The 67,194-nt window shown below is 40.3% G+C and overlaps 1 protein-coding gene across 1 annotated transcript; it reads right to left on the bottom strand.

The window, feature by feature from the left end:
* Window positions 1–6,620: 6,620 nt before the first annotated feature.
* Window positions 6,621–58,932, bottom strand: LOC139667204 (cadherin-18-like; the record flags this gene model as incomplete). The annotated part of the gene is made up of 6 exons (XM_071546639.1): window positions 58,749–58,932; window positions 58,391–58,596; window positions 51,922–52,216; window positions 48,242–48,361; window positions 15,241–15,408; window positions 6,621–6,808 (listed from the first exon to the last, which is right to left on the bottom strand). Coding segments are annotated over exons 1-6 (1,161 nt in total), but the record flags the coding sequence as incomplete, so codon positions are not given.
* Window positions 58,933–67,194: the final 8,262 nt, after the last annotated feature.

Raw genomic sequence — 67,194 nt, 5'->3', positions numbered from 1 at the left:
TTAATAGTTTACAAAGATGACTATTAAATAATGTATGAATTAATACCTTAGTTAACATGAACACCATTAGTAAATGATTACCAGACACATTAGTTAACTGTTAATTAAGGGTTAGTTAATGCTTGTTAAGCATTAACTAACCCTTAATTAATGTACCCTTATTGTAAAGTGTTACCTATATTCTTTTCCTCAGTAAAGACAGTAAAGAGAACACAGGCTTGACACAAATCAAACCACACACATGCAGACCTGCAAATAAAGGAGTGGTGGTGAAGCTTTAGAATAGTTACACATTTGCTGCATTGCTGGTCAAGTATTACTATTCTAAAGCAGTCAGTATGATATACAGAGATAACAAGCTCAGGATGTGGTTTCCTGTATTTCTATGAGCTGGAAACTCGATTATACCACCTGACCTATCCATGTGATATTCCTCAACCCTGCAAAGTATGAAACTATAAACTATCTGAGTGTTGTAGAGCAGGCTTTCCAGTCTTTAATGAGTTTCCGTCCCAGCATGATCACAGTCTGGATCATATACAAGCTAAGGGAGAAAGGAGCGTCTACACCGATAATTCCTTAAACAGTGGCATGGATAGTCAACCAAAATTCCAGAGGTCCAGATTCGCTAAGCAATGCAATGCGAGGCAAACTGCACATTTTTTGCGCCTCAGCTGCTTGAGCTATCAGAGCACAGTTATTCACTAAGAAATTTATGCAAATCAATTTGTGGCGCAAACAAGCCCTCGAAAAGAGCACTGCACAAGCAAATAGCCCCTCCATCACCAATTATAAGCGCAAATTGCCTCAGCTGTAAGACTAATCCACCAAGGCTGGCACCCTTGCACCCTAAAGCCCCTTTATAATTGGAGCGTTCTCTGATCTGATCTGAGATTCTAGGATGGAAAACCCTCTCCATTGCGTGTCTGACTTGCTGACAATGATGCTACGTCTTGCAGCAGTGATAGCAGCAGTTCTGAATCTACAAACTGATCTGTGTGCAAAGTCTTTACCATCTTTCAAAGGATTTTATAAGCACTACAATAATTTGGGGGAGCTGGCGTTGCAAAGTGTTGAATTGGGCTCAATCGAGATTTACATGGCTTTGTCTGCAAATAAATATTATGGGGCAAAATTATGAAAATCTGGTATCTCCAAAATGACAACTTTTCAGGAACTAAGAGAAACAGCCTTGTTTTCAGCCTGATGTCAATGCATTTTTAACATTATCAAATGAGTTTTGAAAGGGTTTTCCCAAGAGGTCAGAGAATTTTCGCAACCCAGAGAGAACCATGTAATCCATAAAGCCTCTACCAGTAGAATTTTAAATGTGATGACTTTGGCAACTCCTTGAGTCCCTAAAGGCGGGGACACATATCAAATATTTCCCCAATCATAAGCGACAATGAAAAGATTGAGCAGCGCACATTTTTTGCAACTGAAATTTGCAGACTTTCAGTCTCTTAAGGACGGCTGTCTTTGAGGATCATAAATCTAAAGACCAGACTGTAATAAAAAGACAGCAGTAGACAAGAATGTGAATTTTCGTAGTACACCTGCACTCGCGAGAATGTATTTTTTCCATGATATTTTGAAAAGCAAAAAATATGGAGCCCATACGGCTTACAACTATTGTGGTTTGTGCTGCAATTTGAATTCTTCACAAACTAATTTTTTTGTCCAATCATCATGAAACTTGGTGGATATGTTCAATAGAGGTCCCTAAGCATGTGGGAAAAAGCGGGTCAAGATCCATCGATAGAGGGTGCCACAAACACCAAAAATCAATATCTTTGCTCTGGGTTGACCAATTGCAATACAATTTGGTACACATGATATAGGGCCAGGTAGTAGACAAAACGTGGTTTGGTTGAGGTTCGCACATGTGGGCGTGGCTTATTACATAATGGCTTATAACTCAAAAACAAGAGATATTGTTATGATATGTGTGAACCTCCATTTGGAACATGCACATCCATTTTCATGTAGATCCGATCAGTAACATTCTTAATATCAAGCCAATTGTATTAAGCAAATACAAAGTAAAATGGTGATTTGCTTGATTTCTATGAAACTCAGTAAAGATGTTAAGAGCTTCTAAATAAGCAGTTCTATTTACAATTAGTATAACTTGTTTACTATTAATGCCAATGGCTCAAGTTAGTCTTAACTGCTGTTACTGTGCTTGAACCACAGTATCGCCGCTTGCAGCTATAATGTTTTAATTATTAGGGTATTAGAGCAGTGGTTCTCAGCGTGGGGTCTGGGGACCACCAGGGGTCCTTGAGGGGGTCCCAGGGGGTCCCCAGCAAATTGATGAATCGTTAAACTTCATTTACAAAAAGTTAACACAATTAGAGAATGTAGCAGAATGACTGTTTTGATCACAGTTTCTCTGTTATCTCTCTACCTACAATACAGACAGTCATGGAATTCTGGACAAAATCATATCCTGACAATAAAAATATTCTCAGATTTGGGTCCGAGAGACAAAATCTCAATGGTGGACTGTTGAAATGGGGGTCTGTGGCTCTAATGTGGACTAAATTAGGGGTCCTTGATATGAAAAAGGTTGAGAATAACTGTATTAGAGGATAGCACAACACTTTAAATAATTTCCATATCTTTGGTGCCCTGTTAGAACTTTACATTTTCTCACAGTACTTTTCCATTGTTACTTAATGCAATGTACCCTTATTGTACCCTCATTGTACCCTCATTAGTTAACTGTTAATTAAGGGTTAGTTAATGCTAACCCTTAATTAACAGTTAACTAATGTGTAATTTACTAATGGTGTTCATGTTAACTAAGGTATTAATTTATATATTATTTAATAGTTTATAAAGATGACTTAATGTATAAATTAATACCTTAGTTAACATGAACAGCATTAGTAAATGATTACCAGACACATTAGTTAACTGTTAATTAAGGGTTAGTTAATGCTTATTAACCATTAACTAACCCTTAATTGATGTATCCTTATTGTAAAGTGTTACCATCTATGTTCACAAAATACAAATGTAAAAGACACCCTCGTGTTGATGGGATAATCAAGGTTTTTTTATTTTCTCAGTGCCTGAAAAGTTGGACTTCAGCATACAGAGCAGGACTTCAGAACACAGGGCACTGCGGTACGCTGACAAAAGCAAACACTTCAAACTGTGAAAAAAAACTATTACGCACTCCCGTCGCACGCGGAAGGCTTCCACTGTTTTCAAGTTCAGCGGCCAGAGGAGGAGATACAAAGCAAATCAAAACGCACTTTTAACTCGTGCCGCTGAAAAACAGCATCGCTCACTCCAGCCTCCAGCGGGGGCTTCCCTCTTGTCACAGTCCAAAGGCTGGAGAGGCGAATCAGACACACTCGACTGTCTCAAAGGATTCCGGCTCACTCGGAGGTACGAGTCCTGGCCCGGGACGTGCGCATGCCGCATTTTATCCAATTCCATTTCCTGTGAAATTCATTTCGATACTTTTGAAAAGAGGCGAAAGAAAGAGAATCGCTCAAACAGTGAAAGCTGAATACAGCGCTTTGCGGGTCCTCGCCCCCGGCTAGAGGCGGAGCTGGGTGCCGATTAATAATGCGTTCTGCCTCGACGCTTCTCAGAGAAACGGGTAAGAACCGGTCTAATCGACTCTGTAACTTGAGCAGTAATGAGCGGCATGTCAGACCATCTACCCCTTTATGCAGTGCTTTTTCACTGACTGCATACAAAGGTCAGTGGTGGAAGAAGTACTCAGATCTTTTACTTAAAGGAATAGTTCAGCCAAAAATGAATATTCTGTCATCATCTACTCACCCTCATGCCAAATGAAACTTTTTAGTCCATATAACACACAGGGAGGCTGCCAGCACAACTTGGTAGCAGCCTTCTCCAAAACAACTGAAGTCAATGGGGACCTGTTCTTTAGAGTTCCAACACAAAAACAGCCAAACAATCACACTGTGAATAGAAAGACCTATACACCATTATTTGTTGCAAATCAATCAGTTATAAGATTTGCACTAAATGATGGTGTAAATATACTGTAGGTCTTTTTGGAACTCTGAAGAACTGGTCCCCACTGACTTCAGTTGTTTTGGAGAAGGCTGCTATGGAGTTGTGCTGGCAACCTCCCTGTGTGTTATATGGACAAACTTCACCTGTGTTTCAACTGGCATGAGGGTGAGTAGATGATGACAGAATTTTCATTTTTGGGTGAACTATTCCTTTAAGTAAAAGTAGAAATACCACAGTATAAAAATACTCTGTTACAAGTAAAAGTCCTGCATTCAAAATATTACTTAAGTAAAAGTACTTAAGGCAACAAAAGTAAAAGTACTCATTATGCAGAATGGCCCATTTCAGAATAATGCAGTGTATATTATATTATTGAATTATAATTATTGATGCATTAATGTGTAAGCATCACTTTAATGTTGCAGCTGGAAAAGGTGGGGCTGATTTCCACTACTTTATATACTGCTGGGTATCTTACAGTAATCTATAATAATACATCACAATTTATTAATTGATCATATTTTGTATTAATAATCTGAATCTGCAAAGTAACTAGTAACTTAAGTTATCAAATAAAGGTAGTGGAGTAAAAAGTACAATATTTCCCTCTGAAATGTAGTGGAGTAGAAGTATAAAGTAGCATCAAATGATAATACTCAAGTAAAGTAAAGTTAAGTACCTCAAAATTGTACTTAAGTACAGTATTTGAGTAAATGTACTTAGTTACTTTCCACCTCTGACTAAGGTTAGACTGATATATTCGACTTTGCTTTTTATTTATTATTGGATATCGGCCAGCAAGTGTCATCCACCTCCAATGCGATGCAGGACTTTTTCATTGACTTGCAATTTTCTTTGCATATTTTATTTTACATTTTATGTTTTTTTGTAAACTAATTCTTCACTTAAAGGACTAATGTTTCCCAGGGTATATCATTGAATAGGAGACAAAAATTTGTAATGCAACAACTTTTAATTACCCATATTAATCCAAATAAGTTTACTAAGACTACATTTCTTATTTAACAGCAATGGCCTGGGGGGACTAGTTGGCGGGAGGGAGGGTTACACACATGCATACACACACACACACACACACACACGCACACACTACAACCACAGTCTTGTGCTCTTGACCACTGAGCAGTTGTGGGTTCAGATTGTTGCAGCAGGTCAGTGGATTTGAACTGGTGAACTTAAGTTCACAAGGTCACTTCCCTAGCTATTAGCCTATCATACAGTCTATTCTTTTGGCAAGTGTTTAAAATGAAACATTGAGATGCAAAACATGCCTCTCAAATTATTATTTTTTATTACAGGGAAATAATACACATAACACACACGACAATATGATGACATGACAATATCCTCACAAAAAAAAGAAAAGGAAAAAAAAAGCAGTAAAAAAAGTAAATAAAAATAAAAAAGACAAAATAAAAATAGGATCCCTTCAGTAATTCAAATAATTAAATTGACAGTACCAGTACATTTAGAAACTGAAATATACATATGACAGGTAGAGCGTATTTAGAGTTTTATATAGTCCCACTCTTCACTAGAGCAAATTTTTTCCCATTTCATATTGTGTTGTGCTACTTTGTAATTGTTTGTAGCAATTATTTTTTCCAAAAGAAATTGGCTTCGCACTGTATTTAAAAAAAAAACTTAGATTCAAATTAGTTCTTGATTGAGCTTTAAATATAAATATTTTACCTAACAGAATAATTGTATGTATTATGTGGGGACAGTTTTCATCCAGAACCCCCAACATAATCTATAATTATGTTTTATAACTTTATTACTTAATGCTATCACTGACATTAATAAATTAATACTTTAATACTTTTCTATAATCTATGAATGAATGATCCATTTTTCATGCTCTGCTTGGAGTATGATCTCCTGATTTTGTATGTCTTATTATTTGATTTTTTTTTTTTTTTTTGCTTTTTTTTGTTTTGTTTTATTTTGTTAAATGCTTTGTCTAATTATGTTTATATTGTATTTTTGTTGTTAAGGACCCCCTCGAAAATGAGATGGTACATCTCAACGGGTTATTCGTAATAAAGAATTTCCATAATATTTAAAGGTGTAAGTTTAAAATAAATATTGAATGGCCTTAGCCTATAATCTATGAATGAATGATCCATTTTTCATGCTCTGCTTGGAGTATGATCTCCTGATTTTGTATGTCTTATTATTTGATTTTTTATTTATTTATTTATTTTTTTTACTTTTTTTGTTTTGTTTTGTTTTGTTAAATGTTTTGTCTAATTATGTTTATATTGTATTTTTTGTCGTTAAGGACCCCCTCGAAAACGAGATGGTACATCTCAACGGGTTATTCCTAATAAAGAATTTCCATAATGTTTAAAGGTGTAAGTTTAAAATAAATATTGAATGGCCTTAGCCAATCTTTCGATATCGGTCCACAAACTTGCAACATATGGACAATAGAAAAACAAATGCCTCTCAAGTCCTTAGTCGGCAACATTTTAATTGCTCAGACAATTATTTCCATGTGTAGACAAAGAGTGCCCGCAGTAATTCACTGTAACTGGACCTCTGTGATAGCCTCAGTGGAGGTTTACGTGTCACGATCTCTGACTTCATACCTGCTTGAGGGAAATGATTCCTTCCCTGCGGTCGGTGTCGGTGGTGATGGTGAAGATGGCGGCGGCGTCGGCGTTAGTAATGGCGTAGCTCATCTCGGCGTTCTCCCGCTCGTCTTCGTCGTTCGCTCTGATCCGACCCACCGCCTTCCCCACCGGAGCCGACTCTGGCACATACAGCTGGTAGCTCTCTGTAAAGGACAACACCATGAGAGATACATTTTGAATATTTTTTTCATCAAACCCCCTTATGTAAGATGATGCCTACTTTTCCTACATATAGTTACATGAATATGGTTTGTCGTTTTGTATGTCATATATACCAGGGGTCCTTGAGGGCGTTCCAGGGGGTCCCCAGCAAATTGATGAATTGTTAAACTTCACTATTATTTAATTACCAAGAAGTTAACACAATTAGAGAATGTAGAAGAATGACTGTTTTGATCATAGTTTCTCTGTTATCTCTCTACCTACAATACAGATAGTCATGGAATTCTGGACAAAATCATATCTGACAATAAAAATATTCTCAGATTAGCATTCAAGAGTCAAAATCATCATCAAATGGGGGTCCGTGGCCCTAATGTGTACTAAATTAGGGGTCCTTGATATGAAAACGGTTGAGAATCACTGATATATACCATGATTTTTTTGTACACTCTACACCAGTGGTTCTCAACATGGGGTCCGGGGACCACCGGGGGTCCTTGAGGGGGTTCCAGGGGGTCCCCAGCAAATTGATGAATTATTAAACTTCACCATTATTTCATTTACAAGAAGTTAACACAAGAGAATGTAGAAGAATGACTGTTCTGATCATAGTTTCTCTGTTATCTCTCTACCTACAATACAGATAGTCATGGAATTCTGGACAAAATCATATCTGACAATAAAATGATTCTCAGATTTGGGTCTGAGAGACAAAATCTCATCAAATGGGGGTCCGTGGCTCTAATGTGTGCATAATTAGGGTCCTTGATATGAAAAGGGTTGAAAATCACTGCTCTACACTATCCATTTCCTTTTGCCTCTCAACATAGGGAAATTGACATGCACCAAATTCAAACTTGGTCACTATAATGTCAGCAAGCAATTTTTACAGCTTCTTCATTGACAACACATAAGTATCTGCAGATAGATAGACCGATAGACAGACCGATAGATAGATAGATAGATAGATAGATAGATAGACCGATAGATAGGCCGATAGATAGACCAATAGATAAAACGATAGACAAATAGATAGACCGATAGACAGATAGATAGACCGATAGATAGATACACCAATAGATAGACCGATAGATAGACCGATAGACCGATAGATAGATAGATAGACTGATAGACAGATAGATAGACTGATAGATAGATACACCAATAGATAAACCGATAGATAGACCGATAGATAGACAGACCGATAGATAGACCGATAGATAGACATATAGATAGACCGATAGATAGATTGGTTCCTCATATAACGTACAATGAAACAAAAAATGTAATTAATCTTCAACAACCCCCAGTTCACATACACTACAAAGTCTCTCCTCCTCATCAACAGAATTGAACCTGCCCACCTCAGTAGCCAGAGGGAGGGTGCCAGTTCTCAACTGGGCAGACAGAGATCTTCTGGACCTTTCCAAGGGTAAAGTAACATAAGGTTCTAGACTATATATGTTTTTAAATTTGATTATATGTTCTAAGTTCTGGTTTGAGCCAGATGTCAGTAGCCCATTTGTCTTTATAGTGGAGAAATAGCCTGTGCTTAATATAGTGAACATCCTAAAACTGCATTGCTGAGACTGTGAGAGAAGCAAGCATGAGTTTGTTGAAATAAAAAAAAAAAAAATAGGACGAAAAAATAAGAAACTTTTGGGAATACAAATCCAAACAAACAGTCAACAGTCAATGAATATCTCAGTGCTCTCATACTGATAGCTTTGGGAGAGAGGTGTTCCAACAGTATTGTTTTGTATTGCTATGCTGTGCTTCTTTGGTGATGATTCAGCTGTTAAAGGTGAAATGTTTTTTTTATACGGCAAATACAAATATCCTTTGTGTATCTATGCGTGAGTGTGTGTGTATGCATGCCTTTGAATGAGAAAGGAAAAATAAATCTGCGCATATTAAACAAGGTGCTTGAGTTACCGCGGCATGTGTGATATAACATTTCTTGACATGTTTACTACTGTCATTAGCATAATACTCTATTCATGCTGGCCTGAAGGTGTAATTGTAAAACATGGTATGCGTGTGTGTGTGTGTATGTGTGTGTGTTGAGGTCTTTACATATAAGTCATATTATACGGTAGGTACATATTCATCTGCAGGGCCTGTACGTCAGAAGTTTGCATTCCAAAATTATTAATTCTTATCATTTTAGAATCTTTTGACAGGAGAGACAGAAAAAATATATCAGCGTTAACATCATCGCAGGCTGACAAGAATACAAAGTAGATATTCATATTCAGGTGCGGTTTACCTGCAGTCAAAAAAAAAAAAAAAAATCTGTGGTAAGGATAGTGATCTATGATGGTGGGCAATCATGAATTTTCCTGGTGTGTTTTTACTACTCAGCCCTACCTGTTTATCTATGCATCAGGACCCAAACTGAGCTGTGGCACAGCGTCTGATGGGTTCTACATGGTAAGAATAGCAATGTGATGCAATAAGCCTGCTTTCCAGAGGAAGAGAGCACATTTTCCATTTGGGTCTCTGGCTAAAAGTGTAAAAATGTATTTCCCCCCCACAGTGGTGGAAAGTAAGTAAGTACATTTACTTAAGTACTGTACTTAAGTACAGTTTTGAGATACTTGTACTTTACCTGAGTATTTCCATTTGATGCTACTTTATACTTCCACTCCACTACATTTCAGAGGGAAATATTGTACTTCTACTCCACTACATTTATTTGACAGCTTTAGTTACTTTTCAGATGGAGATTTGACACAATGGATAATATAACAAGCTTTTAAAATACAACACATTGTTAAAGATGAAACCAGTGGTTTCCAACCTTTTTGGCTTTTGACGTCTTACAAAAAGCAGTGTGTAGTCGGGGTCACATTTCAGATGTCTATGAGTTGTTAACAGCTCCACCAAATAGTGATTTTTCCCTCTAAACCTCACATGGTTTCATTTCAATGAATGTCCAAATGATCCAATATTTCAGCAAAAATCAAAGATTAGAGAAAAAGTCCAAAAACTGAAAACAGATTTGTGTATCAGAACTTTGTTTTTTCTTCTTTCCTCTCCCATTAATCATCTCACGACCCCTCAGATTGATCTGGTGACCCTTTGGAGGGGCCTGACCCCTAGGTTGGGAACCACTGGACTAAACTAGCTAACTGTATATAAAGTAGTTCAAACTAGCTCCACCTCCAGCAGCTACAACAGTAACATGCTGCTTACACACTGATGCTTCAGTATTAATAATCTAATGATGTCATATATAATAAAATATCAGTCAGAGGGACCAAACCACTACTTTTACTTTAATACTTTAACTACATTTTGCTGCTAATACTTATGTACTTTTACTTAAGTAGGATTTTTCATGCAGGACTTTTACTTGTAATGGAGTATTTTTACATTGCTGTATTGGTACTTTTACTTAAGTAAAGGATCAGAGTACTTCTTCCACCACTGTCCCCCAATAAGGAAATCCTCTAAAGGCCTCCCAGACGACCACTCAACAGTTAAAATCAAACTGGGGAAATTCAGGCAGGAACCACGTGGGAAATCAACTGTAACAATAACAGTTAGCAGAGATGTAAAAATATAGAAATGTATTCCATATGAATATGCTGATTATGCTAAATGGATGCATGAAAACAGTTAAAATAGAGCAGGTTGCAGAACAAATTCACTATGGGAGTATGAAATTAGCAATGGGTCACTTTGTCCACCTGGAGATTCTCTTAACTATGGGCATAAAAATGTGTTTTTGGACATTGCCCCGCTCAGACATTCGTTGACCCGCCCAAACATTATTCCACACTGGCTCATATTTTCTGTCTTCGTCGTTGTAGTAATAGCCTCACTCTAAAAGGTGCCGTCACCTCCTCGTCTTCGTCTTTTCTTGCTCTCAGACACGGCCACAATACTCAGCCACAATTTGTCTGTCTCCAGAGCAGTGAGCGTAACATGGGGGGGGATGGGGGGGGGGGTTAACATTAGCTCCGGGGGAACTGAACTGTCACCTTCCCTATTCATCCGCTACACCTCGAACTTCAGAGTCAACTCCGGGTCACGCCACCTCCAGGAAGTTCTCTGATGGCTCTATTGTAGTGATTCTCAACCTTTTTCATATCAAGGACCCCTAATTTAGTCCACATTAGGGCCACGGACCCCCATTTGAGGAGATGTTTTCTCTTGGGCCCAAATCTGAGAATATTTTTATTGTTAGATATGATTTTGTCCAGAATTCCCTGACTATCTGTTTTGTAGGTAGATAGATAACAGTGAAACTATGATCAAAACAGTCATTCTTCTACATTCTCTATTTGTGTTACGTTCTTGTAAATTAATTAATGGTGAATTTAACAATTCATCAATTTGCCGGGGACCCTCTGGAACCCCGGCAAGAACCCCTGGTGGTCCCCGGACCCCACATTGAGAATCAACGAGATGGAGTACAGGAGTCTGGCAGAAAGCGTTGCTGGTTGGTGCAAGGAGATCCATCTGCAGCTCAGCGTCGATAAGACCAGGGAACTGGTAATGGATTTCCAAGTGGCTCCTGTCACCATCCAGGGTGAGGAAGAGGAGGTTCAGTCCCAGCAGTGGCGTACCTGGGCTTCACATCCACAAACAAACTGGACTGGACTGATAACATGGAGGCCCTGGACATGTTGGAGTGTGCAGAGATGGAATGTGCAGAGTAGACTGTTCTTCTTCAGGAGGCTTAGTTATTTCAGCGTATATGTAGCATTAGTTAAAAGGCTGGCTGTGTTTTAGACTGGTAAAACAAACTGGTTAAAAGGCTGGCTCTGTTCTAAACTGGTAAAATACACTGGTTAAAAGGCTGGATCTGTTGTAGACTGGTAAAATAAACTGGTTAAAAGGCTGGATCTGTTGTAGACTGGTAAAGTTTACCATACAAAAAGCTAAAAAAAGGGATTAAAGGAGATGTATTTCTATTGTTGGGGTTAAATTATGGAACGATGCTAATATAAATTTAAGAATGTGTAACTCGCTTTTGGTTTTCAAAAGAATGGTCTAAAAAGGTATTTTTTAAGGGTTACAAGTGTGAATGATTTTTTATTTCATTATTATTTTGTATTTCTGGAGGGTAGCTGAAATTGATAAGAATGTAGGACAGGCATATATAAGCATTATGCTTCTGCCTGTGCCTTTTCAGTCACTACTTAATACATAGATTGTTGATTTTGTTTATACTGTCTAGACTGCTTATACTTATTGTATATTAGATTGTATATTGTATATACTGTTTATACTTATTGTATTGTGTGTGATGACTGAATAAAAATACTACTACTACTACTAACAAACTACTGGTTAAAAGGCTGGCTCTGTTCTAAACTGGTAAAATAAACTGGTTAAAAAGCTGGATCTGTTTTAGACTGGTAAAATAAACTGGTTAAAAGGCTGGCTCTGTTCTAAACTGGTAAAATAAACTGGTTAAAAAGCTGGATCTGTTTTAGACTGGTAAAATAAACTGGTTAAAAGGCTGGCTCTGTTTTAGACTGGTAAAATAAACTGGTTAAAAGGCTGGCTCTGTTATAGACTGGTAAAATAAACTGGTTAAAAGGCTGGATCTGTTTTAGACTGGTAAAACATTGGTTAAGGCTGGCTCTGTTTTAGACTGATAAAATAAACTGGTTAAAAGGCTGGCTCTGTTGTAGACTGATAAACAGGTTAAAAGGCTGGCTCAGCAGACACACACACACACTCTGGCCCCACTCTCAGCCTTAGCTTACACCAACTACACAAACTGTACCGGAATACCTTAGCATTCCTCTGCTCCAGACCAATCGATATGACATACTTGCAATGTTTCTCCGTACACACATCTGTACGCTCATATGAATCGTGACATCACTTTTTTCTGTACAAATGCTGCCTCCATCCATCAATATGTTCTGGCTTGTGGCGATGAGAACGTTATCACTTTCTCTGTTTTTGAGAAGTTGGACAGCCAGTAATGCCAGTTTTTTAAAGCACATGTCTGTACACCTAGACATTTCCTGTATGGCCATCTGTAGACCTGCCAATGTTCATACTTACATACTTATAGGCACATTTTTGCACATATAGTAGGCTATGTATGCTGTAATTTCACAAATTGCTTCTATTCATATTCTCATTTTTCCTCTCATTTGTCATTTATTGCATAAATGTTGACATTTCTTATTTTATACTGCACATATTTCATAGCTTTTCGTATATTTTCACACTATGTATATTTTGCATTAATTTTGCTCTTTGTCTCAGTAAGTTCCACTTCCACCATATGTTTTCACAATTTCATTTACAGCATGTTCTAGTGTTGAAATTAATGGTTGTGTATGTTTTTATGAGCTTCATTTTCTCTATTGTTATTTGTATTTTTTTCTTTGCTGTGTCTCACTGCGAGAAAATTGAGTAAAGTTTCACCTATCTTGCCTTGGCTATCTAACCCAGCTAACACATTATGTAACAGCGACATAAGGATGTTGTGGCTAAGTCTTATGGTGGTCATTTTATTATCTCTCTAACTCCCCATTTCAGACTTACCAACTCACAACATTGTAGTTGCATGTTCTGATAGTAAATATCTAACGTTACCAGTTGGTCATCAAATGACCATCTGGCAACATAGGCTATGTGTTCAGGTTGACTACAAATTATGATTAAACCCAAAAACTGAACAACATTTCCTGATATGTTCTTTATTTATTAACTAACCGGCTATAGATGAAGATGCAATATAGTTTTAATCTCCAATTTAAAAAATGTTTTACAGTTAACCTGCCATTGTTATTAATTGTTAGATTCTGTGTTACATAATTGAGCTAATGACCAGTCAAGTTAGCCAGAATAAAAAAACTGCGTGCCAATTATTATGATTTGTTTTTCAAAGGAGAAATATTTTAGTCTTATTCTGTGTGAGGCTGCTTGACTCTGCGACTTGTTTTGGAAATGTGACCTCATTGTTAATAAAAGGACTCTGCTATATAATACATAAACTAGAAATAACCGCCTCGCGGTTGTATGCCTCCACCAATAAACTTTATTTTATCATTGATAAGAGATGTAATGAAATTCCCTCCAGGCGTTCCTGAGATATCGCGTTCATGAGAATGGGACGGACGTGAGGTCACAGTGACCTTGACCTTTGACCACCAAAATATAATCAGTTCATCCTTGAGTCCAAGTGGACATTTGTGCCAAATTTGAAGAAATTCCCTCCAGGCGTTCCTGAGATATCGCATTCACAAGAATGGGACGGACGGATGGACGGACGGACAGACGAACATCCCGAAAACGGCCACGGCTGTCATAAAAAATATTATTAAGTGATAATCCGCAAGATGTGTAGTCATTCTTTGGTGTTTTGCACTCGCCAAGATAATAATAAAGACAATCAATGTAGACTGTGGCCAATAAATTATAGCGGATTTCCAGTCCAAAAGAAAAAGAGCCACATCTACATCGCTCCTCATCGTCCCATCTGATCTGATCAATCATTCACACCGCAGCCACATATGTAGATTTATATCAGTCAATTTGGCCAACATATCATCCACAAAAAGGGATGGTAAGGATCCGTTCATGCATGTATCACTTGGTAAAGCCACGAACATAGCATAGACCGCATGAGAAAAAAACCTGAAAATGCCACTTCGCTGGCACAAAGCCCCACCAACCGCCATGCATTGGCACAAAAATAGAGCTTAAAAGGTATTATTCATTTGATGAAGTTGATTTCCAGCATTTTATGATTGAAAATAAATGTTTTACTTGGTGCACTCTGTAATTCATGCCAGGTGACGACCCGTCACCGACAAACGTCACTGACAAAAGCCTAGGTAACCACAGGTTCTCAAAGACTGTTTGGTGTGATTTTGTTCCCTGTCTTTGGACTCCGTGCTTGTAGAGACAAAACAGTAACAATATCCAAAAGGAAAACCAGACCGACATGGAAAATGGATCTAATGGGTCTAGCTCAGTGGTTCTCAACGTGGGGTCCGGGGACCACAGGGGTCCTTGAGGGGATTCAAGGGGGTCCTCAGCAAACTGATAAATTGTTAAACTTCACCATTATTTCATTTACAAGAAGTTAACACAATTAGAGAATGTAGAAGAATGACTGTTTTGATCATAGTTTCTGTTATCTCTCTACCTACAACACAGATAGTCATGGAATTCTGGACAAAATCAATAAAAATATTCTCAGATTTGGGTCCGAGAGACAAAATCTCATCAAATGGGGGTCTGTGGCTCTAATGTGGACTAAATTAGGGGTCCTTGATATGAAAATGGTTGAGAATCACTGGTCTAGCTCATATACTCTGAACACTTCTAGACCAGAGCTTTAGTAGACAGATGAAGCAACACTTCCTTTTCCTAGTGTTGCATGTGCAAAATGTGCATAAATGTGCCGTATATGACCAGGATCACTTACTCTGTGGAAACTTTGGGGGGTTGTCATTGACGTCAGTCAGGGTGATGTTGATGGTGGTGGATCCAGAGAGTCCTCCCACTGACCCAGCCATGTCTTTGGCCTGGATCACCACAGCATAACGGTCCCTGGACTCACGGTCCATGTTGGACAAAGCCGTACGGATGATACCTGAGGCGGAGAGAAGATACTGTCAATAGAGTGATATTTAAACAGTAACTAAACCCTGAACCCAAATCTGTGGTGAAGCCTGACACCTAATGGTGAAAAGTAGGGTACTGCACTGGCCATCTGCTATTGGCTGGTCTTTGTGCCAGGTGATGTCACCCTCTATAGAGCAGTGGTTCTCACTGTGGGGTCCGGGGACCACCAGGGGTCCTTGAGGCGGTTCCAAGGGGTCCGCAGCAAATTGATGAATTGAACAGGCCATCTGCTACTGGCTGGTCTTCGGTGCCAGCTGATGTCACCACCTGTTGTACTCTATAGAAGGTACACTGTCAAAAAGTCATTGAAACAGGATCTTGGCGGAGGTCTTTGATGAAATGATGCTCTGTTCTCTTGAGGAGGACATCATTTACCCACATCCTCCGTTTCACAATGGACTCCTCATCCTCTTCTTCAAGAGCAAGCAGAGCAATGGCTATTTTCAGCGTTAGGCTACCTCCTCTGTTACATCAGATTTAGCTAACGCTAATTAGATAGCTGTGTAGTATCAAGAATGATCTCTTGCTCCTCGTGTCCATTGTGTTCTTGCTGTATCTGTTACCAGCAACGCTCACAGCTACGCTTTGCACTGGGCAGGGGAAAAAAGCCTGACATTCGCAACACATTCGTAAATAAAGCATAGTAAAGCTACTGGACAAACCAAGCTAAACTAAAGGTAACTATGGAGAAGTCTCGCCGGTTAACAGTCTCACTTTGCCAGATCTTTCTCCCTCTGAAGGTTACATGTCCCACAATGACAAGTGAAGAGGCAGGTAGCAAGTTATCTAGTTGAACAAGTTCACTCGCTCGCTTCATCGATTCCACCATTACAATAATTATTTTCAGGGATTTGATTTGATTTTATTAGGATCCCCATTAGCCGATGCAGAAAACATCAGCTACTCTTCTAGGCGTCCACACAAAACATATGACAAGGAAGAAACCATCAACACACAAAAAAGAAAAAAAAAACAAGTAACAAAAAAAAAATCAAAATAAATAAATAAATAAAATAATAAGTCAACAATGCACACTAAGATCTGATGCAAACAGCCATGAGGTGTTGCTTCACTTGTTTTTTTAAACTAGCTTTATTCTGCTAGTTTTAAAAAAACTGAAAAGCTACTGAATGGACCGGGAGGAGCGTCGTTCCGGTGCGGAATTTGACAACAAGCTTTAGAAAAGAGGTGAAAACAGCAACACTGCTGCTGCTGTGTGGATATTGGTTTATATCATTATGTCTCAATGAAATCTCCACATAGCACACGTTAGTTTCAGGATTGGTTATAAGGTCTGATATCGGAATGGAGAGATATTTGACAGGGACGAAAAGAAAAACAGGCGATGCTTCCGAGACAAACAAGACAAAGTGCGACGGTAATCAACCAAAAACCAAGTCAAGAAAATATGACGAAGCCCTATCTTGCTCTTGGGTTCACAGTGAATGTGGTGGGAGATGAGGAGAGACGAGTGTGTATTTTATGTCTGAAAACTCTTTATTGTTATCGTTCTGGCAAAGTGATTGCAAATTTTGTTTGATTTTTCCCTATTTTTGAAAAAGCACACAGACTGATGGAGCAATCTAGTGCCAAATGTCACAAAAAGTGGTTTGATAAAGTTGAAGTGGAAGTTGCTTTTTTTTATTTGCGCAACATAAATTACTGAAAGAAAGGTGAAAGGAATGTTCATGATCTTAATGTTATTTCAATAAAGTTAAACTTGGCCCATTTTGTCATGACAGAAAAAGTTTGAGAACCACTGGTTTAGCATGTTTCAATGTAGCTCTGAGGCAAGGAACAACCCGTTATATCAAAAGCTAGGTTGTTCTTTTGCATCATATTCATCATTTTTCCCCATTGAATCATCTACTGTGTAACATTCTCATATGATGCTCTCAGCTTTTGATTAGGGGTCTTTATCACCATGTATGTTAAAACCATGTTGCACACAAGGACACCAGCAAAAGGCACTTTAGCTCAATGCATTCAACAAATCATCAACGTTACACTCACACACTTTCATGTATGCACGTACATACATACACTCCCAAGGATGGTACACGAGGGCGGTATGCCTTAGCTGACAAGACACGCTTTTTATGAGATTTTTCCCGTCACACAAAACAATATATATTGCTCACAAAACGACATAAATCCCAGTGTAATCAAATTAGAATTGGTGGCAAAGGCAACGGTCTGAAAGACAATGCGCATTAACATTGAGAGCATGTGTAATCCTGCCTTGATTCGCGGTACATTCCAGAAAAATCTCAAAGCAAAATGTGAGCTCAGGTTCTAAGGTCCTTACTCAGCATGCTGGCTGAGAAGCGGAGCATGAAGACCGAATGATTTCATTACATCTCCAGAAACGAAAAGTGATTGGGTGGATAATATAAAAAAAAAATATGATAATATGATAATACGGTTTGGCTGCAGGGAATGGGGCTGGCTCATGTTTATTGCTTATAGTCTTCATCTGGTGGTAAAACATATCCTGCACACATGCACATACACACATTTCTCCGCCGTATCACTCAATGACTTCATACACACACACACACACACACCAAAGGCATACATGCATACCAATGTCCCAGCCTGTCCCCGCCTCATGCACTGCAATAAAATAATCAATAATAGAATAAAAGTCTGAGAATAAAAATGATTGATTTGACTTCCACATATTTCAATGGAATATATAACATTTTGCCATACATTAGCAATGGTTTTGCTTGGTGCCTGGGTCATGAAACATGGTTCACCATCTGGAGGACATTGTCAGCTCTCAATTATGAAAATTGGAGATACATTTCCACAGAGCATGCATACTGTATGCTCTCTCCCTCCTCTTTTTCTTTGCAACCCTTCCATACACATAATCACATACAACCTTAACTTAAACCCTTATCCTCGCCTATCCTAATTTGAATCTTAAAGAATACACCAATTTTCGGAGAGATGGTCTCATTAACATTAGCTCTTAAGTTACATAACTTAAATGTTAGTCAATTAAATATTACTTCACATGTAGGGCTGGGCGATAATTCAATATTATCATTTATCGCCTTTCAGTGGAATCATATCATCATGATCTGGTGATTTTGGGATATCATGATACAATTCTGCTGTCTAAAATAATGATAACAAGCTAATTTTATTTAAAAACTCTGACAAAATGAGGTTTTTGCGGTGTTTGTTGAAATAAACCCATGTAACTATAGGAGCCTGACTTTTCCTAAATGTGTGTATATTTTATTCTAACATTGTTATTTTATTAAAATTACAAAACACAAAGGAGTTCTGAGTATTTCTACCTTGAATGGCCATAACGGTCATATTGACCTTATGCATTATAGACGGTGCATCATTTCAGTGTTTGCTACTTTTTCCCGTGCTGTCCGCGTCACCGTTGCCTAGCAACTATTTTTTCTAGTTGTGGAAGGTGGATTACCTGTGTTGACTATGAGTAATTGATCCACAAGCGTCAGTGAAATTGATGCGCGGTGTTCAAGATGCCTTGTTCAAGTGAGCCCACTTAGAGGAGAATACTTTCATGAGTTTATGAGTTTTCATGGGAAAAAAAATAATTCTGACATGACATGTTTGCTTCCATGACATCAAGCTCTCAAGTAGGAATGAGAGCTTCTCTTGGGATTTTGAGATATCTCATTAATTCAGAAGCAAGAGCAGAATTTATTTATTTTTTCCATGAAAACTTTTCTCCGAATTCTGAGATAATTATCTCATTAATTCAGAAAAAGAGGGCGATTTTTTTTTCTCAAGTGAATGCATTTGCTTCTGTAGCTGATTGCTATTGTTATAATTCAAATATTGATGACGAGTATTAAAAAGTTGTTATCTAAAAAGCACAGGACAAAAGGATTAAATTAAAAAGTTGCTTACTTTGTGATTAGTAGAAATGAAATTAGTTGTCACTGACTATATAATAAGCACAGTAGAGAATGCTGACTTGTAAATATGAGGAGGGTGGGGTGTTATGGCATGGGAACAGACTGTGTGGAGACTGCAAAGCTTGTTTGGGAAATTTGTGTAAAACACCCAATTGGAATCTAAAACTGTATTAAAGACATTGTAAACATTGCACATCTTTTATGGTTCATTCTTAATGGCGGAGAGGAAACAGTCTGAGGGGAATCATGCAGTGCGAGACAGGCTCATAGTTTCTAAAGAGGGGGCGGGGGGGGAGCGGCTGCAGAGGTTGAAATGGGAAATAGGACAAGACATCTTGGGAGCACAACACTGGATCATGGATGAATAATATTTCAAGAGCTTAATCCCTCCACTGAGGGCAGCAGGAAGAAAAGACAATTACACAAAATATTACACTAATATTAAATACATGCAAGGAATAAAATTACACTGACGTTCAATAAGTGCCATTATGTTTGACTGATTGACTACATACAGTGATGTGATTTTTGTTTTTTTGTTTTTATAGTTATTGTTGCTATAGGCTGTTTACAGATTAAATGGCCTTGTTATGATGTTCAAATAAATATAATGAATAAATATGCATAATTAAAGGCTTACTCCCTAACATTACATACTGACAGAAATGTCATACTTCATCCATAATTGTTTTTTACTGGAAGTGTATCAGTTCCTTTGTACCTAGAATTCACAGCTTTATGCAACTGTATTTTTTCCATCATTTGATACTACACTAATCTATAATTCTAAACATCGAACAAAAAGTTCGGAACTTTGTGTTTGGTAGATTATTTCTCTGTTGTAACAATGCTTCTTGGCAATACATTTTATACCGTTGGAAAGCCTGTTTACTTCCCTTTTAAATGGTGCCTCATTTGTAAGGAACATGCATTTGTGGGATGAGCAGCATAGCTGAGTGTGTGGGTTGCGCTCATGTAAAATTTGCCAAATCTTCTCTGCCAATGCCAAACAGCTTATTCTGCTGTTGCTATTGACTCTTTTTTTGAGCTTCCGGTACCCCCAGGTGCTGACAATCAGGTACCTGATTGGCACCTGCACTGGAACCTGAACATGTGGAGGAACGTTATGTTCAGCGATGTTCAGATTCTGCCTACGGAAGTTGGATCGTAGGGTCAAAGTGTGGAGAAGACGGGGAGAACGCTATGCTGATTGCTGCACCGATAGAGTAACACCTTTTGGTGGAGGCAGTGTGATGGTGTGGGGCGGCATCTCCATCACTGGAAAAATGAGGCTTGTCATCATCGGAGGCGATCTCAATGCAGAGAGATATCGAGATGAGATTCTGCAACCAGTGGCGATCCCACATCTCCACAGTCTGGGACCGAACTCCATCCTCCAAGATGACAACGCTCGCCCCCACAGAGCGGGGTTTATCAGAGACTACCTCCAGAATTTGGGAGTAGAGAGAATGGAATGGCCTGCCAACAGTCCTGACCTCGACCCAATTGAACGCTTATGGGATCAGCTTGGGCGTGCTGTTCGTGCTAGAGTGACCGACACAACCACGTTGGCTGACTTGCGACAAATCCTGGTTGAGGAGTGGAATGCCATCCCACAGCAGTGTGTGACCAGGCTGGTGACCAGCATGAGGAGGAGGTGCCAGGCTGTTGTGGCTGTGTATGGTTCTTCCACACGCTACTGAGGCTCCTGACTGTTTGTTAAATGAATAAATTGTAAAATTGCCAATATGTCTTGTTTCTTCCTTGTTACTGATAGACTTCAATCATCCAATCCACCAAACAACACCAAACAAGAGTCAATAGCAACAGCAGAATAAGCTGTTTGGCATTGGCAGAGAAGATTTGGCAAATTTTTCATGAGCGCAACCCACATACTCAGCTGTGCTGCTCGTCCCACAAATGCATGTTCCTTACAAATGAGGCACCATTTAAAAGGGAAATAAACAGGCTTTCCAACGGTATAAAATGTATTGCCAAGAAGCATTGTTACAACAGAGAAATAATCTACCAAACACAAAGTTCTGAACTTTTTGTGCGATGTTTATATCTCATTTTTGTATTTCAATGTTTAGAAGCATTCAGTTGTTAATGTATTAAACTCTGAAGGTTATGTTAGCGTTTATAGTCCAGTTATGCTGCCTCTGATACTAGTACATATAGATTTAGTAGAGTGAAAACAAGTATATTTCCTTTGACATGTAGTTCAGTGGTTCTCAACGTGGGGTCCGGGGACCACCAGGGGTCCTTGAGGGGGTTCGAGGGGGTCCCAAGCAAATTGATGAATTGTTAAACTTCACCATTATTTCATTTACAAGAAGTTTTATTTACAAGACGCAAATAAAGAATGTAGAAGAATGACTGTTTTGGTCAAAGTTTCATTGTTATCTCTCTACCTAAAATACAGATAGTCATGGAATTCTGGACAAAATCATATATATATCATATATTCTCAGATTTGGGTTTGAGAGACAAAATCTCATAAAATGGGGGGGGTCCTTGATATGAAAAAGATTGAGAATCACTGTTGTAGTTGACCAAAAGTAGAAATCCCTCTAAATGGATAGTACATCAGAGTAAAAGAACTTAGTTATTTTCCAGGAAGGCTAGCTGTCACAGTGCTAAGCCTGGACTTAATAGAGGCCGTGGTAGAGAAAAGGAGGATCAGGATTGCCAAACTGCTGGCCATTATCATATGTCTCCCTCCCTCTCTGTGACACTATGCATATCAGAGACAGTCATTATGTCATTTTATTTTATTGGGATTCATTCAAAGTAGGCCTGTTTGAGTTGCAGATAACTGTAAAAGCCTCATCTTGTCCCTAATTTTCTAAATCTCCTACAAAAGTTAAATGGTCTATTGTAACAATGCAATTAAAATTTGAAGTGAGATAAAAGATCCTGGATCTACATGTTGACACTGGGAATGAGGGACAGATGATCATGAATTTCAGGAGATTTCTTTGTTTACTTAAATACATATCCAAGTAAATGCATGCTTTCAACTCTAATTTGATGGAATAGAATAGAATAGAATAGAATAGAAAACACAGCTTTGTAGTTCTAGTTCTGCAGCTTGAAAACAGTTACAGCAGACAACACCTTTTTTTTTTTTTTGGTATATGTGTTACAGTTTACGTGCAAAAACAGCCAATGTAACAATGTACCAGTCAATCTGCACATTTCCCGACACATGCACTGGTTAATTTGTATATCCAATAGCATGGTACATGTATACATGGACTGGTACAGTTTGTACATTTACCAATGATGTGGTAAATGTACAAATCGCTCGCCAACAATTCCCACATCCCCCAGTTTATCTGCATATGCCCCAGCAGTGTTAAATATTCATTATTTAGGTAATTACTTGGTTTAGCTAACTTAAATGGGGGGGGGGGGTATAGTTTGATTGCACTGTTGGTTTTGTGTTATTTGTCCATCCCTAGTTTATTTATTTATTTATTTATTTTTTTAAACTTATTTTTTATTTGGTTATTTCTCATATCCCCTTTTACATCAAAAATATTTCAACATAGGTTGACAGCTTCCTTTACAAGGGGTTACAATTTTTGTAGAGTTTTATATATCCGAACAATTCAACATGAAGATATGTATAAAAATAAATCAAAACAAATTGAAATAATAATAATAACAATACTGAAAATAACCAACGTAAATAACACAAACATATCAAAACAAAACTAAACATGGGTTATATACAAGTTCACCTCACATAGACACACATATTCAGTCCAATAGGAAAATATCCATATTATTTATCAAAAAATATCCATCCCTAGTTTAGTTAAATAGAGGGAGCGAGAGAGAGCAACCTCCCTCCCTTCATCTAACTAAACTAGACCAGATAAGTAAATAACTAATATTTAACACTACTGCATAAATAATGCAAAACCAACAGTGCAATCAAACTAGTTCCTCTACTCCTCTCTAGGGCTGGGGGGATAGTCTTAGATGCCTCATAATTTATTCTTAAACGATTTTGCATCGAGGCAGATAACTGTATGAACTGATGGCTAAATCGGAGGGAAATCTGCAATGAAACCAGTAAATGGTTTCACATGAATCGGGGCATGTGCAGATAAACTGGGGGACGTGGGAATTTTTGGCAAGCTATTTGTACATTTCTGGAATCGCTGGAAAATGTACAAATTGACCAGTCCATGTGTACACTACCTTATTTTTCTATCATAATTTCTATCATATCTCCTACAGAAAACTGCTAGACTTGGACACATATTGTTTAACAAAACTTACCATTTAGCTTTAGAGCTTCTACAAGTCCTCATTTTTGAGATAATGCTAGTGGCCTACTATCACTCAACATAGTGTATGCTGAAGCATTAGCACGGAGCCTACTATCACTCAACATGGTGTATGCTAAAGCATTAGCATGGACCAATGATCTACAAGGGACATGTGGGTGATTTTGGTGTCTGTGTTCTCATCACCTAATGGCAAAATTGACCAATGGGATAATCTACCAAAAACTTGTTGATTCTGGCGACTCCTAGTGGTAGTGCCAAAAAACCACAGTCACAAACGTCTTTGCAACCTCTTAGCGGCGTTAGCGATGCCGAACTCCATACAGCAAGAATATGTAAACAAAATACTGCTGCAGATAACTGTAGCTCAAACATTAGTTCCTATATTATTCCTAATCACAGCATTGTACTATGAAGTAGTAGAAAATTTGAGTTAACAGGTGGGGGATCGCTGTTGTTGTCAACATAGCCTATCCAACATTTACTATTCTGATGCTACGAGCTGCAGCTAATGGAAAACGCTACCGCACTAAACACAAATCAAGTAACATAATCTGAGTATGGAGTTGTATTAAATGTGCTGATTATGGCTGATCAAGCTGGCAGAAGGCAGGACGCATGAACCGACACAGGATGTCGGAACCAGACACCAAATGCGGACTAAACAACGCGATTACAACCCACACACACTGGACAGAAGGAACGCCATGGTCTGCTCACTAATGTAAGTCACTATAGTTTCTTTCCCTTCTGTACCCCCACTCTCTGTCGGCAGCCAGCTATGTACCCACAAGTGAAGCTAATTTGCTAGGCTAGGTTACATACCATATACAAACCATTTCCTCTAATATTGGCCCGGGCCTTTATTCACCTCAACTGCAGAGGGTACCAGGCCTTTATTGGAAGCAGGCTTATATTAGAGACAGGCCTTTATTTCTAATTCCCTCTGTTTGATAAGTATATTTGCTCATATTTTTTAGTACGAAGCCTCCTTGTTTTCTGATCTGCTTCTGTCGGGGTTCGTTAGGTAGCCGTTTTTTTTCTTACTGCAATGCATTACCGATAATTACCCTAATCAACGACGGCATGCTCCAGAGACTTCCGCCGGCCGAGCCATCTTGTGGCATACTGCCATCTTGTGGCACTTGTACGTTACTACAAACTACAGTTACATTATATAACAGGCACCAGGAGTTTACCGGTATCCACCGTTGTTTTTTCCTTTGTTTTTTTCCCCGGCCTGTATTTGGGGCCAGCCTTTATTTGTTCGTGTCGACCACGGCCCCGGCCATTATCAGAGACCCGGCTTTTAAATGACTACCGGCCACTATTAGAGGAAATACAGTAGCTTAGTAGCTGTACAGGTAGCTGACTACACCGCAGATATAACCCACACTGGTCCAAAAAAAAAGTTAAAAGCTTCAGTAACACAATTTGAGACCCTTATCCTGGTGTGGTTTGACTTTATGCCGTAACTCAGTACGGCACTTTGCGGCAGTTCGTATCCGCGGAGAGAATGAACAGACTGAAAGCAACACATAGACTGAACCAGTGGTTCTCAATGTGGGGACCACCAGGGGTCCTTGAGGGGGTTCCAAGAGGGGGTACAAGAAGTTAACACAATTAGAGAATGTAGCAGAATAACTGTTTTGATCATAGTTTCTCTGTTATTTCTCTACCTACAATACAGATAGTCATGGAATTCTGGACAAAATCATATCGAACAATACAAATATTCTCAGATTTGAGTCCGAGAGACAAAATCTCATCAAATGGGGGTCCGTGGCTCTAATACGTACTACATTTGGGGTCCTTGATATAAAGAAGGTTGAGAATCACTTTCTCCGCGATGGTCTCATTTTTCTACCAACAAACCTTTATGGTGTCAAAATTAATTGGAGGATGATATAATCCGATACAAATTGTAAAACTAGCCACTTGAAGCGGCGAAAACTGTCCAAAATACTTGCAACATGTTCACACTCTGAAGGTCTAAAACTCAAACTGTTTCTTGCAAGGATAGAAGTCCACACACACACACACACAAATACACACATACATGCATATACACACACGCACACACCTCCACCACATGAGATGCAGACAGTGTTTAGCCTCGGGGCTCTGCTCCACTGCATTACTCGCTTCACAGCCTTACAAAGCAGAGAGCCATCTGGCCTTATCAGCCCCTTTAGACTGAGCGGGGAGACATGGTGCAGGCTGGACAGGACATCCAGCACACATTATGCACCTGTATCGCAGAAAGCAACCAGGGGAGAGACACAGAGACAGGCTGAGGGAGGGGGAGAGAGAGAGCGCGAGAGAGAAAATAGGAGGGGTGGGCGAGTGAGATAGGAGGAATGGAAAGAGAGAGAGGTTGAAAATGTTTGGAAGGGGATTGGGGGGTTGGTAAGAGAGAGGAGGACAGAAATGTTTTATACATTCTGCTTCTGCATTACAGGGATGGAAGGAGACATAAACTATATTTTTGTCCCTGTCTCTGGTTCTGGACAATTCATAACTGAAGGCTGATACTGATTGTTTATTTTGCGACAATAGTCAATTTCTTTAAATTATAATTTTTTTCAATGCCAAAAAAATCCAAGTATTCAGTGTTTCAGGCAGAATCTTCATCTTGTCAGGGTGGGAAAGCCTCTGAAACAGCATTTAGACCATCATGGGACACTGAAACTCTCCACTGAAACCCAGACTAATGAAATTCTTTCACCTATTCAGTGGTGTACATGGGATAAATCACTTAATTTCCAAAAACATTATTCTGACCAAGGTTATTATAGTTTTGCATTTTTCATTAGTTTTTATTTTTATTTTGTTTTGACTTTTTGTTTTCAATTTCAGTTTAGTTTTAATTAGTTTTTAAAGCGGGTTTACTAGTTTCGTTTTTATTTTTTGAAAATGCTTAGTTTTAGTTGAGTTTTTATTAGTTTCAGTGTTAGTTTTAGTCTCTTTTGTGATATGGGGTATTTGTCAGGGGCGAGATTAAAAAATTCTAAATACTAGGCTTATGTATGAAATAAATTGACAAAGATGAAAACTAAAGACATTTTCTCTATAATTTTATTTTATTTTAGTTAGTTTTGTAAACACACAATACAGTTTCAGTTAGTTATCGTTTTTTTATAAAGCCACATTTTTATTTTTATTTCAGTTAACGAAAATGGTTTTTCACACCTAGTTTTCGTTATTTCGTTAGTTTTCGTTAACGATAACAACCTTGATTCTGACAAAACATTATTGAATAATTACATGAATAAAATAAAGAAAAGAAGAAGAAAATAAAGTTTCGCAGACTGTTTTTTATGTAGCTGTGAGTCAATGCAATCTAACAGTGAATTTGTGCAATCATGCAAACGGTCTGGACTCTCCTCTCACTGCTGTGACGAAGATGAGAGGAGCTGATGTGACTGATTGATCGATTTAACGTTGGACCCACAGTGAATTGAAAACCACAGCAGCAGGATCCGTTGTTGAATGTGTTCACCAACGTGTTAAATGTCAGTTTTCAGGCTATTTTCGTGGTCTCACTCAAATGAATGGGAAGTAAAAGTCCAAACGCTACAAACTCATCCAGCTGCATCTGATCTCGGTGAGTAGTTTCTATTCTGGTTTTCATGGCGGTCAAGTGCCTTGGGTTGTGCAAGAGATGAGTGGTTGGAGACAGGCAGCGATGCTCAGTAAAAGCAGAACAGTTTGATCCTCCATACTGTGCTGTACATTATGCACCTGTGCCCTAAGCCTCCTTTGCCACATAGGGGGAGAGGGCTGCTGTGCTGGTTTCAGAGATGGTCCCTTTTGCTTGCAGCATATTCATATAAGTAAATGTTGCTACTCCAATTTCTATAACACAATAGTGATTCAACCTATGGCCAGCCCATGAAAGAATTTACATTTGTTGTTCTAAACACCCAATCTTGGGCATACTCACATTGTCCATGTTTGACCAGTTGTCCACAGGAATAAGAAAAATACATCACCAAACAACAAAATGGTACATCGTCATAGCTGTCTATTAACGGTGTTGAAGTGTTATAGGGTGCATTTTCCTTTAAAGGAGATCATTATCTGACAGCATACATCTTTAGTAAAGGGAACTAACCCTTAAACCCTGTAGTGTTAGCGTCTTGCTCTACCCATTAAGCTACACAGGAAATAAAACTAACCCTGAGAGTGTTAGCGTCTTACTCTACCTGTTGAGCTACACTCGACCACACTGAGCTTATATCCACCCGCCAAATCTAACATCACCTTGAGCTGTGAAGTCACACAAGCTGTTTATCACCTCGTTACAAAGAACGTGAGCTGCAGGAACAAACCACTGTGGCTCTGAGTCACCTCAGGATACGTAATAAACCATACAAGTGTCCACATGGGTATATGATGCCTGCATGAGTGTGTCTGTGTATGTGGGAATGTGATATGTTAGTGATATGATAGGGGTGGAACATGCAGATGATAATTTCTATGTAGGCCCGATTCAGACATTAAAGAGTAACTGAACCCCAAACCCAAATGTGTGGTGAAGCCTGACATCTAATGGTGAAAAGTAGGGTACTGCACTGGCCATCTGCTATTGGCTGGTCTTTGTGCCAGGTGATGTCACCCTCTATAGAGCAGTGGTTCTCACTGTGGGGTCCGGGGACCACCAGGGGTCCTTGAGGCGGTTCCAAGGGGTCCGCAGCAAATTGATGAATTGTTAAACTTCACCATTATTTCAGAAGTTAACACAATTAGAGAATGTAGAAGAATGACTATTTTGATCATAGTTTCACTGTTATCTCTCTACCTACAATACAGATAGTCATGGAATTCTGGACAAAATCATATCTAACAATAAAAATATTTTCAGATTTGGGTCCAAGAGACAAATTCTCATCAAATGGGGGTCCGTGGCGCTAATGTGGACTAAATTAGCAGTCCTTGATATGAAAAAGGTTGAGAATGACTGCTATAGAGTACCACAGGTGGTGACATCACCTGGCAAAAAGACCAGCCAATAGCAGATGGCCAGTTCAGTACCTTCACCACAGATTTGGGTTTGAGGTTTAGTTATTCTTTAATTTAAACCTGCACTAGGCAAGATTTGTATGTAAAAATTCGGCCCTGAAAGTGGTGTTGCAAAATAGCAAGATCGACATATAATTGATATATCCACCGGCACTATTAGGCAGTTTTCCACTTATGGTGCACAGTTAGTGAATAGCATGGGATTCTGATTTGTTCAGTTTGGTGACATAGCATGCTCTTCCCTGCGTTAACCTCCATCCAATCTGATTTTGGGTAACTTCAGAGCCTGACTCATTGGGATTTTTAACTTCAGCAATATCTGCCATATTACACAACAGAGAACCCCTTCACTCTCCGACATCAGAAAATGATCCTAAAGGTTGCTGTAATGATCTTCGGTTAGAAATGTTTCAACCTCGTTTGTGTCAAATCATGTTTTTTCTGTCGCTTCCATGTTCAAAACGGCACCAAACACTACAGTATCCATGATCCTTAGGAAGGAGTTACTATGGTGACGGGACAACAAACTCGCAACGGCGATTTGGTAGGTGTGTCAAGCACATAGCAGTAGAATTCTAGAATTAGTAGTCATGTTTTTTGCCGAATGTAAATCTTACTAGTCCATACCCGGGGATGCGCGTGCCACAACTCCGCACAGACTTGCCAAAAATGCGCATAAACAGCGTAAATTTGGGAAAATGGAAAAATCAGCTTTGTCAGTCCCAGCCTATGCGAATGCTCAACGCCCATGTGCAGTTTCAGATTGATTGGCCAACCCATCGAGGAGCAAAATGGATGCAGACAGAGAGTTTTCCTCATTTTATAGTAGGATAGCGTCATGTTGCGATGAGATGATGGCGATGATAGCTGTGTAGCGCAGGAGCACCAGCGAGCTAACCAGCAGTTCTCTGATACCTGCTGTGATAAATCGTTAATTAAACCTAATGAGTCGGATCCACCGCTGCTTCGCCAACTGAGACGATGGAAAGCGATAGAAAGAAGTGCAGTTGTGCGCTCCTGACCAATAGCTGCAGCCAGGTACAAAACACCGGACCATGTTCTTCTTGTCTTAACGTTGTAACCCTTAGTCCATGGTTGTAGCGTTAGGTCTATCTTGTATGACTAGCTCTAGATACAGTTTGTCTCTCCCACATGACAAGACGACGGAGCGAGCTCTGTGATTGGGGGACTTCCATAGCGCAATTCTCTCTGGGATGAGTAGTTTCTTTACCCTCTAACACCCAGATGTACACAGTCTTGTACCTTAGCCTTTTTTTCCCCAACTTTGCTAGTTTCGCTTGCGGTTCAGATCGCTCAACTGTTGTGACTCTCTGAATGGCGAGTCACATGACCAAAATGAATAGGTTTTTTGCTTCCGGAACCAAGAAATCGCCACGCCCATGTCTTCACGTCTCAACTCTACTGTATGGACTAAAGTGTCTCCTTCATGATGGCAGCTCCAGCATCTAGAGCTGATAACCAAGCCAGCTTTACAGACTGGATGGTGTCCAATGGAGTAGTTGGAGTGTTTTGGAGTAGGTATTGAGCACTGTTCTGTGTAGTTCTTTCTACTAGTAGTTCCACTGACTGATACTACTCTGTGCTACACTATTAAAAGATAAAAGAGAGAAGAGAGAGCACTCTACCACTTAGGAACTGTGAAAGCTTGAATTAAATATCAATGATGTCTCTGTTTTACTCATCTTTTATCAGATCGATACGCATCATCTCTGTAGCAGCCAGGTACTCACATGTTCATCCATGAGTGTTCTTTCAGTATGTGTGTGTATGTGTCATTTTGTGAAAAGAGCATGAATTCTGAAGCGCAGATTATGCAAATTGGACACACCATTTTCATGTGTGTGACACATGAAAAGGTTACGTTTAGGCGACTAAAACAATTTTGTGTTAGGATTAGGGTTAAGGTTAGACACCTAAAAGTTTGGGTAAGGTTAAGATAAGATTTTGGTCATGGTTAAATAAGAAAAACATCTGCTCAAAATGAAAACTTGGCAGTTGAACCTTGGTCGTCGGAGTTGAAGTATGCTTTCCGCCCATCCCATCCATTGAGGCTCACATCAAAAAAATGTATATTACATTAGGGCAGGATTTTTGTTGATATCAATATATATCACGATATGGTTAATGTATGCAAAATCACGTTAAATAATCAAATTAATGTTCATCTCATTGAACCGAATGGTAATGTTAGGTGTGATGTCAAACAAAACTGAAATTTTCAAATAATATACCTACCAGAAGTAAAATTTGCTTGCCATCAATTTAGACAGCAGAAATGTGTGTCACGATATCAAAATATCTTCATATCATCACAATATGATTCCACTGAAAGACGATAAACGATAATATTGAATTATCGCCCAGCCCTATATTACATATTATTAATATTTAGACTATAATGAATAGTAATTGTTGCTGTATGGAAACCTCCCAACTCAAGCAAAGATAACCTGAACCTGTGCACTCGTGACTTCCATGACCCTACAGAGCTTGTGAAACCCCATCAAAAGTAGATTTTCAGTAAGTTTAAAAAAAAAAAGATTTTTTGGTAAAATTGAGCATTCTACCCAACAGTAGAACTTTATTTTTCATACATATTTTCCATTTCAGAATTCCCTACTTTTCAAGATTTTGATTCAGTTTGAAGATTTTTATTCTTTCCAACACAGAATGTCAGAATAACTGAAATAACAATAGGCCTGCAACTGGAAAAAAAAAGCCAGTGTGGTCCACCTCTGATATGATGGATATGATTCAGTTTGATTGATTATACATCTACTGCAGAATTGATCAATGCTACACTGGTTGTCTATGGGAAACCCTTGAGGAAGCTTGGTCTAGATGCTGTTTCATATGCTTTTCCACCCTGCCAAGGATACAATTTTTGGAAGGAACATTGAATACTTTGTTGGAATTTATTTGGAAAGAAAATGGTCAAATTCAAAGATACTGAATATTGACACCAAATATCGGCTATTGGCAGCCTCAATCTAAAAAATATCTTCAAAAACCCATATTGGTCTAGTTCTACATATAGAGTGGGACTTTTACTTTTGCAGCCTCTGCCTTTTCAAAACCTGGAAATGAACAATTTCCACACCATAGAAACCGTGTACTGCAAGGGCCTTCAATTCTACTTTCTGTGGTTTCTTCACTGCAGGTGTGTGTGTTGCGCGTGCGCGCGTGTGTGTGTGTACCATTGTCATGTAGTAGAGCTGATATTCAGTATGTATCTTAACCCTCCTATTATTGACAACCGCTTTTTATGTTTGGGGTCAAATTCCTCATTGCCAAACCTCACTGGCAGAAAACCTTCAGGTGAGATAAAACTCAAAGACAAATCTGAGAATATGTTTTTTTGTTAGATATGATTTTGTCCAGAATTCCATGACTATCTGTATTGTAGGTAGAGAGATAACAGAGAATGTAGAAGAATGACTGTTTTGATCATAGTTTCTCTAACCGTGTTAACTTCTTGTAAATGAAACAAAGCTGAAGTTTAACAATTCATTGATTTGCTGGGGACTCCCTGGAACCCCCTCAAGGACCCCTGGTGGTCCCCGGACCCCACGTTGAGAACCACTGCCCTAAAGCATGGGAACATTTCCCTCAGTATCAGTCAAAGCAAAGAGAATGTTACATTTTACTGTATGTTTACCTGTTTTTCCCCATGAAATTAGGAAATGTCATGAAATATCAAGCTATAAAAATCATGTTAATCATGTTTTTAGAAATTGTTAAATGGGGTCAAATTGACCCCAAACATAATAGGATTAAGGTGTACAGCAGCCTATTTGTGTGTATGTCACGTGTGTGTGTAGGGCTGGACGATATGGTTGAAATCAATATCATGATAATCATAAGGATTTTTTTCGATATCGATATATATATGACGATATGGCTCACATAAGCGAAATCACGTTAAATAATCAAATTAATGTTCATCATATTGAACCGAATGGTAATGTTTGGTGTGATGTCAAACTAAACTGAAATTTTCACATAATATTCTATATATCCTACCATACTTCATTTTGTCTGAGTTTCTAAATAAAATTTGCTGGCAGTGGTTCTCAACGTGGGGTCCAGGGACCACCAGGGGTCCTTGAGGGGGTTCCAGAGAGTCCCCAGCAAATTGATGAATTGTTAAACTTCACCATTATTTCATTCACAAGAAGTGAACACAATCAGAGAATGTAGAAGAATGACTGTTTTGATTATAGTTTTACTGTTATCTCTCTACCTACAATACAGATAGTCATAGAATTCTGGACAAAATCATATCTAGCAATAAAAATATTCTCAGATTTGGGTCCGAGAGACAAAATCTCATCAAATGGGGGTCTGTGGCTCTAATGTGGACTAAATTAGGGGTCCTTGATATGAAAAAGGTTGAGAATCACTGGTATAGTCGGCAGAATTGTGCGTCTCGATATCCCAAAATCACCATATCATCCCAATAGAATCCCACTGAAAGACGAATAAACGATAATATTGAATTATCATCCAGCCCTATGTGTGTGTAGTATATGTATTGGGATCCCACCTAAATGCCAGATTATAATTCAAACCCAGTGACATATCATGGCTCAGGCTTCAAGTGCTTGTAAACCTCCCAGTGACCAGCCATCCCAGCCTCAACCACAACCCCTACACAGCATTCAAGGGGAGGAAAGACCAAAAAAAAAAAAAATCACGGAGCAAAATGAATCCACAAACATTTGCATGTTCCAGCCAAGGCGAGAGGGGCGGAGAGAGCGAACGAAAGAAAGAAAGAAAGAGAGATTAGATTGAAAAGAAACCGTTTCTCTCTCTCTCTCTTTCCTCTCCTTCTCTCACTCCAGTCAAATTACACACACACACACACACACACACACAGCAGCAGTTTTGTCAGTCTGAATGTTTGGCTTTCATCCTGTGATTCTCTCCACTTCAGAGAGTCCAAGGTTAGCCATCCTTTTTCTCTCCTGATAATTCATGTGCTTATACAAGCATGAAGGCACAGAGCCGGCGCCTCCGTTCCAAGGCCAAGAGAGAGCTGAGAGAGAGAAAGGAAATTACTGTATAATATCACCACAGAACAGATAAGAGCAAGGAAGAATGGGTGTCGGGCGCCGCTTATGACAACAATATTCATGGGGTGTTTTTTTTTTTTTTTTTTGATTTATTCAGACGGAGAGAAGCGCTGAGGCCGTGCACCTGCTCGCGGCTTGTCTTTTCGTATCCTACTCGTTAAGAAGGAGCTGATGTGAGAAAACGAGAAACAACGAGAGAAACGGGGAGGAAAAACCAAGGAAGAGGAGGAGGAGAGATAGGAAGACAGTGGAAGAAAGAGAGAAAGAATAAAATCAAAAAATACTACAGCAAAGTACAAATCAGGACAGAGAAAATTTGGATCTGAAAGGAGGCAAAGTTGTGCCTCTGTCTCCTCCCCATCCTCTCCTTTCCATTCCTCTTCTCTTCTTCTTATTCCTCTGCTCCTCCTTTCTCTCTCTCCTGTGTACTTGCTTCCCTTCCTCTCCTCTCCTCTCCTCTCCTCTCCTCCGAGGGATGTCAGGTAAATTCCAGCAAACATGTTGCGTTCGGAGCGCCCACCTGCCCGCACTACTAAGCTCATCTGTCAGCCGGGCCGAAACACTCGGCACCATGTTAAGCAGGCCCCCCCCTTAGCATTCAGCTGCTAGCCTCCGAGACACACCGGCCCGCTGAGTGCCTGGCCAAAAAAGAATAATTCATTTCCTGTTCTATCTCTCTCTCTCTCCGCGTAGCATAAAAAGGAGGAAACACTGGTATAATCAAAACGATCAAAAAAAGATGAAAAGCAAGTGAAAGAGTCCTCTTGCGGTTTTGGTTTCAAGCTGCACTTAATGTTTTTTTTTATGTCAAAATAGACCCATCCTGACAGCCTAAATCACAAAGGGCGGCTACAACAGAGAAGAGCGTTCCGGATCCGCTAATTGAGACGTTGTACGTTCACCCTGTTTGTCTAAATTAATGTCTGGTGTCACTATGGTCACTGGTGGGAAGAGTGTGTCCTAAACAGCAGTTGGGCTCACCGACGTTAGATCTTTTTCTTGTCCCTTTTGGTTTTGCTCGGTTTAAAAACATTACCAATCTCGGAACCCATCGTCTATCGGTCTGACGACGATTAGACTCTAGGGGTGACGACCAATATTTGGGGGTTTCCGGTGTAGCCAGCGGACATCCGGGCCAAGACTTCCTCTTCCGTGCGTCGGTCATTGTTTACAGTCCGATTAGCAACTTGAGACGCGAGAATGGAGTCGGAGTTGAGAGACGACGTCTACCGGATTGTTTCACAAGTTTTTTTAGGTCCAGACGACATTTCCGCTAATATCTATAAACAGATATCTGCCTATGAGACGGCAGTTGAAAGAAAACGTCTTTAGAGTAGCTTGACGTCTTTTGGGTGCCAAAAAAAGTTTATTCACTTGCATTAGTAAACGAGGTTTGGGGAAGAAGAAGATGCCATCATTATAAAACCACGGAAGGGTTACAAGGGTTCGTTGCTTGGTAACGGCCAGGTGACGACCAATCTTGGAACTCATCGTCTATCGGTCCGATGACGATTAGACTCTAGGGGTGACGACCAATATTTGGGGGTTTCCGGTGGAGCCAGCGGACATCCGGGCCAAGACGGTCATTGTTTACAGTCCGATTAGCAACTTGAGACGCGAGAGTCGAACGTTTCTCCACACAATACACAAACATCGATACTTTTTGTAGGTGTTTTAGGTCCGGACGACATTTCGGCTAATCTCTATAAACAGATATCTGCATATGAGACGTCGTCTCTCAACTCCAACTCCATTCTCACGTCTCAAGTTGCTAATCGGACTGTAGACAATGACGACAGACTCGCAATGCATTTTGGTATACTGTCATGGTTTTAGTGACCAGCAGACCCGGCGGGAGAAACAAATTCGTGGACGGGCATGAAATTTTCTCGGGGGGGGCACAATGATTTTTCAACGTAACATAAGAAAAATCATAATAGAACGCCATTAGTTTACACTTTTTGAAGGATATTTCACTAACAAAGCTTATTAATTTCATTCTTTGTCAGTTCACAGAATTGTTTTGTGGCAAGCAAATATCTCGTTTAAATAGATTTATTTCTTTGCATAAGCAAAACGCCTCTTGTTAATAAGGGTTTCTCTGCAACAGGTTTCTCTGCAAATTTACTATGTTTATATTTTTTATAATGATTGATTTATACTGCTGCTGCACGTCTCCCATCCAAATGGACCAATTTGGACCAATACAACGACACTAATATATAACTTGTAGCCTATTATATTGTAGGCTATATTATGCATTTTAACCCCCTCAGGTCAACGATGTCGTATATGACATACTAAATAGGCCTATCTCTGGAACGCTGCATCAGAGAGGCTTACTTTTTTTTGCCCAGAAGCTAACCGTTGAGGGCTCCAGTGCGATCGTCTCCCTTCCAGAAGCTTTGTAATCCAGCCTTGAACCGCAGAGTCTTTTTGGAGACTTTGTAAAATAAATCCAGAATGATAAATCCGTGTGGCAGCTCTGATCTCAAACGCATGCGCTATGGAATAATATGAGATTGACCGCATCCTCCTATCTATATTATTAGGGCAGCACCCGAAATAATGAGTAGAATAGCGTAAATGTAGTAAATATAAATGTACATATAAAGTATAAATGCTCAGAAATCTTGTGTGTTTTATTTTAGTACCTTCTAGGCGGCACTGGTGACCAGGCTTGTTCACTACATATTCACTGCATTGTGGGAAATATGTAGTGCCCTCAAAATCATTCCACAATATTATTTTACGATTCGGACACTAACAAAAAATGTCTGACGTACGTATTAGTGCCTTAAAACGCAGATAGTGATCCATTCCGGTCACAGTCCAAGTTGTCATTTCTCATCAGCACTACCGCCAAGACAGATTCTTGCTGACTGGGACAGATGGCTAGCAAACCACCCACCTTCATTCCCACTCATCACACATTTAGAATTAATTAAACCTTTTCTTTTTAAGATCTCAGTATTTCATTGCTGGACCTGGCACCGCTTTACTACTAAGCCGCCTGCCGCTCATAGCGATTCGTGAATGTTGCACATTTCAATCCTCATCCGGTCTTTACAGTCGATCCTCATTAGAGTGCACCGCTGTAAAATGTAAATGCTATGTACAGATGGCTATAGAGAAATCCAGTCATGTGTTCACTCCTTGTGTTCAGCGGCCAGCAGAATTGGGTTGTCTAGACTTTAAAGTGCAGTGTTGACATTTCATTAATTCAACCACCTGCCTTCATCCACTGCCAGTCCGAGCTCTCAGTGCCATGTTAAACAGCCTGTTAGCATTCAGCTGCTAGCCGCCGGCTGACACACACACCGCGGGCGCAAGATGATGTACAAGAAGGGGGAAAAAAAGAGAGTTCTCACTTCAAAAAAATGCTTGATACAGACACAGATACAGATTATTCCTTTACTTTTTTACATGTTTAGGCGCTAGAATTCACAAATCTGTGAATGTTGTCATCGTTAGATATGATTTTGTCCAGAATTCCATGACTATCTGTACTGTAGGTGGCCAGATAACAGAGAAACTATGATCAAAACAGTCATTCTTCTACATTCTCTAATTGTGTTCTTCTGTGTGTATGTCTTGTAAATGAAATAATGGTGAAGTTTAACAACTCATCAATTTGCAGGGGACCCCCTGGAACCCCCTCAAGGACCCCTGGTGGTCCCCGGACCCCATGTTGAGAACCACTGCGCTAGAGGACACTACATGCAAGTGAACACAAACAAAAAGTCGGATGAAAGTTGGTGTGTGTGTGTGTGTTTGTTTTAGTTGCTGGGAATCATTTGAACAGATTTTTTGACCCTTTGGCTTTGTTGCATGTTGTTGCCTATCATGTGAAAACTATACGGTATACATAATTTGCTTATTTTTCTATCCATTTATCTTGTTTTTCACAGCAGAATTCATCTATGGGCGGAACAATGACATGGAGGATGGCAGATTTGTTTCCCTTTGGCATCTGCATCAACCGCTAGCTGTGCAATCATCTGTAAAATGTGTCATGTTCACACTCTATGTGTGAATATGATATATTTTTATGGACATTTGAGATATCAAATGTCCATGAAAATAAAGCTTCCAAGCACCTTTTTCTTTTTTGTATCTGTAATTTTGAATTTTGATTCAAATTTTGTATTGTATTGTGGATGGTCTTCATTGTGGATGGTTCAGTACCCTTTCTGTTGGGATTCTTAATTCTTAATTGACATTGGCATTTCCGTGGACTGTCTTTGTTGCCATTTCATTTCATATTGGAATAACTGCAATCAATTGCTTAATTCTTACATTATATTGTATGGAAGCCCATTTCCGCCAGTGTGATGAAAAAAACGGTCCTGTAAGTCAAAATAATGATTTGAGATACTAAGTCATTATTTTGAGAAAGTTTCTCATTATTTTGAGAAAGTTTCTCATTATTTTGAGATACTAAGTCATTATTTTGAGAAAGTTTCTCATTATAATGACTTACAGGATCTTTTTTTTTCCATCACACTGGTGGAAATGGGCTTCCATAATATTGTAATTGTACTGTGGTATTAACCCTTTTTGTTTTTTTTTCCTCTTTCTTTCTTCCTCCTATGTGCATACGTTGGTGTCTGTATGTTTCCTTTGTCATTCGGTGGTCTGTATGTATGCAATTATTAGAAATTGTGAATAAAAAAAAAAAGAGGATATATAATGCTGTCATTGTTTTTTTTTTCCTTTTTTTGTCAGTGTGTGTGGGCTCTCCATTTGCAGTTATCAATGTAATATTGCAGATTATCCAGCTGCAGGTAATGTCTGTAGGAGTTCTTAAGTCATGCAGGGCTGTTTTTGCTGAACCTGTTTTTCAGCAGGTTTGTGTTTGTACTATTCAGTTGACTTTATCCAGCAATAACAAAGCTCAAATGACGATAAATTGCCAGGGCAGTGGGTAAAAGCCTGTTTCACCGATTTAATTGTGTGTGTGTGTGTGTGTGTGTGCGCGTGCGTGTGCGTGTGTTCTAGTTGTTGACCTTGCCTTGGCCAGTGGGAGTCTCAGTAGACCAACTAGATGAGGACATTAACTGTCTCTGACTTTGCTCTGGACTCCTAATGGATCCTCTCTCTAAAAAAAATCACACTTTTTTTTTCACTAAACAGCACTATTTCTTCAAAAGAGGGCAAATCGCAAAATCCCTCCTGGTGGGATGCAATCCTCTGCCGGCAAGGAGACAGACAGGATGGCAGGGAGAATAATGGGGAGTGGAGCAAGAGCAGAAAGAGAATGGAGGAGCAGTGGATTGGAAAACAAGGTAAGGGAGGACAGGTGAGCAGAAGGGGAAAGCCATTAGTGGTGTTTATGTGGTAATAATAACAATAATTATAAGCGTTTTTTGACTGTAATTGGGGGCTGCTACAGATGATGATTTTTTGTTTTGTTTCTGGATTCTACCAATCCCTGTCCAAAAATGACTGGTCTGGGGTGAGGTGAGTTGAGTCACATGACTTGGACTCGAGTCAGACTCGAGTCACAATTTGAATTGCTTGAGACTTGACTTGATGCATGAAGAGAAGACTTGAGACTTGACTTGACTTGGGTTCTGGTGACTTGGGACTTGACTCTGACTTGTACTTTGATGACTTGAAAAGGTTTCTAAAGTCTTGACTTGAGATCTTGTGTTTGTGTAAATGACTTAGATTGAAAGTGATGAGATTTGTTCCAGCAGACGACTGAATTTAAATTCTATTTTCTGAATTTGTATGGAACGATTGAATTTATTGAAGTTGAAACTGATTATAGAAATCAAACTCATGATGCACTTTTTTAGCCTATGAAAACAATATTGCAAGTCCTAGATGTTTAGTTTTCTTTAAGATATTAAATGGACTCTTGATTTGTTCTGACTTGACTCTGTGTTATACATGTTGACTTGAGACTTGACTTGGTAATCTATATTTAGACTTGGGACTTGACTTGAGACTTGATTTGGTAATCTATATATAGACTTGAGAGTTGACTTGAGACTTGATTTGGTAATCTATATATAGACTTGAGACTTGACTTGGTAATCTATATTTAGACTAGGGACTTGACTTGAGACTTGACTTGGTAATCTATATTTAGACTTGGGACTTGACTTGAGCCATGACTTGGTAATCTATTTTTAGACTTGGGACTTGACTTGAGCCATGACTTGGTAATCTATTTTTAGACTTGGGACTTGACTTGAGACTTGACTTGGTAATCTATATTTAGACTTGGGACTTGACTTGAGACTTGTACCTCAAGACTTGAGACTGACTTGGGACTCGAGCAAAGCCGACTTCATCACACCTCCGTCCTGCAGGGATCAAAGTTGTCACTCTCCCTCCTCGGTGACAATTTCACGAGGCTGAAACTTGAATAACTGACAGTGTATGGGTAGCAGGGATTTTAATGGAAGTTTCGAACGGAATAAGAAGGGTCAGGAGAGCAGGGCAGACTCTGTGGATATTTTATTTGGCTGGATGAGGCTTGTCGCCGTGGGAGTATCTGCGACGAGACAACCGGCCCCTGGGAGACCTGCGCCGACCGTGAGAGTGCAGATAGACGAGGTGGAGAGGGGAGGCGGAGGGGCGCAAAGCAATTGCTGTCGAACGAGGCATGTAGTTAGGAGGGCTTTTATACCGTGGGTAGGTGATCAAGGTAATTGAGCGCAGCTGGCGAGTGATGGCCGGCTCTGGCTGGACGGGAGGAGGAAAGGAGGATCGGGGAGAGAGAGAGAGGAGGCTCATTCTCGTATTGTCCACTCCTGAACATCAATAAATTAGTTCCATAAAAAAAGATAGCGGTGTGAAACATATGGCGGTGTGGCTGATAGTATACCAACAATATGACAAATTACTGTGAGCAAAACACTGCGTACCGTCTGATATCTCCACGTGATGCAGATATTTTTTTTTTCCATATAGATTTTTTTTGAGATATTTTTCTGTCTCTATAGGGCCATTTCAGACCAACCCAGGCATAACGATCAGGCTATGTGTAGTTGCTGATCAGCATGAAGCAAGAGTTAAAGGTGCACAAAGTAATCTATCGGCATCTATCAGCGATCAGGTTTCTGGCACAGCTTGCAGTGGCCTGTAATTGACATAAACCAGAGGTGTAATCAAGTCACATTTGCTCCAGTCCCAAGTCAGTCTCAAGTCTTGAGGCACAAGTCTCAAGTCAAGTGCCAAGTCTAAATGTAGATTACCGAGTCAAGTCCAAGTCAAGTCCATGTCATTAATGTCAAGTCCCAAATCTAAATGTAGATTACCGAGTCAAGTCCAAGTCAAGCCCATGTCATTAATGTCAAGTCTCAAGTCTAAATCTAGAACACTAAGTCAAGTCAGAACAAATCAAGAGTCCAGTATCAATTTAATATCATAAAGAAAACGAAATATCTATGACTTTTCAATGCAATATGGTTTTAATAGGATAAAAACTTGGTAAGAGCATCATGAGTTTGATTTCTATAATCAGTTTCAACTTCAATAAATTCAATCATTCCATACAAATTCAGAAAACAGAATTTAAATTCAGTCGTCTGCTGGAACAAATCTCATTACTTTGAATTCTAAGTCATTTACACAAACACAAGATCTCAAGTCAAGACTTTAGAAACCTTTTCAAGTCATCAAAGTACAAGTCAGAGTCAAGTCCCAAGTCACCAGAACCCAAGTCAAGTCGAGTCTCAAGTCTCCTCTTCATGCATCAAGTCTCAAGCAATTCAAATTGTGACTCGAGTCTGACTCGAGTCACTCGAGTCAGACGTGGCCCTGTCAAAGATTGTGCTTCTCTTGCTAACTCTTCTCGTCAAAATCAGCATATTAGCAAACCTAGTTGGTAGGCTAAACATGATCAACTTTAGCCCCTTAAATGCTATAAGCTAGCATAGCTTAGCCTACCTTTAGTGGAGAAGAAAAATTAGCATTTGCTATCCCCAAACAGAGTCATTCCTATGTTCCCAGGGTCCTATGTTCCCCAGTTCTACATGTGATCTCTCAGGGTCCTATGTTCCCAAGGTCCTATGTTCCCCAGATTTATATGGCACATAATGGGAACATGACAAAGGGTCCTATGTTCCCAGGGTCCTATGATCCCCAACTCTACATATGTGATCTCCCAGGGTCCTACATTCTCAAGGCCCTATGTTCCCAAGGTCCTATGTTACCAGGGTCCTATGTTCCCCAGCTCTATATAATGGGAACCTGAAAAAGATGTTCCCCAGCTCTGTATTCGCTTAATATGGTTAGTTAGGGTTAGGGTTGAGGTAAGGGTTTAGGGTTAGGGTTAGGGTTAAACATGACCCTGGGAACATAGGACCCTGGGAACATAGATACGCTCCCCTTCAAACAGATAACGAACATCTGCTGACATATAAACACTTCCACTAACGGCACAGATGTCAAAACTTTTGACCTATACTTAAAAAGACAGCAGCAGCTTGTAAAAGAGCACCACCTAGTGGAGGCATGTGTGACAACTCTTTGGTCCTTGGTGTAAAACCTCTCACCTCAGTGACTTCGGTTCATACGGAAGTTAGCCTGGTACACATAAAAACGGTCTCCGCTCCCACCGTCTACGAACATTGATTTGAATGGGAAAGACCTTTCTATCCATTCAAGTTCTGTGGGTGAGATAAATCCCCCCAGGTTTCATCAAACTCTGGTCAGTAGTGTCTGAGGTATCACATGTGAAGGACGAACGAATGAATGAACATTTTCAGTCATATCCTCCTATCATGCACATTCTCACATTCTCGTTGAAACACCCAGAAAAAAAGCTGGATCGGGGATTTCAGAATATAAACGCTTTGGGAAGTCAGGCCCAGTTAATTTCTTATTCACTCCAGAATCTCTATTGAATCATACTAGGGGGTCACATCTTGAGTATTTAATGGATTGTTCAAGCTTTTCATTTTGAGCACAATGAAACTAATTTCTGGCACCTTTAGTTGGTATGGCAATAAATCATTAAGCCTTGAATATTTGAATCAAGGCCTTATTGAACTTAAAAAGAGGTGCTGACCAGTGGGTAGTGAATCATCACAGACCACCACAGCTTTGCACTTTTATATTTATAAGAGAATCAATGATATTAGATGTGGGTGCTATTAAGAAGCCTTCCTATGGGATATATTGTATACTCAAGTCAATATTCTTCAAGCTGGATTCATGGAAAACGACTGACGGCCAGTTGCGCACTGTAAAAAAGAGGCCATCTTAATTCTGTGTATGCTAACAAAGACGGAGAGACATAATCCATTCTAATTGACCGGGAACACAAAAAGTGAAGTGTCCAGTCCTGAAAGAAATGATGAAAACCTCAAACAACTTGATTCACCCTAACACTGTCTGGTTCTGAAGCTATTTATGTATTCAGGGACAGGGCACACACACACACACACACACACAGAAGCCACACAGACAGCTTGTGTACAAAACCCCCATTTCTGTCTCCAGTAACCCCATTCACATTGAGCGGAATGCGCTTTGAAAAGCACTCTCACTAAAAGACGCTGTTTGATATTTTCCTTCTCTGTGCAATGTTCTACAAGGCTTTTTTCTCTTGTGTCTTCAATGGACAGAGTGTCATGTCTGAGAGAGAGAGGGGTAGAGAGAGAGAGAGAGAGAGAAAGAGAGAGAAGAGAGAGAGGGAGACAAAGCGAGTTACTGGGACAAAGGGAGAGGCAGAGAGACAGATGAGGACAGAGAGGAAAAGAGCAAATGCTTGTTCTTTCATACTGAGCCTTTTTCTCTGAATGCTGTCTGCTCTCAGACAATTCAGTCAGCACCAGCAACCATTTGATTCACAATGCACGTAGGTAGTTCACTGCCGCCGGGATGCTATTTAATTCAATTTGACAGAGCAAATTTAAGGCTATTATTGATGCGAACAGGCAAAGATACAAATTTCCTCTCTAATTAAAAGCTGTATAATGCTGTATTCTATCCGCATGCCCTATTGTTTGTGCACTGGCCTTATTTGCAAAGAATTAGAGGCGAAAAGTGTTACTTCTCCTGTCAGACTGGTTCAACATGGAGTGAGACTTCTTCAGCATAAGATTTGACGAGAGGGGAGCAAGAGTGGGGGGTAATATCCTCATGGGAAGACAGAACTATGGTTCTAGATAGAACACAGTCTCTGAACCCATCGTCTATCGGTCTGACGGCGATTAGAGTCTGGGGGCGACGGCCAATATTTCGGGGTTTCCAGTGTAACCAGCGGACATCCGGGCCAAGACTTCCTCTTCCGTGCGCCGGTCATTGTTTACAGTCCGATTAGCAACTTGAGACGCGAGAATGGAGTTGGAGTTGAGAGATGACTCCATTCTCGCGTCTCAAGAAGTCTTGGCCCGGACGTCCGCTGGCTACACCGGAAACCCCCGAAATATTGGCCATCGCCCCCAGAGTCTAATCGCCGTCAGACCGATAGACGATGGGTTCAGAGATTGGATAGAACATAGAACTAGAGTGGCAAGACGTAACTATCGGTACAACACATGTACAATGACAGCAACATTTACTTGTGAAGTCGACAAATTAGCACTGTCTGCGTATGCTATTTATGTCTTCTCCAGCTCTTTTTCATTCATTCGTTTTCTTTACCTGCTTCTGCTAGAACCTATCCCAGCATGCAATGGGTGGAAGGCAGGGAAACGCCCTGGACAACTTGCCCAGCCCATCACAGGGTGAACACAGATAGACAGGCAACCACAAAAACTAGGTGTTAAAAAATATTGCCGAAAACTGAAATAAAAATAAAAATGAGACTTTGAGAAAAATAACACAACTGAACCAAAACTATCTTGTCTACTTCTAAAACTAACTGTAAATAAAAATATACTTGAAATGTTTTTTAGTTTTCATTTTTTTGTTGATGTGCAGATGAAAACAAGAATGAATTTTGGGCTATAAGAAATACTTTTTGGCTATTCCTACTTAATGCTAACTATGCCACTAGATGGCGCTACCCTGTACACCGACTTGTTCCTATCCACCTGACTTGCAGGAGGAAACCCAGGAGAACTTGGGGGAACATGCAACCTTCACACAGAAAGGACCAGGAATTGAACCTGTGACCTTCTGCCACAATGCTAAACACTGAAACACTATGATGTCCCTGGCTCTGGGTTACACAACCAGCAGTTCTTTTCCTCAACAATTCAAGGCAAATCAGGAATGTTTTTCTTCTTTTTGGGGTGAGAGCTCACTAGAGAAAAACAGAATATGGTCTGATGAGGACATCCCATAGCGAGAGTGCTAGCCAGGACAGCTGTCCCAGGCTCTTAGCACAAGGAGCCCCAAAGGAATCCACAGAGATTGATCGATTATGTAACAGTTCTTCTCATAAATCATAAGTCAGGCTCATAAATTCAGGTTCCCTCTCGGTCAACTTGTGCTACTTTCCTTGCCATTTCTTCAGGGAGGCAGCACACACAACCTATTGTTTGTTCTGGTGTTGGGGAAAACTGCCGCCGTGTCCCACAGGGTTACAGCAAAGTCAAGAAAAGCTAGCGAACATTTATCAGGAAGAAGCCTCCTGTCTGGATTTATAGGGTTTCCATCGAGCCATGTGGTCTTGCATACACATGTTGGATCTTTCTGAAATGAGCACGTTGTCTTAAAATGCAAATATGTGCTCTGTGCACAAAAAATAGAGACATCATTTCCCACATGAAAGGATGAGACATGACTAGAAACAGGTAGCAGTTTGATAAATAGTGCATTTGAAAGTACAGGTCCCGGGGGGGGGGGGGGGGGGGCGGATGGGTGGATACATTGGAGTCATTCCTATGTTCCCAGGGTCCTATGTTCCCCAGTTCTACATATGTGTTCTCCCAGGGTCCTGTGTTTCCAAGGTCCTATGTTCCCAGGGTCCTATGTTACCAGGGTCCTATGTTCCCCAGCTCTATGTAGCACATAATGGGAACCTGGAAAAGATGTTCTCCAGTTAAACATAGGACCCTGGGAACATAGGACCCTTTGTCATGTTCCCTTTATGTGCCATATAGATCTGGGGAACATAGGACCCTGGGAACATAGGACCCTGTGAACACAGGACCCTGGGAACATAGATACGCTCCCGATAAATTTACCTTCAACTCCAGTTCAATTCCCCACTCATGCCAAGACGTTTTCTACTGTGAGTGGAGTTTTCAAAAGTGATATCAGACCTTATAACCAATCCTCGAACTAATGTGTGCTATGTGGAGATTTCATTGAGACATGATATAAACCAATATCCACACAGCAGCAGCTGTGTTGCTGTTTTCCCCTCTTTTCTAAAGCTTGTTGTCAAATTCTGCTCCTGAACGAAGCTCCTCCCGGGCCATTCAGTAGCTATCCATTTTTTGTAAAACTAGCTTGTCACCTCCCTAGCTGTTTAAAAGCGGCCATTACCCCGTCCCATTCCTGAAAATGTTCTCATAATGGCGGAATCCTTGAAGCAAGGGAGTAAAATAGTAAACTTGCTACCTCTTCACTTGTCATTGTTTGTACCTCCTGTAACCTTCAGCAGTAGAAAGGCCTGGCAAAGCGACACTGTTAATCGGCAAGACTTCTCCGTAGGTACGGTTAGCTTAGTTATTAGCATTTATGCACGGTGCTTTGTAATTTTGTCCTCGGTAGGCCTCCGTTGTGCAGTGGTCGTACACGGCTTTATTTACGAAGGTGTTGCAGTCTCTGTCACCCTCCAGTGGTCAGAAAATTACCCAAGACCAAAACCGTACCGTAACCTTACCCAAATTGTTTTAGTTGCTAACCTTCACTTAAGTTTTGTTTCCTACACCCAACCCTAACGGTAACCAAACTGATTACCTTTTCTGATAACCTTTTCTCACAACAGGGGAAAATGGCGTGTTGAATTTGTGCGATTGTCACATGATCCATTCATGGCGGAGGAACGTAATCTTCACATTGTTTGTGTCCACAACACATAATAATTCATGCTCTTTTCAGACAATTTGAATCTTGTAAAGAAACCAATGCTTCCTAACAGTGGTTTGACAGAGGCTAATGACAATACAAAGATTGGAGAGGTCCTGAATGTTACTGCACGCATTGCATGCAACAGGCATTCACTTCTGATCTCTTGCTCACCTCTGAGCAGAATGGCACTATGGTACTACCAGAGGTGAGACACAGGATGGATGATATCTGACAGGGGACTGCCCATTGTCCCGACGGCCCATTATTCCGAAACCCCAATAGTCTGAAAAATGTCCACCCATTGGACCGAAAGCCCATTTGTCCGACAGCCCGTTATCCCGGAGGTGGTTGGGTTGAGGCATGAGGTCACTGAGGTAAGGGTTAGAGCAAGCTTACGGTCAAGGCTGTCAGAAGCCACGGTTGTTGATGGAGCCAGGCATGGAGTTTTCGGACTATTGGGGTTTCGGAATAATGGGCCGTCGGAACAATGGCATGGCACCATCTGACATTCACAGGTCCTTAAAAAGTCTTAAAAGTCTTAAATCTAGTTATTAGAGGTCCTTTTTTCATTATGCATTGAGTTTCTTGAATGAATATAGAACAGGGTTAGTTGTACAATATGCATCATATCTGCCATTACTAAACACAGTTGGACTTCATGTCACTCAACAATCCTTTTTCTTATACTGCCCCTCATTTCAGAACTTTCTTTAGCAATGTTCAATCAGAAATAGGTTGGTTTTGCCAGCTTTGGTTTCCAAATCTGTCTTAAATTCAGTTCCAGGTAGCACTGAAAATGTCAAGTAGTGTTGTCAGTCAAGGGTTAGGGTTAGTCAAGACCAAGACCAGAGCATACTAAGTCCGAGTCAAGACCAAGACTTTGAGGGGGGCGAAACTGAGTCAAGACCAAGACCGAAGGGGGGCGAGACCGAGTCAAGACCGAGACCAGACCAATGCGAGTGATGGCTCAACATTTACACCATTTCTCTGCTAAAATTCAAAAAGAAAGAAAGCATTATTTAGGAATTTAAGTAAAATACAAATGGATGTACAGTATGTACTCGGTGACAGAAGGCAATCCTTTGTTCTGAAACATTGCAATTCAATTTCACTGACCTTTGGAAAGGCTCAAGACAGTGGGCAGAATGAAACAGAAGTGTTAAAACACCCTGAGCACACAGCTTTTACATCCAATCACAGTAAAAATAAATAAATCAGACAATTCACCTGCACGTATGATGTTACTGCAATTGTGGTCTCGACTGGCCTTGAAATAAAATTCTGAGTCCTCTTTGTCCAAGACCGAGTCAAGACCGAGTAAAAATGCAGTCGATTCCGAGACGAGACCGAGACCATCAAAATGTGGTCTTAAGACCGGTCTCGAGACCAAGACCGATCTCGAGTACTACAACACTACTTAGAAGTCTCACATTTGGCTTCCTGAAACCTGCATGCACCTTGCATATACTTGCTGCTGTGTGTGTGTGTGTAACATTGACTGAGCTGTACATTGAGTAAACAGAGAAGCAGTTTACCAGTCTTGGGGTCAACAGAGAAGTAGGGCTGTCCCTCCAGGATGCTGTAGACTATCTTGGCACTGTTCCCATAGGTGGGGTCATCTGCATCTGACGCCGTCACCTGGAACACTGACGTTCCTGCGTAGAGGAGAGAAAACAATTGAGTCATGGATTCATCAGGTGTTGGAAAATACAGCAGTAAGCACCAAAGAGAAATGGATTGAGTATGTGTCCAAACCGAAATCTTGGAAAAAACATCCTAGAAGATCACACATATGCAAGCACATGCAGAAACATATTTACTTTTATTGTCATCATTGATGCACTAGATGCTGAATAGTATAAAGATAAGAAAACCTCCAATTTATTGTAAACCAAGCTGCATTTTTTTGGACAGCAACACAGTGTTTCTGTCTAGATGTGAAACTCTGAACTTCCGCTGAATGCATAATATGAGCTGCAGTAAAGCAGTGTCTGTGTTTTCGGTGGTGCTCTTGTAAAGAGCAATAGCCCATTAGCCTGGCCATGTTGCAGCAGTCAGGATAAGCCAAAGCCTTTATCCATCTCATTCATCATGCTAGTCCTGTGGTGCGTTATTGGATATGTCAAAGCCGCATTCCTAAAAACGTTTTAAAATTAAGGTGTCTGGAATTGTTTTATCAGTGACTAATATGTTTCTGGAGGATGTCAATCTCACACAAATATTGCAACATTGATGAATGTATAACGGTTTGTAAGCTGCCAGTAATTCAGTGTTTCTTTACATAGTGGAACTAAATCACATTGGCTAAGCCGTATTTTCTCAAACTCCACTGGCTGGAATTATATTCGCAGCCTGGCAGCATTAGTTCTCTGAGCATTCAATCAAAACGCGTTGAGAACTACTGGAGCCTCAGTGGCATACGCACACGCACAACACTGTGTTATTATAATTGTGAGGACGTTCTGTTTACTTAATATAAATTAATTCTATAACCTTTATGCTTCCCACAATAACCAGCTATGGGGGATATGCAGTCGTGTTCACTTCATTAACTTGTGAGCTTTAATTGCATTAACAGTTGCAAAACATTCAACACATTCCAATAGCAATTTTTAATATGAACAATTACCCTACTCAACAAATCCCATTTATTTCTGAATCAACACATTTGCCCTTCACGCTACTGTCCACAAAAACTATATTGTATACTATAAGTTATTTATAGTATTGTTATATCGTTGGGGGATATTGTTTGTGCACTATTGTTTGGTACACATGCAACCCTGAGTACTATAATTGTGAACTGTTAGTACCTACTGTTAAGTAATAATAATATAATAATAAACTTTATTTATATAGCACTTTTAAAAAGTACAGAAGAGCAAAAACAGGCTAAGAACTGTACAGACAACAAACCAGACAATAAACAAATACTAAAGAAAGATAGCATAGTACAAACAAAAAAAAAAAACGGATAAAAAGGCTTTTCTATAAAAAAAAAAGAGCCTTAAAAAAAAAGAGCCGTAAAATCTTAAAATCAGTTGTGAAATTAACAGGGAGCCAGTGCAGCAAAGCTAAGACAGGGCTCATATGGTCCCATTTCCTAAACCTGATTGAAGTCTGCATGCTGCAGCATTTTGAACTCAGCAGCCTGATTAGATCATTCTTATTGAGACAGGAATTTAGAGAATTAGAGAAGTGACAAATGAACACATGGATTAGCTTTTTAAAGGACTAGTTCACCCAAAAATGAAAATTCTGTCATCATCTACTCACCCTCATGCCAGTTGAAACACAGGTGAAATTTGTTAGTCCATATAACACACAGGGAGGTTGCCAGCACAACTTGGTAGCAGCCTTCTCCAAAACAACTGAAGTCAATGGGGACCAGTTCTTTAGAGTTCCAAAACAAAAACAGCCAAACAATCACACTGTGAATAGAAAGACCTATACACCATTATTTGTTGCAAATCAATCAGCTGTAGTTAAGATTTGCACTAAATGATGGTGTAAATATACTGTAGGTCTTTTTGGAACTCTGAAGAACTGGTCCCCACTGACTTCAGTTGTTTTGGAGAAGGCTGCTATGGAGTTGTGCTGGCAACCTCCCTGTGTGTTATATGGACAAACTGCACCTGTGTTTCAACTGGCATGAGGGGGAGGAGATGATGACAGAATTTTCATTTTTGGGTGAACTATTCCTTTTAAGGTCTACTGGGGAAATGAAAGATCTGATTAAGATCTGATTTTAGAAATGTTTTTTACCTGCTGATACAACCTTTTTTTTACCTGGCAGTCAAAACAAAGGTCAGAGTCAAAGAGTACGACACCACTTTACATTAAGTGTTCATTAACTAATGTTAATGCATTTACCAACATGAATAATGTCAAAGGCACATGAACAACGGCATGAATTAATGCTGTTATACCTGTTTTTATTGTGGCATTGGTTTGGAGATAAATATAGCTGACTGCTAACATTAAGTATCATTCGGGATCAACATCGGGTTCAATTCAATTGCTTTAGTCTTTGATTTGGACCTTCTCCAGAATGCATGATTAAAGGGGTGTAACAGTTCATGTATTTGTGCTGTGGAGTCTGTTAAGTCCATTGATTCCCAATACTTGATATTGGAATCGGAGTCGATTCCAAAATTTTTGGAACAGCCCTATGTAAAACATGTCCATCCGGTGTCAGGCCTTTTTTGCTTTGTTTTGTTGTTCTTATTTTAGCCGAGAAACAAACCGAACCGTGACCCAAAAACCGAGATACAAACTTCAATAGGAACTGTGAGTATGGTTAACCGTTATGCCCCTAATGCTTAAATTCAGAGGTGGAAAGTAACTAAGTACATTTACTCAAATACTGTACTTAAGTACAATTTTGAGGTACTTGTACTTTACTTGAGTATTACCATTTTATGCTACTTCTACTCCACTACATTTCAGAGGGAAATATTGTACTTTTTACTCCACTACCTTTATTTGATAACTTAAGTTACTAGTTACTTTGCAGATTTAGATTATTAATACAAAATATAATCAACTAATAAATTGTGATGTATTATTATAGATTACTTTAAGCTACCCAGCAGTATATAAAGTAGTGGAAATCAGCCCCACCTTTTCCAGCTGCAACATTAAAGTGATGCTTACACATTAATGCATCAATAATTATAATTCAATAATATAATATACACTGTATTATTCTGAAATGGGCCATTCTGCATAATGAGTGCTTTTACTTTTGTTGCTTTAAGTACATTTTGATGCTAATACTTTTGTACTTTTACTTAAGTAACATTTTGAATGCAGGACTTTTACTTGTAACAGAGTATTTTTATACTGTGGTATTTCTACTTTTACTTTAAGCGTAACCAAACCCCACCAAAATCTGTGGTGAAGTCTGACACCTAATGGTGAAAAGTAGGGTACTGCATGGGCCATCTGCTATTGGCTGGTGTTTGTGCCTGCTGATGTCACCTTCTATAGAGTACAACAGGTGGTGACATCCCATGGCACCAAGACCAGCCAATAGCAGATGAGCAGTGCAGTACCCTACTTTTCACCATTAGGTGTCAGGCTTCACCAGAGATTTGGTTTTGGGGTTCAGTTACTCTTTAAGTAAAAAATCTACTTCTTCCACCACTGCTTAAATTCCTGCAATACTGACATTCATTTACAACGCAGATTTTTCAGGTAGGGCCTCTCTTACCGACGTCGGCCATCTCGGGTACGGTGGCCGAGAAGGGTCCATCCGGAAAGGTCGGGGCGTTGTCGTTGACATCCTGCACCTTGATGATGAACTCCGATTCCGCCTCCAGCGAGCGATTGGTCTGTCGGTCGACGGCCCGGGCGTGGAGCACGTACTGGGTCTTCCTCTCGCGGTCGAGGCTCTTCGCCGCGTGGATGTCGCCCGTCGTCTCGTCGATGACGAAGATGGACCCGGCACCCTCGCCGGACAGGATGTAGCGCACCGAGCCGTCGCCCTTGTCGGAGTTGGAGTGGAGCTGGAGATGTAAGAGGGGGAAAAAAGACAGAGAGAGAGAGGTAAAGCACAGTGTTTGACAAGTATGTAATATAGAGTAATAGCTGACTGTCAGGATGAACGGTTAGCTAATGGTGAGGACCACGCCATGAGAGAGAGATAGTCGCACAGAGGGAAGAGAGGCAAGGCTTAGCGTTTGGCATTTGACAAGTTGTACAGAAGATGTAAAAAAAGGATACTGCCACAGTAAATAGGGTGAGGAGAGAGCGACAGAACAAGTTCTACAACAGACAGCGTCCGACCCAGGATGCTGTCAGAGTAGACAGCAAATTAAGGACAAGAAGAGAGAGATGCTTTGATAAAAAAACAGAGAGAAAGAGATAGAAAGACCTTGAGAAATGCTCCATACCAGTTATTCTCAACCTTTTTCATATCAAGGACCCCTAATTTACTACACAGTAGGACCACGGACCCCCGTTTGATGAGATTTTGTCTCTCAAACCCAAATCTGAGAATATTTTTTTATTATTTTAGATACAATTTTGTCCAGAATTCCATGACTGTCTGTACTGTAGGTAGAGAGAAGACAGTGAAACTATGATCAAAGTAGTCATTCTTCTACATTCTCTAATTGTGTTAACTTCTAGTGGTCAAGTTTAACAATTACTCAATTCGCTGGGGACCCCCTTGAACCCCCTCAAGGACCCCTGGTGGTCCCCGGACCCCACGTTGAGAACCACTGCTCTATATTAGGCCTATAGTATGGGATCTAACCCAGTCTGCAGTGTGTGGTAGTGAAACGGAAAGTTGCAGGAATTTCCACCTCAGCTCACTCTAGCTCAGTGTTTTCCAAAGACTCCGTTGGGACTCGTAGTTTGGCTTCACGAAATTAAATATTGAATAGAAAAAGTGAAATACTGTAAGCGTGTAGGTTAATAGCATATAATAATAGCATTTTTTTTAGATTATTCTTGACCTTAGCCTACATTATGATAATGCATCCTGTCCAAAAGGCTCACTATGGCTCCCCTGTAGACCTGTGAATACCGGCACATTTTTGCATGTCTTTTATACATGCGGTTAGTCTTTCACTATCGTCTCATATCCCTCTCATTGTTATATATTGTATATATATATATTTTATCATTTTCATAATTCTCCACCTTTTTCACAATGCACAAATTGTCTTTCTGTCTCAGTTCTGCTGCTACTCGAACTACTGCTGCTATTTTACATCCTGAATGCAGACTTTTTTCACATTTTCATTCATACATTTATTACATCCTATAGTCTTTGCTGTATACTACTATTTGCTGCTGCAATTTCTCCACTGGGATCATGAAAGTTTAATGGAATCAAGTCTAATCCAATATAATTATCGGCCCTTATTCAGCCAGACCTGGAGGAGTAATTGCTGGGGAAGGAAAGTCACACACATTGGTCACTGAGCTTCACTGGAGCAATGTCAGTGCCTTGCTCAGGAGCACTGTGACGATGGTTCTTACAGGATTACACTAACGTTTTTGGGAGTTTGGCCCATTGGTCACCTTATCCAATATCTGACGAGAGGATTGGCACCAAAATCATCTCTGTGTCTCCAATGGATAGTTCTGTCTGGTGCGCATGCTAACACTTTAGCATAGAGCAGTGGTTCTCAACGTGGGGTCCGGGGACCACAAGGGGTCCTTGAGGGGGTTCCAGGGGGTCCCCAGCAAATTGATGAATTATTAAACTTCGGCATTATTTCATTTACAAGAAGTTAAGAGAATGTAGAAGAATGACTGTTTTGATCATAGTTTCACTGTTATCTCTCTACCTACATGTCATGGAATTCTGGACAAAATCATATCTAACAATAAAAGTATTCTCAGATTTGGGTCCGAGAGACAAAATCTCATCAAGTGGGGGTCCGTGGCCCTAATATGGACTAAACTAGGGGTCCTTGTTATGAAAAAGGTTGAGAATCACTGGCATAGAGTATGTTAAGAAATGGCAGAAGATTAGCATTATGGGTTTTTATTATTATTCAACGGCCTGTAGATTCATAACTTCTGAAAACAAAAGCTCAATCTGATGCAAATCAACAGCGCAAAAAAAACTTTGCTGACAAGTTTTGCTCAAAGTCTCGTGGGAGGAGAATCTTCTGCTATTGAAGTCTAATTTTATATTTTATTTGCCATTAAAATTAACTAACCATCCAGCCTCAGAGCTGCTACAAGTTCTTATTTTCTCACTTTTAGGATAATGCTAGTTGCCAATGATTAATATACTGGATGGTAAAGCATTAGGACAGAGCTTTCTACTGGAGGCACAGAGATGATTTTGGTGCCAATCGTAAATTGTCATATATTGGGTGAGGTGACTAATGAGGCCATGCTCTCAAAATGTTGGAGTAGCCCTTTAAAAGAGTGACATGTGTTACTCACTTACTTTTTCTTACCCAGATTCTCCAGTCACTTGTACCCTTCTCTAACCTTCGGGCTTCCACCTCCCCTAAATCACTCAGGGTTCCAAGAACAAAAAAAAAAAAAAAAAAAAGCTTTCAAAAAAGTAGGTCCCTGGAGAAAAGGTTTTTAGCTCACGGACTTGTTGTGGATAGGTGTAGAATATTATTCATGCAGGCTACATGCAGGAGGAACATGCTGAATATGCCAACAACCTGCATGCCTCCTCAGCCCTGCTTTCCAAAATATTGTTTTTGAGAACAAAGAGTCAATAGAGACAAATCTTGACACATTTGGCACCATAAAAACATAACAGAGAAATAGGCTACACAACGCAATGAGCACACCGAGAGAAAATATAACAGAAGTACACTGCCAGTACGCGCTGTAACAATGCTGCAGCGTAAAGACAAAGAAAACCCATCTCCCTGGCACAAAATAAAAGATTTAAAACAGAAAGGCAGGCAGGAAAAGACGAAGAGAAGAAGAAAGGAGGGTAAAAATACAGCGGCACGGAAACAACAGTGTTCCTAAGCAGCAGCTGGCAAGGAAGGAGTTGCCGACTGACATTTTGAGGCTAAAGTATTTCCCCCTGTGTATGCCTTCTTCAGCTCGCGGAACAAAGGCTTGCGAGGGTGTGAAATATGAATCAAAAACTGCGTGTGCGGGGGGGAGGCCATGCTTTTTTAATTTGAACAGGTTAATTCCCTCCAATCGGGATTAACAGGACATGCTACGCTAAGCTACATCACGAAAGAGGATAGCCTAGACATAAGTGGTTTTGGTGTGTCAATGTGATTTGGTATACTTACATCGATGCATAATTAGGTTGACAAAAAGATTAAAAATCCACCCTTGGGTAGTCTGACACTGTTACATACCATCAATTTTGTGATGTTCAATGCATTCCAGGAGTTATAGTTTGTCGTAAATTACAACAAAATAGCTCCTGGAATGTAGTTGAAACAGGGTTCTCCACGCATCTTCCAGCAAAATGCGGCTGAATCAGGTGCTTCTCAGCTCGAGGACAGCAAACTTCCAGAAAACAAAAGGGACTGGAGCACAATGATAGATTCACAGCCTTTAATTGTGCAAACAGACTAACGTTTCAACACTACTGTGTCTTCATCAGAGTCAAAGTGGACAAAGACATGAGGCAAACAACATATATAGGGTGCATCCCAAGTCTCTTATTTGATATTTCCTCGCTCCTCGATCCTCGCTTGAACCGGAAGTCGTTCTGGTCCGTCATTTTGAAGTTTCCTCTCTCCTCGCATGGTTTCCTTGCGTCTCTCCATGCATCCTCGGTGGGAGGGACTGAGACGCAAGGAAAAGACGCAAGTGACTTGGGATGCACCCATAGTCAACCTAGACCAGGTGTACAATTGTCATTGGATAATTGGTTGAACAGGGTTTCAAATCTATTGGATAATGAATCCAAGGGTAGGAGTTGCCATAGTCAGTGTCCAAGTGCCACACCCCTAACAACATGTCAGAAACAAAAGAACATAGACCTCTCTTAAAGTTAGATAAAAGTACAAAAAGTACAAGTACAAACATCCGTCAAAGTGTGCCAAATTAGAGGAAACATGACAAACTCAGTTCTTCATTTAAGCCAAAGGGCTCCGCTGTATTCAGAGTATGAATCCAATAGAGAGGTTTGTGTTCTTTTGAACACAAAAGACAACTGTGTGACAATTGTACACCTGGTCTAGGTTGACTATATGTTGTTTGCCTCATGTCTTTGTCCACTTTGACTCTGATGAAGACACAGTAGTGTTGAAACCTTAGTCTGTTTGCACAATTAAAGGCTGTGAATCTATCAGTGTGCTCCAGTCCCTTTTGTTTTCTGGAAGCTCCTGGAATGCATTGAACATCACAAATGCAAGTTTTTTGGTGTACCCACTTTTCCTCAACCTGTCTCATCTACTTCAGTTAGTGATGTTTCCCAGAATGCCTTTCGCCAACCTCCAGAGAAGGGGAAACTCAGTACCGCATTGAGGTGGACCGAGCTGTCACTTGGTGCGCAAACAATGACCTCCTGCTTAATACAGCCAAAACCCAGGAACTCATTATCGACTTCCGATGCATGCCGAATCCCAAAATTCCTCGGAACATACATTAGCAATAACCTGAAGTGGAAAACTAACACTGAACACATCATCGCAAAAGCCTCAACAACGGCTTTACTTCCTTAGGCAGCTCTGGGTGTAATCATAGAAGTCGATCTAAATTTTAAGAGCCATATCTATCAACTCACAAGATCAGCCTTCTACCATCTAAAAAACATTTCAAAACTAAGGGGCTTTCTCTCAAAATCAGACTTTATTCATGCATTTATAACAAGTAGACTAGACTATATGGTCTTTTCACCGGCCTCCCAAAATCAGCTGTGCGGCAACTACAGTTAATTCATAATGCGGCTGCACGCGTTCTCACCGGAACTAAAAAGTCTGAACACATTACACCTGTTCTTAGATCTCTGCATTTGCTCCCCGTCAAAACTTGAATCGATTTTAAAATTCTGCTACTTGTTTACAAAGCTCTAAATGGCCTTGCACCTCAGTATATAAAAGACATGCTAATTAGATACAAACCAGCAAGAACTCTCAGGTCCACAGGCAGTGGTCTTTTAACCGTCCCTCGTACTATCTCTAAAGAAGGGGATGCTGCCTTTTGTATTGTCACATATTGTAGTAGATGGAACGCCCTGCCTGAGGACTTGAGAATGTGTGTGTGTGTGTGTGTGTGTGTTTTGTATATTTTGACATTTGCATATTCTGCACTGATTCCTGTATAACTGCACTAACACCTGTTGATGCATATTTATCTTCTGCACTTGCACTTCGATGATTGTGTTGCGATTGTATTGCATGAATAATATTCTTTTTAAGCACGTCGTGTTGCCCTGTGTATGAAATGTGCTGTATAAATAAATTTGACTTGACTTGACTTAAAAAATACTGGATCAAGCATCAACTTCTCTATCTATCTATCTATCTGTTTATCTATCCATCTATGCTTGTATACGTGTAGGTGGAGAGAGCAATAGCGAGGGCACAAAAAAACAGACATATTCACAAAGATACAAGCTGTGGCTGCATTGCGTTTTGGTCTACCTGAATTAAATGCTGTCAGTGTGTTTTAGTAAGAATGTATCCTCCCCAAAGAGAAATGCCACGGCAACACACACAAACGCAATTCACAAGAGAGATGAATACAGAATGAGAGATGCATCAAGGCTATTTGCAACTGTGGATTTTATCTGTTATTTTTTCATTACATTACATTTACATTACATCATGTAGCACAGTGGTTCTCAACGTGGGGTCCGGGGACCACCAGGGGTCCTTGAGGGGGTTCCAGGGGGTCCCCAGCAAATTGATCAACTGTTAAACTTCACCATTATTTAATTCACTAGAAGTTACCACAATTACAGAATGTAGAAGAAAGAATATGTTGATCATAGTTTCACTGTTATCTCTCTACCTACAATACAGACAGTCATTGAATTTTGGACAAAATCATATCTAAAAATGAAAATATTCTCAGATTTGGGTTTGAGAGACAAAATCTCATCAAATGGGGGTCCGTGGCCCCAATGTGTACTAAATTAGGGTCCTTGATATGAAAATGGTTGAGAATCACTGATTTAGCAGACGCTTTTGTCCAAAGTGACTTACAATAGGTAAGTTTAAGAAGGGTAAAAAGGGTAAGAAGCTAGGTTAGTTCAAGAAGGGTCCAGGTGTAACCTGAAGAGATGTGTCTTTAGTCTCCGCAAAAGATGGGCAGTGATTCGGCCGTTCTAACAGAAGGGGGGAGCTCGTTCCACCATCGTGGCGCCAGGGATGTGAAGAGTCACGACCGGGATGAGCGACTTCAGAGCCCACGTAGCGACGGAGGGGCGAGGCGACCTGCGAGGGTGGAGGAGTGGAGGGAACGAGGCGAGGTTTGGAACCTAACCATAGATCGCAGATAGGGAGGGGCAGTCTGATGTACTGCCCCGTAGGAGAGTACCAGTGTCTTGAATTTGATGCGCGCAGAGATGGGAAGCCAGTGAAGCGACCGGAAGAGGGGAGTGACGTGAGAGAATTTTGGTTGGTTGAACACCAGACGGGCTGCAGCGTTCTGATTGGCTGTAAGGGTCTGATGGCAGAGGCAGGTAGCCCGGCCAGAAGAACATCGCAGTAGTCCAGGCGGGAGATGACAAGAGCCTGGACCAGGAGTTGTGCCGCTTCCCTCGTAAGGAACGGGCAAATTTTTTTGGGGACTGCCCATTGTTCCGACGGCCCATTATCCCGAAACCCCAATAGTCTGAAAAATGTCCACCCATTGGACAGAAAGCCCATTTGTCCGACAGCCCGTTCTCCCGGAGGTGGTTGGGTTGAGGCATGGGGTCACTGAGGTTAGGGTTAGCGCAAGCTTACGGTCAAGTCTGTCAGAAGCCACGGTTGTGGATGGAGCCAGGCATGGAGTTTTCGGACTATTGGGGTTTCGGAATAATGGGCCGTCGGAACAATGGCATGGTACCATTTTTTCTACACATTTCCGACAGTAAGGAGCTGGGTTTAGCCTATATAGGCACGTGAATTATCTTCAGTCGTTATTTCCGCATGGAGGATACACCTGTGCATCCTCCGGCCACGCCTCATTGGAGGACGGAGGCGAGGAGACATGAGGGATCCTCCATGTGTCTTTTAACCATTTGGAACGTCCTTAATGATGGCCATTGCTCATTCAAGTTGATCACCTGGACACCACAACTCGATCCATCAGATCACCAACCATGTATGTAAACTAGCAGCTTTATTTGCCGCCATCATGCTCTCCACCTTGTCCATTCTCGATTACCGTCAATTTTTTCTTTTAGTCAACAGTGAATATGATGAGTAGAGATTCTGCACTATCACAATATTAGAAATGCATTTAGTTTAGTATTATCCATCATCACAGACACACACTTACTATTGCAGACTAGAGAGCAAGAGCAAATTCAGCTTCTTTTCAAGGCCAATGGATGTTCTAAAAATCCAGTTTCATTGGTACAGAAAGGAGACAACGGGTGCATCCTAAAGCTCCACAAAAACCTCCTCCTTTCCTCCACTATCTCCTCCTTTCCTCCACTATCTCCTTTCCTCAATTCCCCAAAAATATCAGACAGCTCCTAGACGTAATATGTGTTTCCTTTGGCCAACACGGCCGAGTATGGAAAGCTGACTGAAGCATCTTCTGGACATCTTCACAAAACCTTCTTAAGAAAAAAAAATGTGTGCCATTTTTTTCTTAACTTTAGTCTTAAGAAAAAATCTCAAATACAGTTCTTATATATTTTCTTAACTTTCTTCTTATGTTTCTTCCTAAGAAAAAACTTACAAATAAATGGTATTCTTGAAACAAAAGTTCTCAAATTTGTTCTTGATTTTTTTCTTAAATTTAAGACAGCCCTTCACCTGTCTTAAAATTCCTACAGTGAAAAGGTAAAGGTAATTTGAAACAATTAGGTTATAGTTCAAAGTTGTCATAGGTCCCCCGACACCTAACATTAAGATTAACATGTATTGTAAAGCTTTATTTGGTGTAGGGCCATGTCGGCCTCTGTCTCATGTTTATTGAAAAGCTAGCAAATTTTACATAACCAACAGCAACCAATGTTTAAATCTTTTCATATACTTCATCAGTTGTAGTTGCCCTAAATAGGTTTTTACCCAATTGTTTTGTAGATGGAAGCACTTTGGGTTGCCTCCTAGCCTTGTCTCCTAGCCTCAATGGCAGTAAGCCTAAAGTTTATTAACCAGAATTAATGCAGGCCCTATTTTGAGAAGTTCTTAAGTAGGAAAATTAAAGAAATTTGTAAGAAATGAGACTGTTACTAAGAAAATATTGAGGAATTGCACTTAAGAGCCTTCTTAAGAACTTCCTAAAATTTCCTCTTATGTCATTTCTTAAGATCTATCTTACGAACACATTGGTGAATCCGGCCCCTGGTCTCCTAAAATTTTCTGCCACGAAAAAGGATTACATGAAGTAGACATGACTAGAAACAGGTAGTTGACATTAACATTGAAAGAGTGTGTGGTTGGTGACGAACACGTGAAAACGCCATGTTCAATTCCTGCCTTTGTCACATAATCCAATTTGTGGCGGAGGAATGTAATCTTCACATAATTTGTGTCCACAACACCTAATTTGCATTTCAGAATTTGTGCTCATTTCACAAAATGTTATGAGACTGTGTTGGCTTTAACCAGCTTGTCAGACTGATTTTGGCATGTTTGGCTGCCCTGCTATATATACACCAAGAAACTTGAGTACACACAGCATCATGCATGAAAACACACAGGGCCTGTACACGGAGACTCAACCTGGCAGTGTATCTAGTACACACACACACACACACACACACACACACACACACACACACACTGCAGCTCCCCTTAATTCTTGGCAGCGAGTGTATTCCCTGAACAGGGTGCAATTAGTTAACCGATCTCTCTCCCTCTCCCTCTCTCTCTCTCTCTCTCTCCCTCTCTCCCACTCTCTCTCTCTCTCTCTCTCTCACACACACACACACACACACACACACACACACAGTATCTGGAGAGGGTGTAGCATACAGGGCAGTAGAGGGCCCATCATTTTGGCTGTAGACACTGATTCGATATTTTGGCCCGGACACCGCCTTACTCAGAACGATTGTGGCGTCAAGCCAATGCTGAGCTGAGAATGCACACGCACACACACACACACACACACACACACACCTTCCTACATGGACACATGCATATGAAGTTACAAGACCCACAATATCCTAAAGAACCAGTACTTTCAACACCTACCAAGCATTCGACCTAAGATCTGACCAAACCTCTAAGATTACACCAAGAATTTACATAGACTTAAAATGGAGACCCATGAGTTAGAGACACGTAGCGTAGCTGTAATGTCGGCTTTACATAGAATTACCATGGAGACCAAGTAGTTAGCCACATGTAGCATAGCTGTCATGTTGGCTTTACATAGAATTACCATGGAGACCAAGGAATTAGCCACATATAGCATAGTTCATTTAGGTGTTGCAGCCTGTAGGTAGAGTTCATGTAGCGATGACTAACATGTAAAGAACACTTGTAATACACCTGCGCTATACTAGATTTATTATGTAAATATTCATACGGGTTAGAGACTTCTTAGTAACTTGATGTCTGATCTAACCCTAACCCAACCCTATCCTACCTAGTTATTGAGCAAACCCCCTGGCTCAAAAATGTAATTGTCCAATAGCGGGAGCGTGTCTATGTTCCCTCAGCCCTATGTTCCCTCAGCCCTGTGTTCCCTCAACCCTGTGTTCCCTCAACCCAGTGTTCCCTCAACCCTGTGTTCCCTCAGCCCTATGTTCCCTCAGCCCTATGTTCCCTCAACCCTATGTTCCCTCAACCCAGTGTTCCCTCAACCCAGTGTTCCCTCAGCCCTATGTTCCCTCAACCCTATGTTCCCTCAGCCCTATGTTCCCTCAACCCTATGTTCCCTCAACCCTATGTTCCCTCAACCCTATGTTCCCTCAGCCCTATGTTCCCTCAACCCTATGTTCCCTCAGCCCTATGTTCCCTCAGCCCTATGTTCCCTCAGCCCTATGTTCCCTCAACCCTATGTTCTCTCAACCCTATTTTCCCTCAACCCTATGTTTCCTCAGCCCTATGTTCCCTCAGCCCTATGTTCCCTCAGCCCTATGTTCCCTCAGCCCTATGTTCCCTCAACCCTATGTTCCCTCAGCCCTATGTTCCCTCAACCCTATGTTCCCTCAGCCCTATGTTCCCTCAGCCCTATGTTCCCTCAGCCCTATGTTCCCTCAACCCTATGTTCTCTCAACCCTATTTTCCCTCAACCCTATGTTTCCTCAGCCCTATGTTCCCTCAGCCCTATGTTCCCTCAACCCTATGTTCCCTCAACCCAGTGTTCCCTCAACCCTGTGTTCCCTCAGCCCTATGTTCCCTCAACCCTATGTTCCCTCAGCCCTATGTTCCCTCAACCCTATGTTCCCTCAGCCCTATGTTCCCTCAACCCTATGTTCCCTCAGCCCTATGTTCCCTCAGCCCTATGTTCCCTCAGCCGTATGTTCCCTCAGCCCTATGTTCCCTCAGATCAGTACCTCCGCCAATGAGGTAACGTTTTGGCCCCTTTCGCCCCCTAACCCATAACCCTCTGATGCTGAGGGAACATGGGGCTGAGGGAACATAGGGATGACCCCAATACACAAGAATGACTCACCTAGTTTGCCAAGACACTAAGCAGCTATAGCAGTCTGTCCAGGACTGTGCTCATTGTGTTTGTTTAAACCCAATGTAGAACCATTTACACCTGAGTTTACACCAACGTTAAGAAGAAAACTATCAAGGTGTCACTATGCAACTTTACAAACATGTAAACACATGAACGTATGTCAAGTGTCGTGCAGATGCTCCAGGTATACCGGTTTATGGTAGGATTATGATAGAAATTCAACAGGGCAAGCACACACTCACTAACATATAAAAGCACAAACATAGACACATATACACATCATTACCAAGGCAATGGATAAAATGATAATGCCATCATATACAAACAATATCTTGAAGAAATACACATTTTTACAGCACCAGCTAACCTCATTTTTTCCATGATAGCTTTGTTCCTTACATGTAATCCATACTGTTTCCTTGCCCCATACAGTTAAGGTTTTCCCATGTATCTTTGTTTCAGCACTACACACACAGACTATTTAACCTTTGTCATATGTCTATAGCCTACGGAGACAGTATATAGCAGTGATTCTCAACCTTTTTCATATCAAGGTCCCATAATTTAGTTCACATTAGGGCCACGGACCCCCATTTGATGAGATTTAGTCTCTCGGACCCAAATCTGAGAATATTTTTATTCTCAGATATGATTTTGTCCAGAATTCCATGACTATCTGTATTGCAAGTAGAGAGGTAACAGTGAAACTATGATCAAAACAGTCATTCTTCTACATTCTCTAATGAAATAATGGTGAAGTATAACACTTCATCAGTTTGCTGGAGACCCCCTGGAACCCCCTCGAGGACCCCTGGTGGTCCCCGGACCCCACGTTGAGAACCGCTGGTATATAGGTGAGAGTTACAACTGAGACAGATTGGTGCTCTATGTTAAAATATCTGTTATCTGTAACCTGACAGTGCCCATCTACATATTGTTTCAGGCAGGATTTACCTTGTGATAATGCAAAAACAATTTCCTGCAAAAAGGACACAATTCATTTCAGTTCCATTGAGTCCAGTGTTTGTCCCACTTGTCAATCCCCACTCCGCATCTATGAAGAAAGTATTGGCCTGAAAGTGAAAAACCTGCTCAACTACCATCGCCTTAACAGAGAGAGACATCACTGGACATTCCTATTATTTACTCTTGGATTACTTGTCTCCAAACTCCAAATTAAAAAAATACAATTTATTCCAGTATGCTGACTGCATCTCGAGTCGTCTTATGTAAGGCGGTACAATATTGACAAAACAATATATTGCTTTTTTTTTGGTTGTTGAATATGTGAACTGCAAAATACTGTGTGTGGGTACAGCCTTTTTCTGCACAATCTCCTTTCCAGCAGCTCAGCAAGCAGCTTCTTTTTTTTTTTAGGTTTGAATATATTGAAAGACTGTCTCCAAAGTACAATGCGATTTCTAGGCCAAGGACTCCACACACCATCCGGATATCTTGTAGGAGGCAGCATGATTTTTTTTTTTTTTTTTAAACAATTAAATATGCAGTGCCGAGGATGATTAGACGAGGATGAAAATTAGGGCTCAATTGCATTAAACCTCACTGTGTATGCTGTAGCACAGTGGTTCTCAACGTGAGGTCCGGGGACCACCAGGGGTCCTTGAGGGGGTTCCAGAGGGTCCCCAGCAAATTTCAGCATTGTTTCATTTACAAGAAGTTAGCACAATTAGACAATGTAGAAGAACGACTATTTTGGTCATAGTTTCACTGTTATCTCTCTGCATACAACACAGATAGTCATGGAATTCTGGACAAAATAATAAAAATATTCTCAAATTTGGGTCCGAGAGACAAAATTTCATCAACTGAGGGCTATCTGGGATCTTAATTTATGGGCTTTTTCCCCCTTTCATACCACTGCAAATTTTTATACAGATACACATGGGCATAGGCAGCAGGGCGAATGAAAGAGAGTGACATACCAATCAAGTCTATACATCATAGTCTATGTCAGTGGTTCTCAACGTGGGGTCCGGGGACCATCAGGGGTCCTTGAGGTGGTTCCAGGGGGTCCCTAGCAAACTGATTTATTGTTAAACTTAAGCATTATTTCATTTACAAGAATTTAACACAGTTAGAGAATGTAGAAGAATGACTGTTTTGGTCATAGTTTCTCTGTTATCTCTCTACCTACAATACAGATAGTCATGGAATTCTGGACAAAATCATATCTAATGATAAAAATATTCTCCGATTTGGGTTCAAGAGACAAAATCTTATCAAATGGGGGTCCGTGGCTCTAATGTGTGCAAAATTAGGGTCCTTGATATGAAAAAGGTTGAGAATCACTGCTCTATGTGACAGAGAGCACAGAGTATGAACACGTCTGATGGAAATGTGTAAGACCTGGTTTCTCAAACGATGGATTGTGACCCAAATTGCAACCGTTGTAAGCTCAAGCTTCTTATGATCACCTGACTGAGGGAATTATTTATAATTTCTCCTTTCGTCTCTTTATCCAAATGCAGATTCAGTTTCCCTCGCACCTTTCCAATCAGAGATGCATTGTCGATTTGTAAGAAAGCGTGTCTGCATCTGATAACCTTGGCTTCCTCCCAAGGAATCTTTTATGGCAGGTAAGCATTTTTTTTTTTTTTTACTGCAGTCCCATCATCTGCTCCCTGCCAACAGAAAGAGGAGGAGGGGAGTGAAGGAATAGCGGGATAAAAGACAGGGAAAGAGAGACAGATGGACACATACACACAAACACGCTAATGCACACAGGCATACACGAATACACACACACACACACACACACACACACACACACTAATGTATAAGTCACGCTACAGGGAGTGTTTTTCTTTGGGTGACACGATGCTATTCATGTTCTCTTGGGTACAGCATAGTACACTAAAGCAGAGGAGAAAGCTAGCAGAGAAAAGCTCCAAAGTAATTTAAAGCTGCAGTGGGCAAGATTTTATGGAACAAGACTAGGGCTGAGTATGGTTCAGATTTGACCAATTCCAGTGCCATTTTCCATTCCTCTTATTCTTTACTGATTCCCTTATCAATCCCTACTGTATACAGTTTCAGGGATAAAAGACTACATACAGCTTTAGTGGAGTTAACTAAGCTAAGGCACATTCTGCATAAATGCCTTAAAATTTAAGGGTAACACTTTACAATAAGGGTCACTAAGTTAAGGGTTAGTTATATTTCTCCACTCTATATATCTATATCTATATCCATATGTATCATATCATATAGAATATATATAATAATATAGAATATAGAAAAAATATAAAGAATATAAAAAAATCCCCAAATTAGATTGATATAAGCATGTTAAAGTAGCAATCCGTAACATTTTCATATGAATAAATGGTAACACTTTACAATACGGGTACACAAAGTTAAGGGTTAGTTAATGCTTAATAAGCATTAAGTAACCCTTATTTACCAGTTAACTAATGTGTAATTTACTAATGTTGTTCATGTTAACTAAGGTATTAATTTATACATTATTTAATAGTTTGTAAAGATGATTATTAAATAATGTATAAATTAATACCTTAGTTAACATGAACACCATTAGTAAAGTTAGTTAAGGTTAGTTAATGCTTATTAAGCATTAACTAACCCTTAACTTAGTGACCCTTATTGTAAAGTGTTACCAATTTAAGTAATTGGAGGTCAACATCACAGAACAAAAACAAAGTAATTGCCACTGACTGTACACTTTATTGGTTCGTTCAAACACGCTCTACCCATAATTACAATATTTCTGACAGCACTTGCTACTTTAGTGACGGCTGGCACAGTGCAGAACAAGTGCGGCAAATCTAGGCGATAATGAGGTAAATATTGGACTCTTGGACCCACAGTGCAAACGTTTGGCTTCGGAACACTTGGACTGTGCTGCAGGAGCTGTTTGGAGAAATTGTATGGCCTTTTTATTTGCCGTTTTCAGAACTGTATCCAGCAACTTCTGTTGTTTTGAAGAGGGCTGCCGTGGAGCTGAGCTAGCCAACTCACTGTGTGTTAAATGGACATACAAACTTCACCAGTATTTCAACCCTGGTTTCGACCGTCATGAGGGTGAGTACGTACGTGACCCGCCAGCGTCAAATTCCGTCATTGTTTGCAATTGTGACCATGATACTCCCTTTAATTCCCAGTTTGCTAAAGCAGTGAATGGGAGCAGTCCACACCCTAAGCTACCCAAAGCTCGTTTTTTGTGGCATATGGCTGTACTACTGCAACAAAATAAGACCTGTAGGACAGTTCAAATGTATTTCTTGAAAGGAGTCTTTTT

Source organism: Centroberyx affinis, unplaced genomic scaffold, assembly GCF_046629955.1.
Source record: "Centroberyx affinis isolate AG114_WGS23_722 - 3 ecotype Tasmania unplaced genomic scaffold, CSIRO-AGI_Caff_v1 ptg005366l_1, whole genome shotgun sequence".
Classification (NCBI taxonomy): Eukaryota; Metazoa; Chordata; class Actinopteri; order Beryciformes; family Berycidae; genus Centroberyx; species Centroberyx affinis.
Note: the sequence above shows the minus strand (reverse complement) of the source record. Positions and strands in the feature narration are given on the sequence as shown.